Consider the following 71,385-nt stretch of genomic DNA (forward strand, 5'->3'; position numbering starts at 1 on the left):
AAGTGCACGAGGCAAGTAGGTAGAGTGCGCTTTCATCTTACATGGTGATTGGTAATCAAGGGTGTACAGTTTTGAAGGTTTTCTTTCTTGTTTCCTGTGCGGTGTTAATCACCAATTAAGTCCACACGGTGCAGCTGCCACAGGTTACTTTGGGCTCCGCGTTGGGTGCGTGCCCGGTTCAGCACGACTTGTGGGGTAAGCTGACTGGCTTGTCTGGCAGTTTTGCGCATCCTTCAATTTTTCTCAGTGGCAGCCACCGGCAGTGATTAGCCAATTGTCGGCGGACACTGTTATTGTGACTGTTTTTCATTATGTTCTTTCTTGTAATTTAGTTACTTGAGCGGACTATTTCGTTTGTCCATCCATCCATCCATTTTCCTCCGCTTATTCGGGATCGGGTCGCGGGGGCAGCAGCCTGAGCAGAGAAGCCCAGACTGCTGGCCCAGACCGAGGCGTTCCCAGGGCAGCCGGGAGACATAGTCTTCCCAATGTGTCCTGGGTCTTCCCCGTTGCCTCCTACCGATTGGACATGCCCTAAACACCTCCCTATGGAGGCGTTCGGGTGGCATCCTGACCAGATGACCGAACCACCTCATCTGGTCCCTCTCTACGTGGAGGAGCATGGGGTTTACTTTGAGCTTGTCCCGGATGACAGAGCTTCTCACCCTATCTCTAAGGGAGATCCCCGCCACCCGGCGGAGGAAACTCATTTCAGCCGCTTGTACCCGTGATCTTGTCCTTTCTGTCATAACCCAAAGCTCATGACCATAGGTGAGGATGGGAACGTAGATCGACCGATAAATTGAGAGCCTTGCCTTCCGGCTCAGCTCCTTCTTTGCTACAATGGATTGATACAGCGTCTACATTACCGAAGACGCCACACCGATCCGCCTGTCGATCTCATGATCCCGGGTTGATTTGTGAACAAGACTCTGCTATTTCGTTTAATTGTTCGTCAATTTGGTGTCCTTTGATATTGATCTGATTGATTGTTTCGTTAATATAATCTGTGTGTTTACAGGTGCTGCGGGCCAACATGAGCGGCAGTCCCTCATCCTGGTGGTGGTTTTTTATCACAAGTCATTTGGTTAGATTTACTGGTGATGTTTGGTTCGGTTATTTACTCCTTGGTTGCCCTGCCGCCGTGGTAAGCCCCAGACCTCATTTGCTGCCTCCTTTGCAGTGTGTCCCAGCTACATTTTAGAATTGTTCTGTCTTTTAAAACAATTAAATAAACGTATGTTTTATCTTATTAATCACGTCTCTGCCCTGTGTCAATGAACATGTGTGCCTTAAGTTAATTACCCTGGTTTTCGAGGGCGAGTTTATTCCTGGGAGGGTGAAATTTCCCCTATAGGTGGCGTTATCGAGCTTTGTTTCCTATTATCTAATTGCCACTTCGCCACATGAATATTAAATACATGCGATCATAAGTTTGCTTACAATGGAATGGAGCATATAAATCCCTTAAAAAACATCCAAACACCTCCATTGAGGTTTTATATACATGATGTAAATATATAAAATGTAGTAACGGGTACATTTATATTTAATATTTACATGTTGTGATCATTTTAAGCATACGTGGCGCATTAAATTTAATTTACTTCATCATTGATTATTACTCACTGCAGACCATGAGAGCCAACATAATGTCTGCTGTCATTAGGATGCTGACTGCATGGATGTTAATACATTCCCATTTAGGTGAAGAATGACTCAATTCTCACAAAGAAACTGGGTGGGGCGGGGGGACCAAGCGTCTTTTTGTGTCGTTCTCGCCAATTTTCAGTCTTAAATGGCTGTCAGAGTGTCCAAACTTGTCGGAATACCTACTCAGACTTCTTCTGTCCATGCGAGATGCATGATTTATTATCTACAACAAACTTACAGGGAGCAAAGAAGCGAGGAAGCAGCAGTCCACTCGACGTAAACCGGGACACATGGATGTGATCACGGCGCTGCTATAGTTTGAGTTAGCGCTTATAACAATATCACTAATACTTGGTTAATATTCAAATCACAAAATGTAAATGGAGTATTGTTGGCGCTTTTTAAATTAGTTATTGGATTTTATGGGCGAAATAGAGGAGCTCCCATTGGCGCCGCTGTAAGTGGACTCGCATCTACTTTTATTTACAAGAAAAAATCCATTCTTCATCTATCCATCCATCCATTTTCTACCGCTTGTCCCTTTCAGGGATTGTGAACGATAGGCAAAATTCCCCAAAACAATGATAACAAATTCATAAAATCACGATTTAATTAAATGTTATTAAACAAAAAAATTGCAACCTTTGCTGCAAATTTCGGATAATACAAATTCAGGCACTTTCAGTAACAGGTGAGGTCATTTGCAAACATAAGATATGTTTTGCTTAGCTTTACTTTTACTGCAAAGCACTCCTGTGCAACGGCTCATTTAATTGAAAATGTTCGGCTTGATATACTCAGTCAATCAATTAATGTTTATTTATATAGCCCTAAATCACGAGTGTCTCAAATGGCTGCACAAGCCACAACGACATCCTGAGGTGGGCGGGGCGGGGTTAAGGGGGGAGGAGTATATTTATAGCTAGAATTCACTGAAATTTAAGTATTTCTTATATATATATATATATATATATATATATATAAATTAAATACTTTCAATGAATTCTAGCTATATATATATATATATATATATATATATATATATATATATATATATATATATATATATATATATATATATATATATATGTATTTTATTATATCTATATTTTTATACATATAAATAAAAGAAATACTTGAATTTCAGTGTTCATTTATTTACACATATACTCACATAACCATCCTCTCTACTCATTGTTGTATTTGAAAGTGCAATGCTTTGCAGCCAGTAGCACAACCTTTGAAGGAGCATAGGTATGGGCAGTGTAATATTCTGGGTTGGAGTCAATAACCAGGCGAGGTGACAAAGTTACGTCTCTTTACTTCATACTTCAGAACCGACTCCCACACTTGCATTAAAGATGTAATATTTGGATTTACACTGTATGAAAAAAAAATTGAAAAGAAATTGGAGGGGGGGTTTAGGATTGGTTGGTATCAACACTTCAGTCATCAACAATTGCACCATCAGAGAAATGGACATTGGAACAGTGTAGTACTGACTTGGTAGGATATGTACAGCAAGTAGTGGACACAGAGAGAGAGAGATCAGAAAGTATAAGAAAAAGTGTCTACATTTGATTATTTACAATCCGAAGAGGTAGGATGTGGAAGGGAGGGTATTAGTTTAGGGTTGTAGTTGCCTGGAGGTGTTCTTTTAGTGCGGTTTTGAAGGAAAATAGAGATGCCCTTTCTTTTACACCTGTTGGGAGTGCATTCCACATGGATGTGGCATAGAAAGAGAATGAGTTAAGACCTTTGTTAGATCGGAATCTAGGTTAAACGTGGTTAGTGGAGCTCCCTCTGGTGTTATGGTTATGGCGGTCATTTACGTTAAGGAAGTAGTTTGACATGTACTTCGGTATCAGGGAGGTGTAGCGGATTTTATAGACTAGGCCAGGGGTGTCCAAAGTGCGGCCCGGGGGCCATTTGCGGCCCGCAGCTAATTGTTTACCGGCCCGCCACACATTCTGGAAATGCTATTGCAAAAATAAAAAATAAACGTTACAAAAAGTGGAATGAGGTGAAATCTAACTAGAAAAATTTGCAATGTTGACACAAAGCTGCCATGCAGGCTGCTTTTTTTCTTTTATCTATCTTTATTTTTCTTTTTTTGCCATTGCTTAAAAAAAAAAATCAAGGTTATAATGAATTATTGACCTATTCAAGGCTCCAATTATTTAAAATATTTCACTTTAAAATGTTTTATGTGGAAAATATTGCATATATTGTGTGGTTGCCATACAAAAACATCAACGTTTTCTTTGACAAAAGAGCATAAAACAAACAAAATAATAGTTCAAACGTAAAATTGACAGACAAATCTGAAGTTGATCTCGTAATTTAAATGATAAATAAATAAAAAACCTTATACAAATGTATCAATTTGAGTGGGGCACCTTTTGTATCCTAAATATATTCAATGGGATTTTATTTATCTTTTCACTGTGATTACTCAAAAATAACAATGAATTAATATCAATGGTGTCTTGCATTATTGATGTTTTTAAGGCTCTAATTACTTCACATCAAACATTGCTTTCTGAATGTTTTGGGCAGTGGGGGAAATACTGCATATTTCAGTTTTATTATAAAAAAACTAAGTTGTCTTGACAGAAAAAGCATAAAACCTTTTTGGTTTTTTAAATTTTATATCAACCTGAAGTTGATATACTGTAGAGATTTACTGTAAACGTTAAATTAACAAAATTAAAAAATAATTTGACTTTTTTTTAACATTTTAATGACTTAGACACTTTATGGTCCCCGGGACTAAAGGTAAAAAAAAAAATCCATATATTTTGTTATGATTTGAAAATGAAAACTATCAAAATGGCCCCCGCAGGTTTTAAGTTTTCCGTATGCGGCCCTCAGTAGAAAAAGTTTGGACACCCCTGGACTAGGCTCAGTGCAAGTTGTTTTACTCTGTCCTCCTCCCTGAGCCAGCCCACTTTGGAGGAGTGGGTTGGGGTGAGGTGTGATCTGGGGTGGAGGTCTAAAAGTAACCTGACTAGCTTGTTCTGGGATGTTTGGAGTCTAGATTTGAGGGTTTTGGAGCACTTTTGGCACTGGGAGCAGGTGGGTAAAGTGTCTCGGCAGCGATTAGGATGGCGGAAGCGGGGATCGAACCTGGAATCCTCGCTCTACCAACCGAGCCACGACGCCCAAGTCAATGCAATAGTGACCAATTGTTTTCCACAGTCGGTAGAATGCAGCGAATGAGGTGTTTTCCGCCCTCTGCTGGCCAACATGTGTAACCGCACGGTCCAGTTCCTGGTTCACGCTTTCAGCGACTGGCGGACCGCGCAGCATCAACTTTTTAACAATGCAAGTAGTCGGGTCTTAGCTTCTCAAAAATACTTGAGGCGAGCATTGCGTTCGTACACACTGTTGGCGGCACACGCCGTCGCCAGGGCATGATTCTGTAGACTTGTGCAGGTTTCGCTCAGCGGACTCCCGAGCTAAGCTAGCTAACTTGCTAGCTTAGCTTAGCTACATTGCTATCCAACATGACTGACTGCTGCGCCGCAGCCAACTGTGGTTACCAGCAAGAAGGGCCCGACAACAACACTCCACTTTTCAGCTTCCCCGCCGACCCAGAGCGGTAAGAGCGCCCCCCATTGTGCCGCTAAACGTGCATATGCCGGCGAGCTTTGCCATTGGAACGTGTTAGCATCCTTACGTTAGCATTGCTAGCTCAGCATCAGTCACACAAGTCGGTTGAAAATGGCGCAGACTCGCCACACTCCCGAAACACGCCCGTCCTGCCTGCCAGGCTAATATTAACTCGGTTTAGTTGTAATATCAGAATAATGCATTGCCTGCCGTTGTGGCAAAATATAATGGAGAGCGTATTTCTAAACTTTTGGGAGTGTAAATTACAAATATATTAACGACACCTAGCGTCCCTGCGTGGTAACTTAGCTTAGCATAGCAATCATCTTGCGGGACAACTTTTAAGCATAGTTAATGTCAGAATTTAATTGTGCCGGCCTTATTTAAAAATGTGCTATTTCGGTAGATTACTGCGGTTTTTTGCAGTGCAAGTATGAAAGTCGAATATATCGGCCTGAAATGTAATATAAAGTGTGTGTGTCCAAAGTCCGGCTTGGGGGCCATTTTAGGCGCGCAGCGCCGTTTTTTTATTGTCCCCCGGTGTGCAGCAAAAATAGTGTATTTATAATCAATTACCTGTATTACTAGATATAATACCAATAGACCACAGACGCCTAGGGATGATGTTTGATAAGAAATTATCGAGTTCGAGCCTATTATCGAATCCTCTTATCGATGCCTTATTGATTCTCTTATCGAGTCCAGATAGGTTGTTGTAAATGGAAAAAACACACAATATTTGGTTTAGCTAAAGCTCACTTTTATTATATAAGAAAAAAATAAAATCTAATAAAACTTTTTTTTATTAAGGATGTCCGATAATGGCTTTTTGCAGATATCCGATATTCCGATCTTTTCAGACTCTTTAATTACCGATCCTGATGTCAACCGATATCTATATATACAGTCGTGGAATTAACACATTATTATGCCTAATTTGGACAACCAGGTATGGTGAAGATAAAGTCCTTTTTTTAAAAAAATTAATAAAATAAGATAAATAAATTAAAAACAATTTCTTGAAAAAAAAAAAAGTAAAACATTATAAAAACAGTTACATAGAAACTAGTAATTAATGAAAATGAGTAAAATTAACTGTTAAAGGTTAGTACTATTAGTGGACCAGCAGCACGCACAATCATGTGTGCTTACGGACTGTATCCCTTGCAGACTGTATTGATATATGTTGATATATAATGTAGGAACCAGAATACTAATAACAGAAAGAAACAACCCTTTTGTGTGAACGAGTGTAAATGGGGGAGGGAGGTTTTTTGGGTTGGTGCACTAATTGTAAGTGTAAGTTGATTTAATTAAATAAAAATAAATAAAAAACTTGATACTGATAATAAAAAAACCGATACCGATAATTTCCGATATTAAATTTTAAAGCATTTATCGGCCGATAATATCGGCAGGCCGATATTACCGGACATCTCTAATAAATATTGACTGTTACCCCCTAAAAAAATAAAAATAAATATTGACTGTTGTTACCCAAAGTATGTTAAGTGGTATTTTTCAGAAAAACAAATATATACCGTAACACAAAAACAACCTGTCTCTGTGATCACTATAGGTGTATAAATAATAATATAGTGTTAAATAAAATCAGTCCTTTGGGCACAAAACTGAAAATAATACAGCTCTCCAAAAAGTGCACTTCTGCTGCTATTTGACATAACTGTTTGTTATGATGCTTTGACATTTTTGCACTTTATTTCTTTATTGAAAGAAAATTCTATGAAGAGAAAAGTTGTTTGCAAATGTGGTTACAATGCTAAAAAATGAAAAGTTAAAGCTAAAAAAGAAATACACTTTATTGAGTTAACATTATTTCTTTATAGGGGGAAAGATGTGATGTTATGAGCTAGGGAATATAACAGCTACACTACCCAGCATGCAACGGGAGTGACGAGCACACACGGTAGAGTCAGAGGACTCGGTTCTTATCTTATCGAACATCCGGGAAAATCGGTTTCGAGTATCATCCCTACAGACCCCGTTGTTTTGTTTAGATCGCTTAGTAAATATCGACCTTAATTTGAATTGTGTTATACTAAGGCCCTGTTTACACTAAGGTTATCCAGGGTAAATCCAACCTTACCTTATCCTTGTCCACACACAAACATTGGTCATTTAAGACCCCCTCAACCCTCCGTCCGCCGGCGCAACGTGACCTAGTACGCATGCACGGAAAATGCGCACGTCATAGTCACCTCCAGTGTTGCTTTGTGTGCAAGTTCTTAAATTTAACTTATCTGAACAATATCCAGTGTTGTGGTATTTCAATTAACTGGAATCCAGTGTGCTGTGGGGCCCTATTGTAGTGAATCACACCTAAGCCATCATAAATTCATCAAATCTTTAATAAACACATGAAAGTACACAATGTGACAAAGAACATTTTGCAACAATCATTCTGGGGATCTAGATATCTGTTCAGGACACTCCTCACCCTTTTGCCTTCACCTTCATTGTCCATTCGTTTTTGGTGACTTTATATACTCTGGACCTAGACGTTGAGTCCGCGACATACATGGCAGACAATAACTGATACAGTCTGCTTTGCCAGTCCAAAAGCATTCGCCGTTTTACGTAGTCTTCTCTCGACGGCCAGGTAATACAAAGCACACGCTGCCTTTTTTATCTCATCCACGGGAGCCCGCATTCTCGTTGTCTCCCCTTCGACAAATGGACAAAGTTTTTCCCTAAGTAGAATCACAGCTGACCTGGACATTCGAAAGTTCTCTTGTTGCCAGAGAAGTGTTGTATCCCAAATAGCTGCAATCGCTTTCTCTCAAGGTATTCATGTGTGATTTCCACAAGCGTCTGCACATGTAGAAGAAGGAGAAACACGGGCATGTCTGGATGACTCGCCTCCATCTTTCCAGTGGTTAGCTCCGGGTTACGAAACCGCTTTATTGTGAAGCTGGCTGTGGCGCGTTCTTTCTGACGTCACTTCCTGTGTGGGCATTGTTTTTCTGGCGTCACTTCCTCTCCGAACTCAGTTTGTAAACGATCAATGAGTCCATACAAAGCTAAGAGCCGGAGATTCAAGAAATACATGGCGCACTTACCCGTGTAAAAAATTATCCAAGGAGGGGACCTTAAACGCCAGTTAAGTGTGGCTGAAACGGGGCTTAGGCTAAATAATTATTCGTTTAAGGCAGGGGTCGGCAACCCAAAATGTTGAAAGAGCCATATTGGACCAAAAATACAAAAACAAATCTGTCTGGAGCCGCAACAAATTAGAAGCCATATTACATACAGATAGTGTGTCATGAGATATACATTGAATTGAGATGACTTAAAGGAAACTAAATGAGCTCAAATATAGCTACAAATGAGGCATAATGATGCAATGGGTGAGGGCGGACCTACGTCACTTCCGCCTACCAATCCCCTAGCAACCGGGAATTCGTTGAAAACAAACCAGCTCACAGCGAACACAGCATTGACAGAAAAAGCATTTAACGAGCGTTGTGGCTTGGAAGTCGGCGTTAAATCCTTCATTTACGCATTTTTACTTATTCGCATATCGTGTGAAAAAACGAAAATGTATTATTTGCGTCAGACTCGTCTCAGTGAACTTTAAAGCTTCTCAGGCTTAGCTTAGCTTTCTAGTTAGCTTAGCCTGCGCGCTACTAAGAAAGAGACGCAGAAGTTATCAACAACAAGATCAAGTGTTAGTGTATAAAATATTGAGAGATTTGAGGGCTACATGTATTGTTTAAGTACAACTGTTCTTCGCCAGGTGTTCTTTGGCCGCCCTGGCTTACGTTTTCCCGGTGGTGTCCATCTAAACGCTGCCTTTGGTATCCTCTCGTTGTCCGGTTTTCGAAAATAGTCTAAAGCCTAGAAAGGGGGCGGGCCGGGTTTCGGCCCGCCCCCTTGCTAGGCTTTAGACTATATAGTATATACCGCATGTTATTTTTGTACAACAACAACTTCAGCTGTCGAACGTTGTAAGGTACAAATTCAACAAGTACAACATTACCACGGACGGTATAGCCAAGTTGTGGTTAAGAAGGTGGATTTTTGTTTCTTATATTTACCAGAAATGAAGTGATCCGAACACACGACCCGGGACTTTGGGGGACTCCAGTGAGAACCGTCCTCGTTTTCCCGGTGTAAAGCTGCGAGCCATTTGTCTCGTCTCTGTGGGCTTTTATCACGCTTTGGCAGAACAAAATACAACCTCTGTTTTCCCTGTTTCCGGTTGTGGTTAGCACAACCAAAAACAACACAGTTTTTCGGCATTTTGGAGGCAGAATGACGGGTTTAACAGGCGTAGGTCGACAGGTTAAAGAGTAATGGCAACGGTTTGTTTTCAACGCCAGTCTGGTTGCTATGGCTCGAAGAACCCGTACGTAGCTCAGTTGCCTGGATGTCGGCCCTCACCCATATGTACATATAGCTAGCCTAAATAGCATGTTAGCATCGATTACCTTGCAGTCATGCAGTGACCAAATATGTTTGATTAGCACTCCACACAAGTCAATAACATCAACAAAACTCACCTTTGTGTATTCACGCACAACGTTAAAAGTTTGGTGGACAAAATGAGACAGAAAAGAAGTGGCATAAAACACGTCCTAGGAAGTCGGAGAAAGTTATAAATGTAAACGAACTACGGTGAGTTCAAGGACCGCCAAAATTAGTAGGACAAAACGGCGCTCGCCAAATACTCGAATCAGTGAAGCATGTTTAATACAAACAGTGTGATTTATTACAATTAGGGAGGTTTGTGTCATGTTTGTCCTCCTACAGAAACCACATTAAAACAAAAAAAACATTTTTTTTCCCCTCATCTTTTTCCATTTTTCATACATTTTTGAAAAAGCTTCAGAGAGCCACTAGGGCGGCGCTAAAGAGCCGCATGCGGCTCTAGAGCCGCGGGTTGCCGACCCCTGGTTTAAGGGGTTATCCGGCTTAGTGTAGACATAGCCTAAAGCAGTGGTTTAGGGTATGTCTTTTTTTCCACCAACACTTGGCTGTCCAAGTACCACCATAATGACCAACACTAAAATACAGTAGCATAGTAGGCCTAATTAGTAATTACAAATAGAGCAGATGTTTTATTTAAAGGTGCTCTTTGCAACTTCTTCACAGTACAATTTTTCAAAGCAAAATATACCACAGACTAGCTTATGTTACCATTACTGGTGTAACAGAACACATTAGTTGGACAATTGTCAATATGTTTCACAATTACAAAGTTTATGTAATAAACATTTTACCGGCCCGAATAAAATGATTAGTGTTTACACCAGTTACTCACCCTGTCTCGTCAACATGCACATGCAGAGAGCGTGTGCACACATACAAAAGTAGTCCAAGAGAAGCAACCAACAATTTGAAGTCGTGTTGTTGTTATGATAGAATATACATTCTATGACAGGTAACTAGGGATGATACTCGAAACCGGTTTTCCCGGTTGTTCGATAAGAAAAGAACCGAGTCCTCGGATTCTAATCCTTTTTTTAGAACCGGTACCCGTTATCGAGACCACTATAGTAAAGAAAAAGAGTTGGTTCTTTATTCGAATCCCTCGGAACAAATCCCGTCCCGACCAGAAATGCTCTGTGGGACATCACAAGAAATTACATCACATAGCTCTGATTAGGAGCAGATAGGGAAAGCAGGAAAAAAATGGACCGGAAAAAGCGCTCCAAGGTGTAATAAAGTTCAAAACAAAAGGTATAATCCAATGAATAACTTTACTGAGAGATTTGAGCAGGGTACAAACACATGACAAACACTTTTACGACCAACCGGAAACATAGCAACCAGGCTAGCAACGCACCTCCTTTACAGCAGCTGTCGCAACGTTCTTAAAGCAACCACAGCACATACATATATATGACATCTCCCTTTTTTACCTTTTGTTTTTCTTTCCTTGTAAACAAAACAAAATCACACCGTATATGTGTTGTCTGTCTAATTATAAATAATGCAGACGAGGCGTGTTGGCTGAGTTCTTGACGTTTACTTTCACAGCGTGCTCATAACGTCATTCTTAGCTGCCGGCGTCACAACATGCAACAACACTTTTCGGGGCTACCGCGCATGCTGGGTAGTGTAGTTGTTATTTTCCCTAGCCTAGCTCATAACATCACATCTTTCCCCCTATAAAGAAATAATGTTAACTCAATAAAGTGTATTTCTTTTTTTAGCTTTAACTTTTCATTTTTTAGCATTGTAACCACATTTGCAAACAACTTTTCTCTTCATCGAATTTTCTTTCAATAAAGAAATAAAGTGCAAAAATGTCAAAGCATCATAACAAACAGTTATGTCAAATAGCAGCAGAAGTGCACTTTTTGGAGAGCTGTATTATTTTCAGTTTTGTGCCCAAGGGACTGATTTTATTTAACACTATTATTATTTATACACCTATAGTGATCACAGAGACAGGTTGTTTTTGTGTTACTGTATATATTTGTTTTTCTGAAAAATACCACTTAATATACTTTGGGTAACAACAGTCAATATTCATTTATTTTATTTTTTAGGGGGGGTAACAGTGAATATTTATTTATTTATTAGATTTTATTTTTTTCTTATATAATAAAAGTGAGCTTTTGTTAAACCAAATATTGTTTTTTTCCATATACAACAACCTATCTGGACTCGATTAGAGAATCAATAAGGAATCGGTTCGATAAGAGGATTCGATAATAGGCTCGAACTCGATAATTTCTTATCAAACATCATCCCTACAGGTAACGCTAGCTATCAAAATTGCTATTATTAGCTAACAATACCTAAAGCTAATGTGCTTGCATGTGTTACGTGCGTATGTAATTAAGTCATTATGTACAAGAAGCCGTGAGAGGGTGGGATATACCGTGTAAAATACATTAGAAAGTTGGCATCCCCCTAGGAATCTGTGTAAATGGGCCATTTTCCACCAAAAGTTCAGGAACATTTGGTTCCAAGCGGTATAAAATGGATGGATGGATGGATAGTTACAGCTCAGCTCAGTTACAGCTCTTTTTATTACCAAATATGTGTTTTATGTTGCACGATTGCACCAAGAAAAATTCCTAGTTTGTGAACCCGTTCTCAAACAATGGCAATAAAACTATTCTGATTCTGACTCTGATTCTGATAGATGGAGCCCGCGTACCACTAGTGGCAGAGCTGTGTATAGAGAGAATGGACAACTAAACCCCAGGACATGTCCGGCCGGAAGCATGCAATTGCAGTCTTAAACGTTTTTTTCTAACAAAATCCAAAATAATAAGTCTAAATATAGTTGTAAACATACTCTAGCTCATAAACTTACAATAAAACATGTTTTTTTGTCAAAGATTACTTAGGATACATTTTGGGGCCGTATTTGATGCCCTCCGCTGTATACATTTATGCAGTGTTTAGTAATTAGCAGGCTAACACGCTCTCCACGGTGCAATAAACAAAACAAAAAATGCACAAAACGACCAAAAACAATGTATTGCCCTCATTTGCTACGGACCAACAATTACTGAGAAATTATGACTTTTGTGTGAAGTAAGTTAATTGTGGTGGCTGCCTCCAATGAATTGTTTGTAATCACTCTGCTATATATATCTGTGCTTTTACTTTAGTTTTTTTTTAACTCTTTTTTTTTTTTTTTTTTTTTTTGCTGTAGCAAGTCGGCATGGCTTCCTGATATTATTATCACCATACTGAACTAATGCTGATTTTTACTGCAATATTTATTAGTATGTATTATTTATGACAAATGCAGGTAAAGTGCAGTTTTGAAGTAAAGTTTTGTCAGGCAAATTGTATTAATTCACTGTTACTGAGAGATATATACTTAGTTTCCCATGTGTACAGTGTGTTTGCTTACCCGCACAAGATACTGTTGTCAGTCTTTGGCACTTTAGCCTTCCCGTCTAACCTTTATTTTCCATAATTGTCCTCGATGCAATGCATTTTTGGCGAGTGGAGCGTCCCGATACTGCACAACAGGGCATGTTTACATGGCAAAAAACTTGTCAAATAAAAGAGATGTCCGATAAGGAAGTGCGGTGTCGCTTAGCAGCAGCTTAAAACTGCTGTTCAACATGGCTCCCTGAAGTCACGTGAGGGGCTTTTGACCAATAATTAAGAAGATTGTCTGAAACTGAGTTGTACATACTCTTGTCTATAAACTGCTCTGACTAGTTGTACTTGATAGTGATGTGCGATATCACTGACCTTCTTTCCTATCCGATACGAGTAAAATTCAGACTGGTATCGACGATACTGAGCAAAGCACAGAGTGCCGCTGCGCTTGCACATTACGTACTTACCTAGGCAGAAGAAGAAAATAATTCCCACCAATCGTGTTTCATTTAGACAAGATCTCAATGATTGAATTAGTTACCACTTTGTTCTTGTTAATGATATACATTATCTCAAATAACTCAAGTATCAATATTTTGATTTGAGAATTTATATTTGGGCATAAAGATCTGGTATCGGCGATATCAATATTTCAGTATTGATCTGCACATCAATAGTACACGTACCACAGTTTGAGAATCGCTGTCCTAAAGCACAAAATGTATCAAAATGTCCTCTGCATGTTTACTTTTTTGGTGTGCATTTTTTAGACACATTTGTGCTAAACATTGAGAAGTCAGTGTAGAATTCTTTCACACTGCTAAACTCCCTAAAATAACAATTACATTTGACATTCTACAAAATATATATTGTGTTTTTTTAATTCCTGTCTCATAACTGTTTTATGTATTTCAGCTGCAAACAATGGTTGGATAACTGTTGTCGTCAGGATCTGGCATCCCAAGCTCCGGAGGAACTGCATAAACTTTACAAACTTTGTGCAAAACACTTTGAGCTCTCTATGATCTCTCAAGAGGTAAAAGGCTTGTACAAATTGTGTTTTTCTGTTAGTTCTGGACTGTTCTGTGGGAAGATAAAGCTACTAAACCTGTGTTGTTCAGTTGGGTTCACCATGATGGCATTTAAATCTATTTTGTATATATGTAAATGCTGTCAAATGCTAAATAAAAATTAATCCGATTACCGTATTTTTTGGTCTATAAGGCATGCTTAAAACCCTTTCATTTTCTCAAAAAAGACAGTGCACCTTTTGAATATATTGATTCTGGTCGTGCTTACTGACGTTAAATACATTTTAACATGGTACATTGTGTAATAAGTGTGACCAGTACACGGCAGTCCAAGGTTTCCCCAAGATTGCCAAGATACCTGTGGCGATGGGGTCGTGGTTAGGGGCGTGATCGCCATGACGTCATCACTCAATTCATCACATATTTGCAATTGTTGCTGCTTATTGTAGCATTAACTTTGTTGAGAATTTTTCAAGTGTCTAGAGACTTTTAGTTACTTTTTTATTAAAAACGACTAGCAACAAATCCATCATATTTTTGTAGTCTTATTATAGAATGTACGGTACTCGTGTTTAGAGAGTCTACTTCTGTCCCTCACTGTCCCCGGCAAAAAGCGAGCTTCAGCGAGCATGATGTCACACTTGCTTTGTCCTGCTGCTCAAGTTGGACTTTCTCTCCTTAAAAACCGCCACTGTCCTCTTAATATTTGCACATTTTATAGATTGCCGTCCACCGATATATTTGGGATATATTAAAGTTACATTCACATCGCAGACATGCTGACAACGTTCCAGACAATGGCATGCGTCTTGTTTATGTCCAGTTTCGGCAGCGCTGTTTTCGGTGATCAGTTTTTTTTTGATGGCTGAGTTTTCGGTCCATCACTGGACAATAGTGCACACGTAATAGGTTATATACTGTATTAGAGGTGGAGGAAATAATCGATTTTTAGATGCATCGCAATTCGGACATGGACTGTTATAAAATCGATTAGTATACATCAATAATCGATTTATTTATTGTAAATAAAGTAATGCAGACAGTTCTAAAATTTGGCTGACAGCAGTGAGTCACCTCACTAAGATATCCGACCAGCTTCTTTATTATAGGCCTCTTATGTCCCAGTTTTGCACACGTTTTTATTAATTTGATAAATGTGGGAATTAACTTAACTGTTATTTATTACAAATGCACTGTTTTTTAGAGTTGCAAGTGATATAATATATGTAAATTAAAGATGCATCAATAATTGATTTTTAATGGGATCGTAGCTCCTGAATCATAATCGTAATTGGATTGTGAGGTGCCCAAAGATTCCCACCTTTACTTTATATCCATTCATAATGTAACGATCTGCTGGTGGTAATGTTTTATGTTCGTGTGGTTTTCATTTGGTGTTAATGTTCCCATGATCTTAAACACACCGTCCGTGCCTGAAGAAGCTGCGGATAGGCGAAGAATGAGCAAGTGGTGTGTGGGGGAAGCACGGAAAAGAAAGTGTTTGCACGGGAGGTAAAACCTGTTGGAATTGTGCCGTTTGTTAGCATAAGATTGTCAATAAAAGTTGAAAATAGCGTCTGACTGTATGTGACTTCTTCTGGAAGCTACAATATAGTACTTTAATTTGTTTTCATGTAAAAAAACTTATTTTCAAGGTGTGGTTGCCATGATCTTGTTGTAGTGGTATGCCACATTCAGTTACATTAAGGGGAAACCCTGCAGTCATTCATAAAAGATAGGTGTGGACCGCAGGTTGACGTCTGTTCAACAAATTAAGCTAGCAAGAACCGGTAAGCAAGCAAGACCAAAACTTTGATGTTTAATTGATAGATGATCAATGTTCATTGATTTATAAAACATTACACACAGCGCTCAAAGATCTGTCCAAATGTTTAAGTACAACTTTAGTAAGCTATGAAGCCGCACCGCTTGATGACTTACATTACGGCTATCGTAGTCAGACATACTGTGCTTCAACAGTCTGGTATTTTTATGGTGTGTGTAAGGACCCCAAAATGGCATCTATTAGGGGACATCTGTCGTTTTGTTTCGCGATATTATGCAAAACCAACTTTTCTTACGAATTGGTACCCGCTGTTCTGTATTTGGTATCTGCAGAAGTCTTGAAAATGTGCGCTTGTACCAATGTACCATTGTAGTCCATGCCAATGTCATAGTCAATAAGCTCCTTCTTTGTCTGTATCATTTTGTTGTGGGGCATTCATCTTCCATTGTTGCCATTTCTGAAGAAAGTATTGCACAGTTCTAACTTAATCTGTCAGCTAACTCACTATGGAAGCGCTAACAAGTAAAACAAAGATGACGGGAGAAGACACTAGAAGTTGAGGCACGTAAATAACACCGCCTACCAAACGACGCATTCCAAAGAGACGGTCAGAAAGCGGCTTGAAGATAGTCTGTAAAACATAATCTTTGCAACATTTTGACGAAAGAACCACCATTGCATATAATGTAGACCACAAGGAAATGTTTGAAATGTCGAAAGAAATTATAATATCACCTTGTGCCTTATGGTCTGAAAAATACAGTAAGCACAGGATTGCTGTTAATTACTTTATTTTGTCAAGGCAGCCGTTAAGAACACCTTTGTTTTTTTTCTGTGTGGGGAAAAAATGGCTATCTGTAATAGTTTTGATTATTTCCGCCAAAAAACACAATTTAGTTTTTTTTATATTTCCAAAGTGTGATGTTGTGTATTGTATATTTCCAGGTTTTCAGTGCATGCGTCTTAAGAGAAGATGCTGTTCCAACAATATTTGATTCTGCTACATCTAAAAATAATGAATCAACATGCAGCAGGAAACGTACTGGAGGCCCTGTAAGTGTGACAGCCATTATGGCATTTACTATCATATATTTGAGTAATCAGTAACCTTTTATAATTGACCATTGTTAACCCATCTAGGCTGAGGAGGAACCCACTGTGAAAAAGTGTACAAGAGGTAAGGTTCAAAGCATGCTTGAACGTGTACAAGGATGTTAAGTATTACTCAGCCCCTACAGGACTTTTTAGGCTTTTTCGTGATGGCTGAATTTGCAATAGCTTTTTCTGAAAGTTGCGGCAAAAGTTACAGTACAATGTTTTGAGGCTTTTTTTTAATAACATTGAATCAACTTGTGATTTTATCATCAATGCTTTAAGTGTTCCTTGTAACCTTAACTACAAAAACCACACTATTTTAACAAAAAATGTATTGATTGTATTGTTTTACTCGTTTTCAACCACACAGACTTAGAAGTAGACACTAAATGGCAGTAAAAGTACATACTCAGAGCTCATTGTTAGACTGTACGGTTTTACAAAATTCTAACTAAAAATAGTCATAAGTTATTATTTACAGTAAGAAACCCAACCAATGGCTTCGTTATTTGCTGTCTGCTCTGTCATGCACAAGTTGCAAAAATTCTTTGTATTTATTTCACTATGAGCAGGCGAGGCCGCTAGCTTACACACACAAAAAAACACAGAGAATACACGGACATCGCCTCCCGAGTCGCGACTCGCGAGTGAGAAGTAATTGTAATAACTATTGAAATAACTGCACTTCTAGATGTTCAATATTTATTGAAGTGCAATTTTTGCTAACAGAGATTGAGTCCATTTTATTTCTATATTTACCTAATTAATTCGACTTATACTCAGGAGTGACTTATGTGTGAAATTATTAACACATTACCGTAAAATATCAAGTAATATTATTTAGCTCATTCACGTAAGAGACTAGACGTATAAGATTTCATCAGATTTAGCAATTAGGAGTGACAGATTGTTTGGTAAACGTAAAGCATGTTCTATATGTTATAGTTATTTGAATGACTCTTACCATAATATGTTACGTTAACATACTAGGCACGTTCTCAGTTGGTTATTTTTGCGTCATATAACGTACACTTATTCAGCCTGTAGTTCACTATTCTTAATTTATTTTAAATTGCTTTTCAAATGTCAATTCTTGGTGTTGGGTTTTATCAAATAAATTTCCCCCAAAAATGCGACTTATACTCCAGTGCGATTTATATATGTTTTTTTCCTTTTTATTTTGCATTTTCGGCCGGTGCGAATTATACTCCGAAAAATACGGTACATTGGTGCTTAATTTGGCCACAGTTAATGTAAACATTTCAACTACTCAAAATTAATATTGTCACGTGCTTAAAATGACTTTTCCATCCATCCATTTAAATTCATTCAAAGACAAATTTGATTTGGCGAAATGACGCTGATTGTTGCGTGTATTGGACAAAGGTGCAAGGTGATGCATAAATCGCGGGAATTGGTTGAATGAAATTGGCACAATAGCGTTGTTTTCGAACCCTGAACTACTTTTTTCAACCAGTATTATGTGTAAAGCCTGCATACAATCATTTAAGACATATTTCCAAGAGCTCCCCAATCTTTTAAAGTGGAACATCCCATAAAAAAAATCAGTGACTACGTTTTCATGCATTAAAATAGGCGATTTTCCAAAAAGCAACTTTCAATCTAAGTACCGTAATTTCCGGACTATAAGCCGCACCTGACTATAAGCCGCACCAGCTAAATTTAAGGGAAAATACAGATTGCGCCATATATAAGCCGCACCCGACTATAAGCCGCTGGGTTTTGATGTGTAATTACCGTAGTATATAGGGGTTCCTGCTACCACGGAGGGGATTGTCGGGACAGAGATGACTGTTTGGGAACGCAAAGCGTCCCATTTATTAACTATAAATCTTTCAATCATTCAATCAAACTTTCACATCTTTGACATGGCGAACAGCATTCGTGCAGAGTACAAATAATACAACGGTGCAAAGTAATACAAAGTGCTCGCATGTACGTTATCAAAATAAGCAGCCTACCGGTATATGAAAAGTCAGTCTTTAATCATTGTGTCATCGTCTTCCTCCTGCGTACTAAAACCACCAAAATCCTCTTCGTCGGTGTCGGAGAAGAACAGGCCGTATATAAGCCGCACCGTTGTATAAGCCGCAGGGACCAGAACGAGGAGGAAAAGTAGCGGCTTATAGTCCGGAAATTACGGTATTTTCTTTAAAATGCGTGTGAATGTAGTGAGTTATAATTGAAGAAGACTACAAAAAAGTTTATCACTTATGTGCTTTTTCCTGTCAGAGCAAACCGCAACACCAATACTGATTGAGACGATAGAAGAAATTTCTGGCCATGACAATGTTACACCTGAAGAAAAGAAAGAAAAGCAAGCAGAAGAGCACATCGGCAGTTCCAAAGCTAAAGACACTCTGAAAGCTTATTTCAAGGAAATTCTGGCACTGACTGGATTCAGCATCAATGGTGCCAATATCAACACGGATGAGCCGACTGGTGAATTAAGTCAGCATTCTGTAAAGAAAATATGTGCCGAGAAAATTGACAAACAGGAAATTCTTCAGTTCAGTGAGAAGCTAATGAGAGAAGAGATCCAGAACAGCCTGAGACATGCTCGATTCTTCTCAATTATGCTCGAAGATATTACAAGTATCGATGGAAAAGAGCAAATCCCAATTTTCATTCGATCTGTCACTGAGGCAGGTTTACCACAAAAACACCTAATTGGATTCTTGCCCTGCGACTTGAATGCAGAAAGTCTGTATAACGTTCTTCTGTCAGAGTTAAGAAATAAGTGGGGGTTGCGGATGGAGCACTGCAGGGGTCTTTCCTATCTGGTGACAGGACGCATGTGTCAAACCTTGCGAGACCTCACTTGCAAGATTTTGCTGGAGTTTCCACAAGTGGTTCTATCACCCAGTGGCCCATATGCATTCAACATATGGATTATTCGCTGCATGCCTGTGCCCACAATTCAAAATATCATGGACACTGTAGAAGAGGTGGCCTCCTTACTCAGGGAGAAACCAGAGCTGTACAAAAGATTGGAAGAAAAGATCCACATGGCATATTGGCATATAAAAGGAGAAGTGGACAGAATCAAGGCAATTCTCAGGGGGACCTGGGAGTATGGCACTGACGCCTTCCAAACCATGTTAGATATTCTGGAGCCTTTTCTTAACTGCATCAGTGAGATGATTTCAAAGGTGGATGAAGATACTGCTGAACAGATGGCCAAACTCAAGCCTGTTTTGAAGAATTTCCATTTCATTATGTCGTTAGTCGTGCTAAAAAACACCCTCTGCTGTGTGTGCATACTCAACTCCAGTCTCAGGGGAATCATTAGCATGAGTAGTACCCTGCAGTACACTATTTCAAATGCCTTGAAACTTGTAAGCAAGTACCAACAGGATATTGCTGTGCTCAACAAAAAATGGTTTTCAGATGCAGTCGGTCGAGCCAAAAAGCTTGGTGTTGAAGTGATAAAACCCGAGATGGACCAAGAAGATGCAAACGACACCCCGCTTGAGGACTTTTACAGAGAAACCTTGGGACGGCCTATCCTGCAGTATCTTGTTGCAGAGGTCAATCGAGTGTTTAGTATAGAGATGGTGAGGATTTTAAGATGGCTCTCTTTGGTGCCATCCTACATGGCTGACCACAGTTTCAGCATTCGCCGGGATAAAGTGGCAGACGCCAATTTGAACAATCTTTCGAGACCTGACACATTCTACGAAGAGCTCGGTTGCTGGGAAGTGAAGTGGAGGCACGCAAGCAAACGTAGAATATTGCCAACCACAGTATTTGCAACACTGAAAATCCCAGACATTGGTTTTTACCCAAATGTACAGAGCTTGTTGAGGGTGTTGGGCACCGTTCCATGTATAAACGCAGAGGCCGATGTTTACGGACAGTACAATATGGTACTGGAGCGATGCCATGCCTATCTGAAAGCTACACCAGAGGACCAAAGACTATGCAGCTCGGCATATATCTACGTCAACCAAGATGTGCATTTTAGTGTTGAACAAATGGTGGAGTCATATGTCCAGAAGCATCCAGAAATCCTGCAGATCTTACAGATTGTGAGTAGATTGTGATGGCCAATGATTGAACATGTTAACCCATGGTAATATTATATTATGTACTACAGAATGAAGAAACCCAGAATAAGACTTCAGAAGGTAAGACGACTTTAAGAATATTTTATGCATGTTGCTGCTTGGTCATTGTATGCCGCTTTTGTGTATTTCAATCTTTCATCTATGTTTTTTGTTGTACATGTATTCTCTGTGGAGTTAATGGGGACAATAACCAGTGTTTATTTTAAACATTATAACCTCTTGAAAACTAGCAATTTTCGGTACTTTTGGGTGTGTGATAAATATTGTTTTTGATAATAGAGTCAAATATTTTAATGCAACATTAAAAAAATAGCGGATTATGATAATTGCTGTCCAATGGTTGTATTTTGTTTTATTGTGATATTTCTGAGTCTCAATTAAAGTGCAAGTCCAAAACGTTACATCTCAATAGCTTATAGTTTATGGTGTCTTGGCTCGTCAATTCAGTCTTTGCTGTCTAGTCTTTTTTCTTGTGTTAAAAAAAGTGTTAATACTGTAAGTATTATACTTATTACGCACCAGCTGTTTGATAGTAATGTGCACATTAGTTGTAGTTTTCATTACCAAATAAATGGCCATGTAAAATTGCTAATCAATAGCATGTAATAGCAAAGCCAATGTATATTAGCAATCAGCCTTTTTTTTTTGGAAAAGTGGAGCCTTACTTTACATATATTTTTTTGAGTCAATTTCTTTTTTGACATTGAAAATTACAACATTACCTAGAGTAGGGCTCAAGATTATGGCCAAAATAATATTCACAATTATTTTCTCCTATATTAAAATCTCGATTATTTACGGGTAATTAATGCATATATTATTGTACTTTCTATTTTAAACAAAAGAATGAATGTGAACTTGGCTTTCATTTAAAAATATAACTATATAAATAATTCATTAATAATAAAATTAAATGTACAACAGATAAAGAGCTAACCAAAATAAATATGCCATTGCAGAGTGTGATCATACAGTGCAAGCAAGTGAAAAAAAACAGGTTATCCACGAAAGGCACTTACAAAGGAACACATTCATTGTACTGTTCACAGTATATATAAGACATGTCTTTGGCCAAATAAAACGTTATGACGGCCGTTATTTTGGCGTGTCTTTGAGAGATAGATTGATATGGGGTCCCTCAGTGCACAGTTGATGTTACGGTCGTCTATATTTTAGGCACTCCAGCCTTTGTAGCTGTTTGTCGGGGCTTTGCGCCGGTAACGGGTGACCCGCTCTTTTAACAACCAGCTTTACTGCGCGGGAAAACGATGGCGGTTGAGAAAAGAAGGAAAGTGTTGTTAATGCTTAACGTGTCTCCGCATCTCGATCATTTGTGTGGACGTGCACACCAACACCGCTTTGCCATGCATCTCATTGTGGTTGTTTGTTGTTGTTACACAATCGGTTCACGCGTGCGCGAAGACTACATCACTTCAATTAACTTGTTTTATGGCAGTTATTTTCGTGCATGCCGTCACTGTTACCATGGTTTTCTTTTTTGTCATCTTTATTTGAGTACCAATGTCATATAAAATATTACGTACAAAACAAACGTTGCTTCAGAATACAGTTTTTATTTTGAAACCGTACAGAAACCTGAACGATGAGCTCAGCAGCCTTAAATGGGAAATAATTTTTTTTTACTACTTTATTTACATCACATACATCAATTCACAATACTGATAATTTAAAAGTCTACTTTTTGTCAGGCCGCAGATTTATATTTAAATTACCAGTAACTGCCTTGTTTAAAAAAAAATAAAAAAATCAACATTTAAAAAATTAAATTCAAAGTATATCAAACAAACCTTTATCGATGGGAGTCAGTGTTGCCCTCTTGCGTCATTATTTGCAATGACAGAAGAGTGAAAGTTGCTGAAAATGTGGCAATAATATTCAGTTTTTAAAAGAAATATACTCCTTGTTCATGTTTATATTCTTGTTCCCTTTTACTCCGAAGTAAGCTATTCTTAGTACAAAATATTCATTAACTTTCAAATATCACAGAACATGACGTCGTGAGGCTCCGTTGTAAAAAATGCAAGTCCATGAAGTGGCGTGGTCTTTGCGCATGCGTGGACCGTCCTGTCTTCTGGTACCGATCAAGTACTGACAGTGCCTAGAAAAATGCATCTGTGCCTGTTTTTTTTAATGCTAATATTGCCGACAATTACCCTCATTTAATCGCAGCTGCCAAAATCATGATCACGATTAAAATTTGAATAATTGCGCAGACCCAACCTAGAAATAGTTTGGCTAAGTCCGCTCTTAGTGCTGCTTGGAGTGATCGCCAACTGTTGAAGTGCCAAAGTCGGCCATCATCACGTGATGTCATGTGCAACCCAGATAATAAAATATGGCACCGTTGGCTTTTACAAGAATGGGTGTCCAGACAAAAAAAAAATGTAGATATTTTTGCAAATGATTAAAAAAAAACACCTCAAAAATCACATGTAGATAAGTATTCAGACCCTTTGCTCAATACTTTGTTTATGCACCTTTGGCAGCAATTACAGCCTCAAGTCTTTTTGAATACGATGCCACAAGCTTGGCACACTTATCTTTGGACAGTTTCGCCCATTCCTCTTTGCCCATTCCTCTTTGCAGCACCTCTCAAGCTCTATCAGATTGGATGGGAAGCATTAGTTTTCATCCAGAAGGTCTCTGTAAATTGCTGCATTTATGTTAGGCTGCTAGTCAGGTAGGTGACCAAGAACCCGATGGTCACTCTGTCAGAGCTACAGCATTCCTCTGTGGAGAGAGGAGAATCTTCCAGAAGGACAACCATCTCTGCAGCAATCCATCAAACAGGCCTGTATGGTAGAGTGGCCAGACGGAAACCCTTTCTTAGTAAATAGTTTGCCAAAATGCACCTGAACGACTCTCAGACCATGAGAAACAATTATCTGGTCTGATGAGACAAAGCTTGAACTCTTTGGAGTGAATGCTAGGCATCATGTTTAGAGGAAACCAGGCACTGCTCAGCACCAGGCCAATACCATTCTTACAGTGAAGCATGGTGGTGGCAGCATCTTGCTGTGGGGATGGTTTTCGGCGGCAGGAACTGGGAGACTAGTCATGATAGAGGGAAAGATGAATGCCATAATATACAGAGACATCTTGGGTTGCCGACCAGTGCTTGACATCCAATCTGATAGAGCTCGAGAGGTGCTGCAAAGAGAAATGGGCGAAACTGCCCAAAGATGGGTGTGCCAAGCTTGTGGTATTGTATTCAAAAATACTTGAGGCTGTAATTGCTGCCAAAGGTGCATCAACAAAGTATTGAGCAAGGGTCTGAAGACAAATTACATGTGATTTTTGAGTTGAGTTTTTTATTTTTAATACATTTGCAAAAAAATCTACATGTCTGTTTTTTCTGTCAGGATGGGGGCGCTAAATGTAGTAGATTAATGAGAAATAAAATTAACTTTTTTTGATTTTAGCAAATGGCTGCAATGAAACAAAGAGTGAAAATTTAAAGGGGTTTGATACTTTCCGTAGCTACTGTATGTATAAAACCCAAAACCAGTGAAGTTGGCATGTTGTGTAAATTTTAAATAAAAACAGAATACATTCATCCTCCATCAATTTTCTACCACGTGTTCCTTTTGGGGTCGCGGGGGGTGCTGGAGCCTCTATCCGCAATGATTTGCAAATCCGTTTCAACTTATATTCAATTGAATACACTGCAAAGACAAGATATTTAATGTTCGAACTGAGAAACTTCTTTTTTTTTTGTGCAAATAATCATTAACTTAGAATTTAATATCAGCAACACATTGCAAAAAAGTTGGCACAGGGGCATTTTTACCACCGTGTTACATGGCCTTTCCTTTTAACAACATTTGGGAACTGAGGAGACCAATTTTTGAAGCTTTTCAGGTGGATCTTGCTTGAAGTACAGCTTAAGTTGTTCCACAGTCCGGGTCTCCGTTGTCGTATTTTACGCTTCATAATGCGCCACACATTTTCAATGGGAGACAGGTCTGGACTACAGGCAGGCCAGTCTAGTACCCGCACTCTTTTACTACGAGGCCACGCTGTTGTAACACGTGCAGAATGTGGCTTGGCATTGTCTTGCTGAAATAAGCAGGGGCGTCCATGAAAAAGACGGCAACATATGTTGCTCCAAAACCTGTATGTACTTTTCAGCATTATTGGTGCCTTCACAGATGTGTAAGTTACCCATGTCTTGGGCACTAATACACCCCCATACCATCACAGATGCTGGCTTTCGAACTTTGCGCCTATAATAGTCCGAATGGTTCTTTTCCCCTTTGGTCCTGCGGACACGACGTCCACAGTTTCCAAAAACAATTTGAAATGTGGACTCCTCAGACCACAGAACACTTTTCCACTTTGCATCAGTCCATCTTAGCTGAGCTTGGCCCCAGCAAAGCCGTTGGAGTTTCTGAGTGATGTTGATAAATGGCTTTGGCTTTGCATAGTAGAGTTTTAACTTGCACTTACAGATGTGGCGACAAACTGTAGTTACTGACAATGGTTTTCTGAAGTGTTCCTGAGCCCATGTGGTGATATCCTTTACACACTGATGTCGGTTTTTGATGCAGTATAGCCTGAGGGATCAATGTTCACAGACATTCAATGTTGGTTTTCGGCTTTGCCGCTTACGTGCAGTGATTTCTCCAGATTCTCTGAACCTTATGATGATGTTACGGACCGTAGATAGTGAAATCCCTAAATTCCTTGCAATACCTCGTTGAGAAATGTTGTTCTTAAACTGTCCGACAATTTGCTCACGCATTTGTTCACTAAGTGGTGACTCTCTCCCCGTCCTTGTTTGTGAATGACTGAGCATTTCATGGAAGCTGCTTTTATACCCAATAATGGCACCCACCGGTTCCCAATGAGCCTGTTCACCTGTAGGTTGTTCCAAATAAGTGTTTGATGAGCATTCCTCAACTTTCTCAGTCTTTATTGCCACTTGTGCCAGCTTTTTTGAAACATGTTGCCGGCATCAAATTCCAAATGAGCTAATATTTGCAAAAAATAACAAAGTTTACCAGTTCCAACGTTAAGTATCTTGTCTTTGCAGTGTATTCAATTGAATATAGGTTTAAAAGGATTTGCAAATAATTGTATTCTGTTTTTATTTACGATTTACACAACATGCTAATTTCTCTGGTTTTGTACATGGGTTATTCTCTTAATTTGGCTAACGTAGCTGGGACGAGTCACTGACCAAGTTAATGGTGACGACAACCCGTGAGTGCTGATTTATTAAAACATTTGCTGGTTTCAAACGATTAGTTTGACTTGCACATCAGAAATGCAGACACGCTTGCAGTGCATGTGTACCTCAAATGTAACTGTAGAGGAGCAATCACATTACAGTCGGCTACGCATGCGTGTTTCTGTCAACCTTCCCAAAAGCGTAAAGTGTTGATAAATCTTTTTTGATTATTATTTAAAACTATGTATTTAATTGTGTTGCAGTGACAAGACAAGGAAACCATGCTGAAAAAGATGGTGAAGATGAATTAAGATTTCAACTGATCAACATGGAGATGGACTCTGAGAGCCTTGTAGAGATGAAGTGTGCTGAGACGGACAGAGATTCATTGAAGTCCGCCCTGCAGGCAGCAGTGACAACTGCATACAATAGCCAAAGCTGGCAACAAAGTGAGATTTCTCCTGCTCAAGATGAAGAAGTCGAGTATGTCACCAAGTCTGAAATGAAAGAAGTTCTCACCGTGTGTGAAAATGCTGTCAAAGAGGGAATTCTCATGGAAGTAGGGAATTCTTTTTTTTCCATGTTTATTGACCGCGTTGTAAAGATTGGGGAGAAGGACTATCTTCCACTTTTTCTTCGGTTTGTTGACAGCTTCGATGTCATGCGACTGGAGTTGTTGGGATTCTTGGAGGCAGCTCTCGATTGTGATGTGATGGTGCAGCGTCTTTTGGAAATAGTAACAGAAGAGTGGCGTCTGGATTTGAATAACTGTAGAGGTCAGGCATACCTTGGATCCGGTAACGTTTCTTATAAACTTAAAGCTTTCGCTTGCAAAGTACAGGAAAAGTACCCCCTTGCTATTAGCACACACTGCTCTTGCTACTCGTTCAACACATGGTGGTCAAAAGCTACCCCAGTGCCCAATATTAAAAGAGCTCTTGATACATTCGAAGAGGTGATGATGTTTTTTGGAAGCAGGAGTGCTCTAGAAAAACAGCTAGACCATGTAATTGCTTATGGTCTTCGAGAGAGCTATGAAAAAGTCCAAGAATTGCAAGGGACATTTTGCTCTCAGTGGCATGAAAAGCATGACTCGTATGAGGTGTTTGTGCAGATGCTGGAGCCACTTGTTGAGTGTCTTGAGAAAGTAAAAAATAGCCCCCAGAGGTGGAAAACTGCTGTCTCGGAACAAGCTGAAGCACTCTTGAACAAAGTGATGACATTTGACTTCATCATTGCAATGGTTGTCCTAAAGAACACCTCGTCTTTTACCAGAGAGTTGAGCGCGGGTCTTCAGAAAGACCATTTCAGTGCTGCATTCCAGCTATGTCAAATCACTGGTATTGTTGCTACTTTGAACAGAATAAAAACCAGTTTGAAGGTGTTTCACCAGAACTGGTTTGATGAGGCCTCTGCAATTGCACAAAGTCTAAGTGTGCAGATCGAAGTGCCTGAGAAGTATCTGCCAAGGGACAGCATGATAAAGCCACTAGGTTTTTACAGAGATGGCTTAAGCGTGCCCCTCGTAGATAACCTCATCAATGCCGTGAAGGATCATTTTTCAGATGATCACAAAGAAGCTCTCAATTTCCTCTCACTGGTTCCTTGTTTGGTCACAGTGAGTTACATGTTTGAGAGCTTAAAATCAAAGCCACCTCTCTACAGCAGTGATCTTCCTGATGCTGACAACTTCTTCACTGAGCTCTGCTGTTGGAGAGTAACATGGAAGACTAAAGTTGCCTCTGTGACCATCCCAAACTCAATATTTCACACATTGCGTCTGCCACTCATGCAGTACTTCGGCAACATCAACGTACTCCTGAGGATTATGTCAGTGTTACCCAGCACGGCCCTTGAGGACTGCGGAGTTTTAATGCGCCACAAGAAATTCCAGGAATACCTAAGAAATACTAATCCAAAAGACCGCTCGCCATGCTTGGCTGTGCTACAGGTGGGCACAGATTTCAGCAGAGATCTTGACCGCATGGTGAGCCAGTGTTTGAAGGTTACCCCACAAGCCCTGGAGGGTATCTGTTTGGTGAGTACTTACATTGACAAGACTTAACTGTAGTTATTATGGTGTTGTAAATGTTTGCATCCGCGTCTTACCCGATCAATTATACAAAAACATCTTCTTGAAGATTTTTCGAAATATTGTTATAGAAATATTAATCCCGAGGGATGCACCTCATAATACGTCTTTAAAGATATTTGTGGTTAAAATGTACTTCAACCTTAGCCCATGAAAGTATCCTTAAATCCCGCAATCCTGTTGGTACCTGCTGTTGTGTATTTGAGATCTGCATAAGTCCCGAACATTTTAAATCACACCGTGGAGGCATTGCGGAGATATTTGTAGAATAATCTTGCCTTGCTTTCTACATGCGCCAAAATAGCTGTTTGGAATGTGCACAATGGGTGACGTCACAAATGGGGAAAACCGTCAGTGGATTATCCAAATATGGTACAAATGTACCCAGAGTGCCTTGCGCGCGTCCGCCATTGTAGTCTGCGTTGTAGTTAATAAGCTCCTTCTTTTTCGCTATCCTCTTGTTCATGCAACGGTTCACAGGGCTGTACTGTGTGATCATTTCAGTCGCATGTGCAACTAAAAATAGGTTGTGCGTGTGTTGAAAAAAAAAAGGGCACACGTGCAAATACAGATTTAAACCCTTTAATTAGCCTTTTGCTCCCAAAATAAATCCATACAAATATGATCTAACTGAATTAAAATTTTCGCCAATCTGTACAGCATGTTTGAAATAAACTTATACCATAACCAAATAGATAAGTGATTGGTGCAAAAGTGACACTGATCACTCTGTGTGCCCTGAAAGTTGTGTGTGTTCCCTCCCTACCCGCCCCGCTTTACTTAGCTTAATCACTCAGTCTTCCAACAAGATCTCAGTTAGAGGAACTGGTCAGCAAAAGACGTTTTTTTTCAGCACCTTAAAACTTAACACAAACTTAATTGCGCGCTAGTAAGTCTGAGGGTCGGAGGGAATAAAGCAATGATTGAAGTGACAAACTTGCCATCCAAATATATCCTGTTTGTTGATGAGAACATACAGCCATGGAAGCATATTCAATCTATTTATTAAGCAGCGGTAACACAAATCAGTAAAAGATTCAAAAGAGCTGCCGTCAGAGCCGACAAACTGCCGCTGCTAACCTGCAAAGCTAATCAAAACAGCTCAAACTAAAATGCCTTTGAGACTCAGACTGAGCGTGGACTCGTTGATGTCACACGTCGCTAGGCAATAGGCTCCGCCTTTTAAAGGCACACACACAGACACACACCCTGCTCTCATATGAAACTTAATCTTAACTGCATTATGCGGGATATTTAACTTTTTTTTTAAAGTAACGCATTAATCACATTTATTAAAGAGTTATTCCGTTAGTAATGCAATTACTTTTTTGGTAAAGTAACAGGTAACTATAATTAATTACTTTTTTAAAGTAATTTTCAGAACATAGCCTGTCACACAGGCTATGAATGAAGCAGTTGGCAAGTTGGTGTTCCTGACTAAAATCTTTGTTTGTGTTCTATAATGATGTTAACCTATAAAAATACATTTGTTAAAGGTAAATTATTTTTATGTTACTGCTGATGTTTAAACATATTCATTTTATTTCACATTTTGTTCTTTTGTGATTTTGTTAGTTGAAGAATTGAGCACAGCTAAAAATGTTTTAAAGAAGATTGGAGATGATATTTGACTTTTTACTTATGTTATTTTCGAGGCTTTTTCTTATCTCAAAACCCCTCTTAAGTTGGGATACTATTATGCAAAGTCTATTTTTCTTACTTGTTGGTACCTGTTTTTGTGTAATTAGGATCCGCATCAATCCCGAAAATTTAAAATCAAGGCATGGAGATACTAAGTTACGTTAACGGAGATTTCCATTTATGGGTTAGGTTATGGGCCAAACTATATCAGGATATGAGTTTTGGTCCATATCGCCCAGCCCTATATTTGTGTTACTGACAGTGCTAGTATAGTTTGGGGATGTTCTCCGTGTTTAATTGTGTGTTACAGTAGGCCTTATGATGGCATTGTGTTTATATGTATGATTGGACATGTGTACCTTGTTTGAGTGTTATTAATGAAATTGTGATATTTAAGACATTTCATATTGCTCTTAATTCTTTTTTGTGCTACCAAAAAATTCTGTGCAACTAATTATTTTCATTTAGTAGCACCGGTGGTGAAAAAGCTAAGCGTACTGCCCTGAATCAACCACAAGACAAGATGCCGCAACCAAACTTTATACTGTTATATGATTGGCTGTTCGTGTGCCACTCCCACTGATCAATGATCACTTCCTGCATTGCAGACCGAGTGCCTTTGTACACGCAACAAGCCTTTCTTCGCAACTTCCGGTTTCTTCCAACAAAGAAAAAATTACCAAACGTTTTATAAAACTATTTTGATATCAATTTATCACTCAGCCCTACTACAAATGTTTACTGTACTTAGTTTTTCAACTTAATTTTTTAAAATGTGGTTATGACCGTTTACATTGGCACCAGTATAATTTAGGTACCAAGTTTCGGTAATGTAAATTCTATAATAAATCGTAATTGTTTAATATATGTGAGGTCATATGTATAAACATTTACTGTCAATTATATATCGTCCTGAGAACTAGTGCCCTCTGCAGTACACATTTGTTTTTGGTGTTTTTTGGGTCAAAACTAAAAAAATCTGGGGAAAAATTGCTGTTAAGCAAAACACAAAAGACGCTAGCTCTTATGAAGTGAACGATGACTTTGTCAAGTACCGTACTTAATACATGTTTTACACAATTTTGTCTGTGTGCTCTCACAGGATAAAGAATCCAAAACTTTCATCAAAACCTCTGACAATAACATGGAAGGTATGGTCTTTCTAAGAATTAACTAGACATAATAATTTGCTGCTTTCTGACAGCCTTAACATCTGAATTGTTTCCTTTTTACTTTGCCATGCAGTTGATGTGTCTATCAAGGAGGAAAACGACAACGCAGAAGTTCAGCAATGTCCTGAGGACCAACATATAAAGCCAACAGATTGTCATGTTGGAGATAACAGTCAAAGTCTGGTCACTGTATTCAGATTGGCTGCACTTCTTGGAAAAAAGAATACCAGCATAGCATGTCTTTCTGAAGAGGAGAAGGAGTATTTCACTCAGGAGCTCAACATGTGCCACTGGTACAGGAAGGAGAACAAAAGAGCATCATCCATAAGTGAAGCTGAAATGTTGGAGTTCCTAATTGAGGGAATCAGAGATGTCATACTGAAGGAGATAGGGGACTCACCATTCTTCTCACTTATCACGGATAAACCTGTAAAAATTGCTGACAAGACTCACCTACCTGTCTTTGTCAGGTATGTTCGAGAATCTGCTCCAAAAGTAGAGCTGATGGGTTACTTGCAATATGAAAAAGACTGTGATGTTGATACTCAAGCAAATAAGCTTGCGAAAGTGATGACTGAGGACTGGGGCTTACCGATGGCTCACTGTCGAGGACAAGCATTCATGCAATTAGGCTCAGGTTACGAAAGCTTAAAGAAAATGACTTTGGATTTCCTCAAAAGTTACCCGCTTTGTGTTGTTACACCTAGCGAGTCCTGTGGGCTGGCCAGTTGGCTGGTAGGAAGTGTGCCTTGCCCTTCTGTCGCAAAAATGCTGGATGTCACAGAAGACCTGCTACTGTTCTTCGATGAATCTCCTTCTCTTGAAAGAACGTTGGCACAGGCACAGGATGGGCTTCTAAATATGCCAAGGGAGGCCTTGGAAGGAATTCCAGAGACATGTTGTTCAAGATGGAAGAGGAGAGAGGACTTCTTTGACATTCTTGCTGACACATTGGAGGGTATCCTCAGTTGCTTAGATGCTGTGAGTTCTGAGGCCAGAGGTGCAATGTCAGTGCATTCGCAAGTTCTCTCAGTTGCTCTGAGAACCATGGATTTCATTGTCACACTTGTGATCCTGAGGAACGTCTGTGCTCCTCTTAGTAACTGTAGCACAGTATTCCGCTGTGGAAACCCTGCTGATATTCTTTGTGAAGTGGAAAAGATTCCAACAATCATAGAGACCCTTGACAAAATGTTGGAAAATGTCAGCACAGTACATGCCTCTTGGTTTGAACAGGCGTTCCAGTTGGCTAACAAAGTAGCCCCTGAGCAAGTGTGTTTTCCTCAGGAGGCCAGCTACTATGATTCTCCAGAGATATACTACAGAGAAAATCTAAGCATTCCCCTCCTCAGAAATCTCATTGATGAAATGAAGTACAACTTCTCAGAAAGTCACTTGAAGGGGCTGTCGATCCTGTCCTTACTGCCGTCCTGCAATCCACAGCCCATTTTCCCAGAGTGCCCAGACAAGCCTTTCAGCTGCTACCTAACAGATCTTCCGGAACCAGACACACTAGAGCAGGAAATCAATGCATGGGCTGCCATATGGCGAGACAAAGACCAGGATGTCGCTCCTCCAACATCCATTGCAGAAACATTAGTTCATTCTGAGTCAAAGAACCACCCAACAGTTACCTTACTGCTTCGGCTTGTAGCAGTGCTGCCTAGTGTTGGCATTGAGTGTGATCTGATGAAGACCACATTGAATTCCATGAGAAATCTTTTAAGGAAAACTGCTTGCAAAGGTAACAGGACAGTTCGTGTGATGCTCCTTTCTCACAACACAACATTGCAGAAATTGCCCGAAGTAATTGCCAAGTGTATTGAGGTGGATCCAGAGAGCAGCCATTGTCTTTCTCAGGTAATTTAGTTTTTTTTTAGTTGCTCTTTGTCTCTTGAGTCACCGACCACTTTTAGCAGTGCTTAACCAATATTGTTTTTCCAGGTCATGGAAACTTTACAAGGACTACATTTGGACATAGGTAAGTCTGAAAATATTAAATCACCCTTTGAAAATGCACGAATGATAAGAATTGGCCTGGCTGCCTTACTTCCTCCCCTGAGTTTAAAATTTGCATTTTTCTGCTTATAATATTTTGTGCTTTATGCCCCAATGTAAAACAGTACGCACATAAAAGGATGGTTGAATTTGTTCTGTATAGAATAACTTGCCACATTAAGGATGAACTGAAACATATTTTAAGACAGCTCATTATGCCTCCCATCAGTTTCTGACCTATCAAATACTATTTGGGATAAACAAAATATTGCAAACTTGCCAAAATATAGAAAGTCTTTCCCATAAAGTAGAAACGCAATTTTATTTAACTGTGCAAATGACAACTGAAATGATTTAATCTACACTATTTGATTGTAATTGAATTAATTCATGATTTTATAATGAAGATTTTGTTCATGATTTTATCATAATTATTTTTATGATTACTTTATTGTTATTCAAAATTTGATCCGCCTTTTTGTACAGTTTATGCATCTGTGAAGCACTTTCAATTGCCTTGCTTGGAAAGTGTGCTTTGTAAATAAATTTGCCTTGCCAAGATGTAGGCACGTTTCTCATTAGTGTTCGGAAAAAATGGCGGTGGGAGCATGGTCAATATGTTGTATATGTGCATAATCTGCGATGATGCACAGGTTTTCTTTAGAAGGACTTAAAAAATGATATTCTTACATTTTCAAACAAATCTGTGTTATTGATAATATGTATTAACATGTAGTTTTTCCCCATACATCGTTTTGCAAAATGTTTCTATTGTTGCTGCTTATTGTACAATATTTGTACACAATTTTTTAAGTTTCTTTAACTTAAATCCTTTTAGTAACTTTTTCTCTAATAAAAAGGACTAGCAACAAATCGAGCATCTTTTTCTGGTGTTATTGAAGACTGTACTCGTGTTTAGAGACTCTTTATTTCTGTTGCTGAATGTCCGCGACGAACAGAGAGAGCTCCAGCAAGCCTGATGTCACACTTGCTTCGGGCTGCTGCTACAGCTGCATTTTGTATCCTTAAAGGCCTACTGAAATGAATTGTTTTTATTTAAACGGGGATAGCAGATCTATTCTATGTGTCATACTTGATCATTTCGCGATATTGCCATATTTTTGCTGAAAGGATTTAGTATAGAACAACGACGATAAAGATTGCAACTTTTGGTATCTGATAAAAAAAAGGCTTGCACCTACCGGAAGTAGCGTGACGTAGTCAGTTGAACATATACGCAAAGTTCCCTATTGTTTACAATGATGGCCGCATGAAGTGAGAGAGATTCGGACCGAGAAAGCGACAATTTCCCCATTAATTTGAGCGAGGATGAAAGATTTGTGGATGAGTAAAGTGCAAGTGAAGGACTAGTGGGGAGTTGAAGCTATTCAGATAGGGAAGAGGCTGTGAGAGCCGGGGGTGACCTGATATTCAGCTGGGAATGACTACAACAGTAAATAAACACAAGACATATATATACTCTATTAGCCACAACACAACCAGGCTTATATTTAATATGCCACAAATTAATCCTGCATAAAAACACCTGCGTGTTTGTTATGCTAGCTCCTAGCTCCTCTGCTAGCTCCTAGCTCCATAGAACACGCCAATACAATTCAAACACCTGATCAACACACACAATCACTCAGCCCAAAAGACCGTTTACCTAACCCAAGGTTCATAAAGCTTATATCTTTTTAAAAAGTTACGTACGTGACGCGCACATACGGTCAAGTTATCGAATGTTTAGCAGCCAAGGCTGCATACTCACGGTACCTGATATTCAGCTGGGAATGACTACAACAGTAAATAAACACAAGACATATATATACTCTATTAGCCACAACACAACCAGGCTTATATTTAATATGCCACAAATTAATCCTGCATAATAACACCTGCGTGTTTGTTATGCTAGCTCCTAGCTCCTCTGCTAGCTCCTAGCTCCATAGAACACGCCAATACAATTCAAACACATGATCAACACACACAATCACTCAGCCCAAAAGACCGTTCACCTAACCCAAGGTTCATAAAGCTTATATATTTTAAAAAAGTTACGTACATACGCAAAAAAAAGCCAAAGCTGCATACTCACAGTAGCACGTCTGCGTCTTTGTCATCCAAATCAAAGTAATCCTGGTAAGAGTCTGTGTTGTCCCAGTTCTCTACAGGCGTCTGTGTATCCAAGTCAAATGTCCTCCTGGTTAGAGTCTCTGTTATCCGAGTTCTTCCATCTTGACTGCATCTTTCGGGAATGTAAACAAAGAAGCGGCGGCTGTGTACTGTTGTGGCTGACTACGTTCGAAAAATACGTCCATTTCGCACCGACAACTTTCTTCTTTGCTTGCTCAGCTTCCTTCTTCATAATGCAATGAACATGATTGAAACAGATTCACGAACACAGATGTCCAGAATACTGTGGAATTATGAAATGAAAACAGAGCTTTTTCGTATTTGCTTCAATGTGGAAGGCATACCCGTGTTCGCCGGGCCACGTCACGCGCATACGTCATCCTCAGAGGCGTTTCGAACCGGAAGTTTAGCGGCAAATTTAAAATGTCACTTTATAAGTTAACCCGGCCGTATTGGCATGTGTTATAATGTTAAGATTTCATCATTGATATATAAACTATCAGACTGCGTGGTCGGTAGTAGTGGGTTTCAGTAGGCCTTTAAAAGGCCCCCGTTGTCTATAGACCTGGGATGATAATCAAACGATTGATGAAAATGATCTGGATAATTTTGCAGACCTAGATAAGGTGTGTGTGTTTTTTTTGTCCCCTTTGTCTTGCCTTTAAACAAGAAAGATAGTTTGGGTTTAGCACCTGGCTGCGTTTGCTCCACAGCGGGAATAAAATGAATGGAGTGAACCCTCTTTTCATGTACTATCTTAGTCTGTTTGGTGGAAGCAGGGCCTCAATCATACTAAATGAGATGATTAACGGTGATGTTAGGATCTTGGATTCCACAATCATCAGGGATATTAACATTGAAAAAATTTGGTTCCCTTGCATATCAAATCAAGCACTTCCACATCTGCGGTGAGGGGAGCAACAGCAGCTAGTATTGAAGCCCTCTGAAGCAGCTGCCATACACACCAGAGGTCGGCATTAACAAACTTTTACGGGGATGCTGACGCCGGTCACTTTGTTTTATTTCCGTGGAGTCCTGGACGTGCGTTAAAGACCACACTTCTGTTATTAAACAGCACACGTTGGATGCTGTTCTGCTTGTCTCCCTAGAGTTCCACTAGCAGGAGTAATATTAACCATCGTGCTAAAGAAAGTCTGAAGACACTTTTTTGTTGTGTGCTAACATCAGCATGGTGTCCACCTCCTAAACCTGCGCATGAATCCAGGGAATGCGGAAATGCATTTGCGCATTGAAGGACTTTCACGTGAACCATGACACTAAATAACACATATTTTAGTATTTCGGCATTTAATATAAGTATTTCACACTACCAACTATCAAATATATAATATATATATATGATAAGGTCAAGCAGGGGTGTCCAATTGGTGTATGGGCTGCCAGCAGAACATGGCTGTTTTTTTCAGGGATCCCAGTCGTCCTCTTTTTGGCGGAATGCGGCTATTCTTTTAGCCTAGTGATTCTCAAACTAGTGGTACGTGGGGTCCATCTCGTGGTACGCCAAAGAATCACTAAAATATAGGGATGTTCCGATGCCAATACAACACTTTTTGGAGGTGTTGGTATCGGTGAGTACTTGTAACTAAATCTCCGATACCACACTAATATGTATTTTATAAGGAACCTCGGGTCTACGACCTAAATAGCGCGCACACAAACCAATAAGTCCACTAGCAACTAGCACGCTAATGTTGCTACACGGAAATGACTTCTTCTTTGCCTCATTTTCACCGGAAATGGAAGACCAATTCACCAATGGAAGACTGTGCTACCAATACAAACCCTAATGAATGCGGTGTGACTATATTACAAACTCAGGCAGCCAACAATCGAACGGCAACATGCACATTTTGCAGTATCTCTGTTTGGAGGGGTGGGACACATGTAGGGCGTTTTAATACAAGCAACTTAATAAAGCACCAGAAAGCCTGCCATGCACAGAAATTCCAGCTGAAAGTGCTTGTGCAGCCCTTTGAGACACTTGTGATTTAGGGCTATATAAATAAACATTGATTGATTAATTGATTGAAAGAGGCCACATTAGCCTGGGTAGCAACCCAAATTGGAGACACCACAGCTTCAACCGGCCAGCGAGCATGGTCTTATCGATGTATTCTCGGTTCTGGGCTGTGACAGGTTGGGCTCCGTTATGCTTGGTTACTCATCCCCAGCCTGAGCAAGGAGATGGATGTCCTGCAGACTTTGGTTTTGGTCCTGCTGCTGGACTTCATTCGTCTTACTGGACTTGTTTCGTAAGAAGTAGTGGTCAATGCGAAGTTCCTGTTGCTCTGACATCAAGCACTTTTTCAAGCCCTGGTGTCTTCTTTGACCTGCATAGGATGTTACCTTGGTCCAGCCCCACCTGCAATTCCGGAACTCAAATCCTGGAGTAGGTCTTATAGGCTCAGGTATCTTGTTCTCGATCTCGTTGTCTGTGTCGTTCCGGGGTCAGTTGCCGTGTAGTCTGTCGGCGAGTTATCATTTTAGCTAGTATTTATTTGAACACTGATACAGTTTGCAGTTGAATGAATGATAAGTGAGCTTGCCTGTAAACAAACTAAAAACAAGTTGTGACAACGTTCCCGACACATCGCCTGCTGCATGTTTGCTCACGTCATTAACTCTCAGTCACAGCTGATGGACGCTGTGTTGAGAAAATAAAAGCAACGTCAAATTCTCCTTTGCTGTATAATTTTAGTGTGGGACAGATGAGTCTGCCTCCAATATTGTCCACACCTGTCGCCATCTAAACACAGTAGTGCGCTCTTATACGCACGCAGGAAAGCGAGGGAAAATGACAATAAACCAAGCGCTTGGCTCAGTTTACTTCGAGGGAAAATCTCCGGAGCAAAGTCTGTGTAGTTTGTCCGCCATGATCATCAAGCAAAATTAAGCTAGTGCGCATGCGCCTGACTTCATGTTGTCTAAAATGCATTAATAAATTACGTTTTTTTGGTAATTAGAAAATTAGACGGTATTACTAACCGTCGGGAATTTTATCGCAAATTATCATTATATCATTTATCGTTACATTCCTAGTCCATTAACATGTAAAAAGTCAAGGGCGGTCACGGCATGTTTTTGTCGTAGATGCTGGTCAATTTTTTAGGGCATTGAAGCAAGGGACAAGGCGGTCGCGGCACTTGCTGCCGTTGCCGTGGTTAAATTCAAGCCCTGAACTTGTACTTGATCTAGTACTGCATTGCCAAAGTTGCCTAAAAAGCACTAAAAAGTATACTCATGAATTTATTAAGATGTAATGAAAAGCTTAATGTTATAATTGAACAAACTTGTAGCAGATACCATGAATGCAATCTTACATCCATGACTTTACTAAGTGACTCACTAATTCAACAAAATATGCCCGTTTTTATAATTACAGTATTTTTTCTCAAATATAGCCATCATATCAGTAATCATGACATGCCGAGTGATGGAGTGAAAAGATTTTCTCAAACCAAATAAAACATTAAACTAATGAAATAAATTAATATACATTTTGGAATGGCTAATATTTATATGGTGAATATATTTTCTCAACCAAAACGATTAACTATTGATGCTGTGGTACAGTCATGAAAAAAAAGGTGTGGCCGTTTATAACATCTACTAGATAGAAACTATTGGTAGGTTTTCTTGCATTTTAACATAATTTCTATGTAGGAAATGGCTTCAAAAGTATCTTAAAAATGGTAACATCTTATCAACTGCATGGAGATACCCTTTGAACCCCCTAAAGGTCCCTTGACCCAGAGCTAATATTTTTCAATTCCTCTATTTGTTTGTACCTCACTGGGATCCCTGTTTTTTTATTGCCCTAAAACCCATCAAAAATGTGTAAATAGAGCTAAAGGCATCATGTACTGAGAAAAAGATTAAATGTTCATACTAATAATGAACAAAAACACTAGGTTGCCTTTTAAATACTGTATGTGGATAATGTTTATTTAACCTTTTTTTGGGCTAACCACTATGTCATTACATATTAGCAGTGTTCAGAAAATTACATCTAAACATTAATTAATTATAGTTTCTCATTACATTGCCAAAAAGTAATTGAAATAATAACAATTAATTCATTAATTTCTAGGGAGAAAAAAAAATCTGGCATATAGTGCATCCGGAAAGTATTCACTGCGCTTCATTCTTTTCACATTTTGTTATGTTCCAGCCTTATTCCAAAATGGAATAAATACATTGTTGACACTCCAGGTGGGCTGCCATGTGCTTTTTACTAAGGAATGGCTTCCGTCTAGCCATTTTACCATACATGCCTGATTGGTGGATAGCTGCAGAGATGGTTGTCCTTCTGGAAGCGTATTTTCTCTACACAGAGAAATGCTGTAGCTCTGTCAGAGTGACCATCAGGTTCTTGGTCACCTCCCTGTCTAGGGCCCTTCTCCCCTTATCGCTCAGTTTAGACGGCCAGGGAGTTTTGGTGGTTTGAAACTTCTTCCATATTTGGATGATGGGGGCCACTGTGCTCAAGGTAGCAGATATTTTTCTGTACTGTTCTCCAGATTTGTGCCTCAAGACAGTCCTGTCTCGGAGGTATACAGACAATACCTTCGACTTCATACTGTGTTTGTGCTCTGCCATGCATTGTCCAGTGTGGTACCTTATATACAAACACGTGTTTGTCTTTCCAAATCATGTCCAATCATGAATTTGCCACAGGTGGACTCCTATTAAGATGTAGGAACATCTCAAGGATGGATGATCAGTAGAAACGGGATGCACCCGACCTCACTTTTTTTTAGCTTCATGGCAAAGGCTGTGAATATTTATGTACATGTAATTTTCTAGTTTTTAAAATGTTTAATACATTTGCTAAAATCTCTAAAAAACAGAACAAAGAAAACATTTTCACTGTGGGGTCCTGTGTGTAAAATTTTGAGGACAAAAATGAAATTGTTCTAATTTGGAATAAGGCTGTACCATAACAAAATGTGGAAAAAGTAAAGCGCTGTGACAATCCCCTATGATTAAAGTGAACAAACCAAATGTCTCATTTGCGACTTTTTTTCACCTCAATAAAAGGCCAAACCACAGGTAGTGAGGTCCTCGGCTCTGGTGCAGCAACAAAAGGACATCAAACTTGACTAAACAGAGGAAGTAAAAGTAATAGGACAAATACCTTTTTCAAGATGAGTTACACCTCCGTGTTGAGCTGCTGTGTCCAATTTCTGGCGATCAACCACACCGGGATCAATGGTGGATTTGGCTTGCAAGAGGCGCACAATGGCATGGCAAGCTCAGTATCTGACATTGGCGTGTCCTGACGAGCCTCAATCACATCCCCTATGTTGAAACATCCTCCCAACACTACTAGTAAGATATCCTTGTGTGCCGACAAATAGATTTTATATACCGTATTTTTCGGACTATAAGGCGCACTTAAAATCCTTTCATTTTTTCAAAACTCGACAGTGCGCCTTATAACCCGGTGAGCCTAATGTACAGAATAATTTTGGTTGTGCTTACCGACCTCAAAGCTATTTTATTTGGTACATGGTGAAATGATAAGTGTGATCGGTAGATGGCAGTCACACATAAGAGATATGTGTAGACTGCAATATGACTCAAGTAAACAACACCAACATGTAATATGTTCCATTGAAAATATAGAACATTACACACGGCGCTCAAAGATCTATCAAAAGTTTTTAGTACAGCTTTGGTAAGCTATGAAGCCACACCGCTTGATGGATTGTACTGTGCTTCAACATACGAGTATTATTATGGTGTGTGTATAAGGTAATACATATTATCTGGTGTTTTGTTTCGCAATATTATGGAAAATAAACTTTTCTTACCTTCTGGTACCTGCTGATCTCTATTTGGGATCGGCATAAGTCCTGAAAATTTGCACGCCTCGCCTTTGTAGTCCGTGCCGACACCGTAGTTGATAAGCTTCTTCTTTTCCTCTATCTTCTTGTTATGTGACATTCATCCTCTGCTGTTGCCATTTCTAATATAAAGTAGTGTAAAGTTCTTACTTACTGTATATCTGTCAGTAAACTTGCCATGAAAGCGCTAAAACATACCGGTTTAGTGGGTTTACATTATTCACCCAAGGACCTTTAGTTATTAGAAAGTTCCGGTCGGTCGGTTTTTCACGGTACACATTTCTGGCGTTGTTGTTGCACTAGTAAGCCACGGATGAGGAGATGCTGCTCCGTTATTGATTTATGTAAAGTCTGAATGTCATTAAAACAGTTAGCTCCATCTTTTGACACTTCTTCCACTCCCGTCATTGCACGCTACAACAAAGATGACGGAGAAAAGACGCTGCTGAATGTGAGCCACGTAATAAGACCGCCCACAAAACGGTGCATACTGAAGCGACTGTCAGAAAGCGGATTGAAGATGATCCGTAAAACATAATCTATTCAACATTTTGACCAAAGAACCAACATTACATGTTATGTAGAACACAAGGAAGTGTTTTCAATTTAGAAAAAAAAAAGACTCCTTTAATGCGCCCTATAATCCGGTGCGACTTTTGTAGGAAAATAGACCTGACTAGACCCGCTCATCGGCAGTGCGCCTTATAATCTGGTGCACCCTATGGTCCGGAAAATACGGTAATAAGAAATGTGGGAAGTCAAAACACGGCAACTGATTTCAAAGACGTCACTATTGGCCTGCACTCTGCACTAGAGGTCGGAATCTTTGGCCACCTCACGATTCGATTATGATCACAATTCAGGAGCTATGATTCGATTAAAAATTGATTATTGATGAATCTTTAATTTATGTATATTGATGCAGTTTTACATTTCTTTTTGTTTCACTAAATAAGCGTTTATTATTTGCAACTTTTAAAAACAGTGCATTTGTAATAAGAAATTCCCATCACATTTATTAAAAACATTGAAAATGTGTGCAAAACTGGAACATAAGTGCCTTTTAATAAAGGAGCTGGTCCAATTTCTCGGTGAGGTAGCTCACTGCAGTCAGCCAAATTATCAAAACTGTCTACATTACTTTATTTACAATGAATAAATTGATTATTGGTTATTGACGTTTACTAATTGATTTTATAATTGTCCATGTCCAAATTGCGATGCATCTAAAAATCGATTATTTCCCCCGCCTCTGCGCTGCACCCAAAAATCTTTTTCTAACATTTAAAGAAGACATGAGGAACCTAATCGTCTCTGCGCACATAGAGATGTTGTTCCCGCCTGCAGGATTTGTTAAGGGAATTGTTACGAAAATTGGCAAACGATTTCAAGAAATTGATAAACTTGGAGAACCAGTTTTCGATTCGTACACTTAAGGTTGACTAATTAGTTCTTCTCCATGTGGAAACATAAACTAGCTGGCTACAGTAACTTTAGTAGGATGCCGAACCCTTTGGAACAAAGCACTTAGTGAAAAGTAAAAATAGTCACATTTCATACATGAATAGTATAATGGTAATAAAGTAAATAAATAATCAAGTTTGAAGATAATGTAAAATTGTATTTTCCATAGGCTGACTATTTGTGCATTTGTTTTGAATGTAACCGGTCATTACAGAAACAAAACAACTACAAATGTGCGGCTTTTCCTTAACGTGCAGTATTTAGGTCATTCAAACCAATCGATTGCAAGAAAGTTTAAACATATCATCTGCGCTAAACCGTTGGGAGAGATTTCTCTTGCTGTTTTGAATTCAAAGTTCTTACGGCGGAAGACTTTTGTGTGACGCAGCTTTTGTAAATTGTTTTGTGTTATTTGTTTTAAGTGCTGGAACAATTTGTCATATTACACCCTGATTAGGCAACGTTAACATATATACCTGCACAAAACCTGACTCACCCAACAGAAGTCATAGTGACACATGTCAGACTCAGAAACATAGTAAATGTGTTCAAATGTGTCCTATATATCTCAGTGCTTGAATTGAGCTTATCATTAAAGCTTGTCATGGTTTTTTTTAAGATTGCTAAACTGGAGCGTACCAGGAAACCTCAAGTTTCTGGTTGACCATGCTACCATCTGAGCCATGTGGCCCAAATGTGGCTGTCCCAAGACATTTTAAAGCCGTTCAAAATTTCTAATAAGGTATCAACATATTACATAGTTCAACTGTTTTTATTAAGTTGCTTAAATGAATTCATATAAAACAAGCTAGGTAAATAGTTTTGTCAGGATTTTAGCCTTAAAGACAAAGATTTATAAAAATTAATAAATCAACAACGTGAGAGAGATGGATGGACATAAAGACGACAGAAAAGACATCTCTGCCAAAATTGTATGATACAGTGGCCATGAGTTCACGTCCCATCTGGGGCATGTATTATTTAACCCTTGTGTAAGCTTAAGATTGACTTTACACACTAAACTCTTAGGACCCAAAAGGGACCTGCTCATAAGTCAGCAATACTTTTATTTTGTTTTTGAACTTGAATTTTTTAACAATGATATTTATTGCTATAAAGTTTTTATTATGTATTTTAATGTTTTATGGCCTTTTTGTCAAAACCTTTTTTATTATGGGAACATTTTTAAAAAGTGCAATATTTCTAAAAAATATTTTGCAAAGTTGACTATTTAAGTTTGAGCAATTACATCTATGAATAGGTCAATAATTACTTACATTGATTTTGATACAGTAGACATAAAATATAATTGTATTACTTTTTATGTGCCTACTCTCATTGGTTACGTGAGAATTGCATACATTACAAATAGGTAATTATGTTTTATCATGTTGTGATACTATCACATGTGCAATTATAATAGTCGTTCATCTCTGCTTTAATGTAATATTTATTTTCCAAATTCTCACCAGGGAGTGTCAATGAAGAAGTGTCAAACCAGGAGACACCCCCAGAACTCAGCGCCATTGGGGGTTCTGCGAGTAGAGAGGAGAACTCTACTGATACTCAAGTGGTCCTGGAGGTTGTTCAAGGGCCCAGACAGCCAGTGTCCTTCTATGAGCCGCAGCTGCGTGAAGAAATTATCAAGGAACTCTGGGACTCTCAGTTCTTCACAATCATCACTGAACAGACTGTTGTTATAAGCGGTGAAGTTTATGTCCCACTGTGCATTAGGTACCTAAACAAAGAGGACATCCAATGTGAAGAAACATTGGCTTTTGTTCCTCTTGTTGGAGACTGCGCGGTCCTCTCTGAGTCTATTGAGATGGCACTCTCTGAAAAATGGGGTCTTAACATGGCGTACTGTAGAGGACAGGCCTTGATGAGTGTTGGCGAGGTCGGCGCTCAAATGAGAGCTGTGAGCTTAGCGCTAGCTGAGAAATACCCTCAGGCAGTGAGAACAGTCAACTCTAGTTTGTCACTCAATGCGTGGCTGGCAAAGTCCTCTTCAATAGAAGCAGCGACTGAGGGAACGGTCCTGGCAGGTCAAATATTACGTTGGCTAACAGAGGATGCAGAGCGGCAAAATAAACTGGAAGAAATGATCCTCCACGTGTTCCAGCACAATGAGGCAAAGGGGAACGAGCTGAGGGACAAGCTGATGAAGAACTGGGATAAGAGTCACAACATGCATGAGGTGATGGTGGAGATTATCGAAGCTGTCTTGCTTTGTTTAAGTGAGCTCAAACATCAGGGAGACATTTCGGACCGGCAGCAAGCGTCGCAGTTCTTTGATTCCATCACAAACTTTGAGTTCATCCTCTCATTGGTGGTGCAGAGACACGTCTTGAGTGCCACCAAGAAGCTGAGTCAGTCTCTCCAGGGCAAGCCCTTGGACATGTTGCTTGCTGTCAACAGTTTACCAGATCTCAGCGCGTCTCTCAGGAATTTGGTGAGCGACATCAACGCACATCACAAGGCGTGGTTCGAGGAAGCCGTGGTGCTCGCTTCTAAGCTGCACATCCAAATACTGCATTCGGTTCTGTTGGAACCTTTGAGTGAGTTTTACAAACTTGCGCTCAGCGTGAAATTGGTTGAACACTCCTTGTTAGAAGTCGACGAGCTCTTCACCGAGAAGGTCATGGATACCTTGAGGTGTCTGGAGATTGTGCCTTACGCAATGTCCAAAGTACAAAGCAGCACTCTCAGTGGTCTCATGCTGCGCCTGTACAAGGAAGACCTGCGAGACGAAGCTTCCCTTGATGACGAGATCAAATTGTGGAAGGAGAAGTGGTTGGACCCCCTGGCGGGCTATCTTCCGACCACCGTGCTCGACACCCTCAAAACGTCCCAAATAAGAAGCTACAGTAATATCGAGACTCTCCTCCGACTCCAGGTCATTTTGCCCTTTTCAAGAAAAGAGAGCAACTTCAAGCAAGGAAAGAGAAGCTTACAGGAATTCATTCAGCAGGAAAAAAGATCCCTCGCCGAACTCCATCCTCTGTAAAAGCTGCAAGGTCTTCCATCATGGAGAGGTTGGCGCCATCACCGCCGTACTCGAGAGCCTGGAGGTCTGTAATCAACATTTCTGTGTGTGCATCCATCCATTTTCTACCGCTTGTCCCTCTCGGGGCGCGGGGGTGGCTGGAGCCTACCTATCTCAGCTGCATTCGGGCGGAAGGCGGGATACATCCTGGACAAGTCGCCATCTCATCGCAGGGGCCGTTTTTGTATATATTATTCAAATTCTTTGTGTTCTCCATTTGTTGATAGTCTCTAAACCACGTTTTTGATATATTTTCCCCTCTTTTCTAGTTTGTACAATAATACTGCTCAATGGGACCAAAATGGCATAACAATAGTCAGGTGAAATAAAGCAATGTTCCATTGATGGTTATCAATGCTAGTGTGCCTTGATACAAACATTTTATTCAAGATGTCCCATTGGTGTGACCAGGCTGGCATCAGTATCCCTTTTAATGAGTTATTTTACTTCCAACTGTCACTCTTGCTTCATGTTCTGATGCTTTGCTATGTTTCCTGTCACATTTGCTGTAAACCTAGCTATTAAAGAATGTCTCCTTGATATGGAAAATCTTCTATATATTTGTCAAAAAAAGTAATAAAAGTGTCCAAAAAGATAAACAGTGGTGTTCATAAGTTTTTCTGATTGTAGCAGTAACTGTAACAAGACACAAGGTGGCTCTGTGGGACTGCATTACCTAAGCCTGGATGCAAACTTCTCTTGCGACCAAGCCAGCCAACAGAAACAAAACAGAGCTTTATAAACTTCAACAAATACCAAATACATATTTTCCAACTGCATTAAAACGATAAAACTTCCAAGATGGCGGCGCTTCATGGCGGCAGCTTCTTGCGAGCGCTCCTGGAAGTGTAGACCGATTTGGCAAAAATACGCCTCAATTCAGTCAATTTCATGGCTGGCTCACAGCGTGTTCACTCCGTGATCACTTACGACCGACTTACGATTCTGGATGTGGAGAGATCGGGCCATTTGGGGCTGAAAGATGCGTGTACGGTGGACCTACTCGCTAGCTTGGGAATTCTTCGCGAGCAGTGGCCTTTGAAGCAGCGGCGTCCACTACCAGCGGAGACCGTCAACGAAAGAGACGTAAGCGGTGCGCTCGGAAGCAGAAGCGGGGGTGTCGGGCGGGGCTAACAACAAAGCTAAAGGCGTTGTTGTTAGCGGGGCTAACGAAAAAGCTAAATGCTAATCCACAAAGAAGCGCTAATAAGGAGTCTGTTAAGCTAGAACTAGCCAGCGCCAGGCTGGATAATCCCTGCACACATAGCAATTCTCTTAGAATAATATACAACTCACATAATGTTTTTTCTGTGTCAGAGGTGGACATGCATTTTACTGAGGTGGCAAACAATCTAAAAATTCCTGTCATATCAATTCCTAGATATGGTCGAAATTATTTAAAGTGCACTACGCATAATAAACGTAACATTATTAATATTGCTACTACGGATACTTTCAACAAAAACTCCTCAAAACAGCCCACCACCTATAATATGGGCTTTTTAAACATAAGGTCATTGTCTTCCAAAACGTTATTAGTTAATGAAGTCATTAGAGACAACAATCTTGATGTCGTTGGTCTAGCCGAGACCTGGCTCAAACCAGACGAATTTTTTGCGCTGGGTGAGGCGTCTCCTCCTGGCTATACGGGAACGCATATTGCCCGTCCCATTAAAAGGGGTGGGGTGTTGCACTAATATACAACAAAAACTTTAGCCTTACCTCGGACCTAAATAATAAATATAACTCGTTTGAGGTGCTTACTGTGAGGTTTGTCACACCGCTGCCTCTGCACCTGGCTGTCATCTACCGCCCCCCAGGGCCCTATTCGGACTTTATCAATGAATTTTCAGAGTTCGTTGCTGATCTAGTGACGCACGCCGACAATATAATCATAACGGGAGACTTTAACATCCATATGAATACCCCATCGGACCCTCCATGCGTGGCGCTCCAGACTATAATTGATAGCTGTGGTCTTACACAAATAATAAATGAACCCACGCATTGCAACGGTAATATGATAGATCTAGTGCTCGTCAGGGGTGTCACCACCTCCAAAGTTACGATACTCCCGTACACTAAAGTAATGTCCGATCATTACCTTAAAAAATTCGAAGTTCTGACTCATTGTCAACAAACTAATAATAATAATAATAACTACTATAGCAGCCGCAACATTAATGCTGCCACAACGACGACTCTTACTGACCTACTGCCTTCGGTAATGGCACCATTCCCAAATTATGTGGGCTCTATTGATAACCTCACTAACAACTTTAACGACGCCCTGCACGACACCATTGATAGTGTAGCACCGCTAAAGCTAAAAAGGACCCCTAAAAGGCGTACCCCATGGTTTACAGAAGAAACTAAAGCCCAGAAATTATCATGTAGAAAGCTGGAACGCAAATGGCGTGCGACTAAACTTGAGGTTTTCCATGAAGCATGGAGTGATAGTTTAATAACTTATAAACGCATGCTTACCTCAGCTAAAGCTAAATATTACTCAAATCTCATCCACCTCAACAAAAATGATCCTAAATTTGTGTTTAGTACAGTAGCATCGCTAACCCAACAAGGGACTTCTCCCAGTAGCTCCACCCACTCAGCAGATGACTTTATGAATTTCTTTAATAAGAAAATTGAAGTCATTAGAAAAGAGATTAAAGACAATGCATCTCAGCTACAACTGGGTTCTATTAACACAGATACGACTGTATATACGACGGACACTGCCCTCCAAAATAGTTTCTCCCTCTTTGATGAAATAACATTAGAGGAATTGTTAAAATGTGTAAATGGGACAAAACAAACAACATGTTTACTTGACCCAATTCCTGGGAAACTTATCAAGGAGTTTTTTGTTTTATTAGGTCCATCAGTGTTAAATATTATAAACTTATCACTTTCCTCTGGTACTGTTCCCCTAACATTCAAAAAAGCGGTTATTCATCCTCTACTCAAAAGACCTAACCTCGATCCTGACCTCATGGTAAACTACCGGCCGGTGTCCCACCTTCCGTTTATCTCGAAAATCCTCGAAAAAATTGTCGCACAGCAGCTAAATGAACACTTAGCGTCTAACAATCTCTGTGAACCTTTTCAATCCGGTTTCAGGGCAAATCACTCTACGGAGACAGCCCTCGCAAAAATGACTAATGATCTATTGCTAACGATGGATTCTGATGCGTCATCTATGTTGCTGCTTCTTGATCTTAGCGCCGCTTTCGATACTGTTGGTCATAATATTTTATTAGAGCGTATCAAAACACGTATTGGTATGTCAGACTTAGCCTTGTCTTGGTTTAACTCTTATCTTACTGACAGGATGCAGTGTGTCTCCCATAACAATGTGACCTCGGACTATGTCAAGGTAACGTGCGGAGTTCCCCAGGGTTCGGTTCTTGGCCCTGCACTCTTTAGTATTTACATGCTGCCGCTAGGTGACATCATACGCAAATACGGTGTTAGCTTTCACTGTTATGCGGATGACACCCAACTCTACATGCCCCTAAAGCTGACCAACACGCCGGATTGTAGTCAGCTGGAGGCGTGTCTTAATGAAATTAAACAATAAATGTCCGCTAACTTTTTGCAACTCAACGCTAAGAAAACGGAAATGCTGATTATCGGTCCTGGTCAACACCGACATCTATTTAATAATACCACCTTAACATTTGACAACCAAACAATTAAACAAGGCGACTTGGTAAAGAATCTGGGTATTATCTTCGACCCAACTCTCTCGTTTGAGTCACACATTAAGAGTGTTACTAAAACGGCCTTCTTTCATCTCCGTAATATCGCTAAAATGCGTTCCATTTTGTCCACAAACGATGCTGAGATCATTATTCATGCGTTCGTTACATCTCGTCTCGATTACTGTAACGTTTTATTTTCGGGCCTCCCTATGTCTAGCATTAAAAGATTACAGATTGTACAAAATGCGGCTGCTAGACTTTTGACAAAAACAAGAAAGTTTGATCATATTACGCCTATACTGGCTCACCTGCACTGGCTTCCTGTGCACCTAAGATGCGACTTTAAGGTTTTACTACTTACGTATAAAATACTACACGGTCAAGCTCCTGCCTATCTTGCCGATTGTATTGTACCATATGTCCCGACAAGAAATCTGCGTTCAAAGAACTCCGGCTTATTAGTGATTCCCAGAGCCCAAAAAAAGTCTGCGGGCTATAGAGCGTTTTCTATTCGGGCTCCAATACTATGGGATGCCCTCCCGGTAAAAGTTAGAGATGCTACCTCAGTAGAAGCATTTAAGTCTCATCTTAAAACTCATTTGTATACTCTAGCCTTTAAATAGACTCCCTTTTTAGACCAGTTGATCTGCCGTTTCTTTTCTTTTCTTTCTACTCTGCTCCGGGGTGGACCGCTAGCCTGTTCATCGGATGGGGACATCTCTACGCTGCTGACCCGTCTCCGCTCGGGATGGTTGCTGCTGGCCCCACCATGGACTGGACTTTCGCTGATGTGTTGGACTTTCACAATATTATGTCAGACCCACTCGACATCCATTGCTTTCGGTCTCCCCTAGAGGGGGGGGGGGGGGGGGGGGTTTACCCACATATGCGGTCCTCTCCAAGGTTTCTCATAGTCATTCACATTGACGTCCCACTGGGGTGAGTTTTCCTTGCCCGTATGTGGGCTCTGTACCGAGGATGTCGTTGTGGCTTGTACAGCCCTTTGAGACACTTGTGATTTAGGGCTATATAAATAAACATTGATTGATTGATTGATTGATAAAAATTTCTGATGGAATCTTAATAATCAATTAAAAAAAATATGTGGTCGTTAACGCACCCTTGATTTGGTTGTGATCTGTGTATGGGAGTTTTATGATACATTTATACATCCATCCATTTTCTACCGCTTGTCCCTTTTTTGGGGTCGCGGGGGGGTGCTGGAGCCAATCTCAGCTGCACATGGGCGGAAGGCGGGGTACACCCTGGACAAGTCGCCAACACTGATAGAGATTGATTGATTGATTGAAACTTTTATTAGTAGATAGCACAGTTCGGTACATATTCCATACAATTGACCACTAAATGGTAACACCCGAATACGTTTTTCAACTTGTTTAAGTCGGGGTCCACGTAAATTAATTCATGGTAACGCTTTGTGTATTTAAAAATCTATTGTAATATAACAAAAGACTAGCCAATTTTGTTTACATTGTTAGAATTATAAAATACTACAATAACATCATATTTAACTAGATTTCAGGACTTAACTGTTCATTTAAACTAATTTGATTACAAGTAATGGAGGAATGTAATGTTATCTCTTATGCTAGTCAAAGATCCTTTATTTGAGAGAAGCGCTGTGCTGTTTTTAAGAACCGGCTAAATAAAAATAGTCCGAGATCCTCTCTATACTTGGCCAATAAAGTTGATTCTGATGACAGGTGTGCTCTGTTTTAAGGAATTAATGCAAGAAAATATTACAAAGATGCTCCATATTGTGCTGCTTTTTAAAATATGCTGCAAAAACATTAGCAAAAAAATCCTGCATGATGTGCCTTAAGAACAAAAAATGTAGATAATAAATCAAGATGTTCAAATATAAATACAGAAAACATGTGCGATGTACAACAATATGTGATGCATTAAATTGTATGCATGTTCCAAAAAATTGAACTGAACTGAACAATTGGAGAGCAATAAACACAAGAAAACCGGTACATTTCTTTTTACATTTGTCTTCATATGAAATTGTTTCTTTTTTTTTAATTTAGAATTTGGGAGGTTTTCATGTTTGACACAAAATGTAACTAAAATGTTAGCATGTGGCAGATTAAAAAGCAGTTATGTGAGTTGTTGCTCTGTGGCTTTGTTGCTGTGTTTGTGTTTGAGGTAAGAGTTTTGGAGAAACTTTGTGTTAACACAATCAATTATTTGCTAAACATTCAATCTAGTCTGAACTATGAGCACCATTTGAACTTTGTCAACTTGATGACTTTCCCTTTCTGAACATTTAAAGGTGCTGTTTGCTACTTCCTCAGGCTCACAGTAACATTTTTCAAAGCAAAAAAAATAACAAGCTTATGTTACCATTAGTGGTTCAACACAACACATTTTTCACAATTACAAAGTTTATGTACAAACCCCGTTTCCATATGAGTTGGGAAATTGTGTTAGATGTAAATATAAACGGAATACAATGATTTGCAAATCATTTTCATCCCATATTCAGTTGAATATGCTACAAAGACAACATATTTGATGTTCAAACTGATAAACATTTCTTTTTTTGCAAATAATCATTAACTTTAGAATTTGATGCCAGCAACACGTGACAAAGAAGTTGGGAAAGGTGGTAATAAATACTGATAAAGTTGAGGAATGCTCATCAAACACTTATTTGGAACATCCCACAGGTGAACAGGCAAATTGGGAACAGGTGGGTGCCATGATTGGGTATAAAAGTAGATTCCATGAAATGCTCAGTCATTCACAAACAAGGATGGGGCGAGGGTCACCACTTTGTCAACAAATGCGTGAGCAAATTGTTGAACCGTTTAAGAAAAACCTTTCGCAACCAGCTATTGCAAGGAATCTAGGGATTTCACCATTTACGGTCCGTAATATCATCAAAGGGTTCAGAGAATCTGGAGAAATCACTGCACGTAACAGCTAAGTCCGTGACCTTCGATCCCTCAGGCTGTACTGCATCAACAAGCGACAAGTGTGTAAAGGATATCACCACATGGGCTCAGGAACACTTCAGAAACCCACTGTCAGCAACTACAGTTGGTCGCTACATCTGTAAGTGCAAGTTAAAACTCTCCTATGCAAGGCAAAAACCGTTTATCAACAACACCCAGAAACGCCGTCGACTTCGCTGGGCCTGAGCTCATCTAAGATGGACTGATACAAAGTGGAAAAGTGTTCTGTGGTCTGACGAGTCCACATTTCAAATTGTTTTTGGAAACTGTGGACGTCGTGTCCTCCGGACCAAAGAGGAAAAGAACCATCCGGATTGTTATCGACGCAAAGTTGAAAAGCCAGCATCTGTGATGGTATGGGGGTGTATTAGTGCCCAAGACATGGGTAACTTACACATCTCTGAAGGCGCCGTTAATGCTGAAAGGTACATACAGGTTTTGGAGCAACATATGTTGCCATCCAAGCAATGTTACCATGGACGCCCCTGCTTATTTCAGCAAGACAATGCCAAGCCACGTGTTACATCAACGTGGCTTCATAGTAAAAGAGTGCAGGTACTAGACTGGCCTGCCTGTAGTCCAGACCTGTCTCCCATTGAAAATGTGTGGCGCATTATGAAGCCTAAAATACCACAACGGAGACCCCCGGACTGTTGAACAACTTAAGATGTACATCAAGCAAGAATGGGAAAGAATTCCACCTGAGAAGCTTAAAAAATGTGTCTCTTCAGTTCCCAAACGTTTACTGAGTGTTGTTAAAAGGAAAGGCCATGTAACACAGTGGTGAACATGCCCTTTCCCAACTACTTTGGCACGTGTTGCAGCCATGAAATTCTAAGTTAATTATTATTTGCAAAAAAAAAATAAAGTTTATGAGTTTGAACATCAAATATCTTGTCTTTGTAGTGCATTCAATTGAATATGGGTTGAAAAGGATTTGCAAATCATTGTATTCCGTTTATATTTACATCTAACCCCATTTCCCAACTCATATGGAAACGGGGTTTGTAATACAAATCATGTCAAATCATGTTGTTGTGAAAGAATCTACATTCAATGACCGCTAACGCTAGCTATCCAATTTGCTATCATTAGCTAACAACACCCAAAGCTAATGCGCCTGCATGTGTTACGTACGTACCTGATTACGTCATTACGTACGAGAAGCCGTAAGAGGGCGGGATATATGTGTAAAATACATTGGAAATTTGGCGTCCGTGTAAATGTTGCAAACAGCCCCTTTAAGTTAATATCTGCACTAATCCAATACATGATTTATTGAGCAATGTTGTGTGTAGATATCTCATATATATGAGATATCTAAAATGATTAAACCATTGTAATGTATACATAATTTTGTGACTGCTAAATCGATGTTTACTATAAACATGTTATCAATGTAAAATTTAAAAAAAAATTGATAGCAAGAATAAATAATCAATTAAATAACTGTCTATATTAAAATAAATAACGTTACTAATAAAAATATTAGATGCAATTATTATAATTATTGAATAAGAATATATTGTATTACCTATTTATAACATATAAAATAAATAAAGATTCAAAGGAAGCTGCTTAGTTACCATCGTAGAATTGGAAAACCTTCTCATTGCTATGCTTAAGGACAGTAGTTTATTTACCAGCTAATATTCAGTCCCTCCAGAAATTCAAGATTGTGCTAATTCATGTAAATTTGACCAATCCCTGTGATTTAGATTCAGATTCTGAAGTACTTTATTAATCCCAGAGGGGAAATTAATTTGCGGCCTCGCAACTTTTTCCAAAATCCGAAAATTTGCCGTCCGTTTTGGCCAATCAGCCTTTTTTTTTTGGCAATCAAATTTGTCTTTGAGCAGCTTTCAAACACGCACGTCAATTGTCTAATCAAAACGTACGTATGTTTCTTGTGTAGACGAAGCAGAAACAACATGTAACAATATATGAACTCTTTATTGATCAAATGGCACAATTGTCCTCCTGCACAATAAGACCTACTTCCTGTTCCTGTCTACAATGCCAAGACTTCTGCGTAATGTAGTATATAAACATTTACTTCCTAGATTACATGTATTTATATAGTTATGTAACTTGTATTTATCCAGGGTAAGCCAATTAAGAAAATATTTTCATTTGCAATGCTGACCAGGCAAAGTGGCAACATCTACATGTTAAAGATGTTGAAGTGTGATGACAATCTCATCGTATCTCATTTACCAACAAACATTAGCGGTATAAATGGCTCTCAGCAGTTCACAAATGCTCTTAACGTGCAGTGGTAAATGTGTTTGTACATAAATAGTGGTTTAAGAAGGACAAATACTTTTCAAGTGTTAAACATACACAGAGAATGTCTGCAATTTGTGGATGACAGAGCAGACAGCGGACAATAAGGAAGCCTTTGCTGGTATTTATTTCTGTGATTATAATTATTACTATTACTAGTTATAATTAAATAAGACAGTAGAGTCATTTGACAATGAGCTCTGAGAACTTGCTCTAGTGTGTACTTTAAGTCTGTGTGGTATAAAATTAGTAAAACATCAATACAGTATTTGTGCATTTTTAGCAATTGCATCGTGCTGAAATGTGCTTTGTATTGACGATGACTCAGCATATACTTATCTTCCATAACCCACTGAGTGCACGTATTCTTACTGTCAGCTGTAACAGCAGATACAACCAAACAAAGCCCTGATTATCGCTGCTCAGCAGTGTGAAAGAAGCACCTCTTGTCTCCGGTGTGGCTCGCCTACAACGCTGTTCACAGGCCTCACCGAAAATGTAGAGAACACAACCTGTGAGTATGAAATATGAACATGATTGACGTATAAAATCACATACATGCACAAAATGTACACATTTGCCAATAGATTGATCATAAATTCCACTAAAGTAAAACTTTTGTAGGGTACGTGTCATTGTTTCTGGTGGGACACATTTCAGTGTAACACCAAACAATGGACTAACTTAAAAAGCGGTATTTCCTTCATATGAAAAGTAAGCAACAAAGATTAGACAAGTGTCGTAATCATAAACGTTCATTTGAGCATTGTTTTGTTTCGCGGCAGAGGAATAATAGGCCACTGTGGTTAGAGTGTCCACCATGAGATCGGTAGGTTGTGAGTTCAAAACCCGGCTGAGTCATACCAAAGACTATAAAAATGGGACCCATTACCTCCCTGCTTGGCACTCAGCATCAAGGGTTGGAATTGGGGGTTAAATCAGCAAAAATGATTCCCGGGTGCGGCCACCGCTGCTGCTCACTGCTCCCCTCACCTCCCAGGGGGTGATCAAGGGTGATGGGTCAAATGCAGGGAATAATTTTGCCACACCTAGTGTGTGCGTGACAATCATTCGTATTTTAACTTCAACTTTTAATATACTTTCTTTTTAAGTAGGTTAATGTTAGCGACTAATCTTAATGGTGCTTGTTGCATCAATCTTATGATTTCATGGACTTTTTAATGACATATGCTGGTGGCCGGTGGTGACATTTAAGTGGTTAGATTTTTTATAAAATTGGCTTTGTTCAGATTTAAGCTGTGTTGATATATAGCGATCATGGCTATTATTAATAGAACAATTTAAAAGTCCAATCTAAATGTCCTCCAACAATGGTTGGTCTCTTGTATATTAATTAGCCAAGTCATTTACAAGAGAAAAACATGGAAGGATAAAGGCTACTAGGAGCTAGCAGCTACGAAAGAGATAAGCACACAATAGTACACAAGCTAGACACACGTAATGAGTGTCCTTATTTGAACTACCGTATGTTTGGGACTATAAGGGGCACTTCAAATCCTTTCATTTTCTCAAAACTCGACAATGCGGCTAATGTACGGAATAATTTTGGTTGTGCTTACCGACCTCGAAGCTATTTTATTTGGTACATGGTGAAATGATCAGTGTGACCACTAGATGGCAGTCACACATAAGAGATACGTGTAGTCTGCAATATGACGCCAGTAAACAACACCAACATTTTATATGTTCCGTTGAAAATATAGAACATTACACACGGCGCTCAAACATCTATCGAAAGGTTTTAGTACGACTTTGAAGATGCATCGGATTGTACTGTGCTTCAACATGCGATTATTATGGTGTGTGTATAAGGTAAGACATATTATCTGGTGTTTTGTTTCGCAATATTATGCAAAAGCAACTTTTCTTACCTTCTGGTACCTGCTGATCTGTATTTGGGATCTGCATAAGTCCTGAAAATTTGCGCGCGTCCGCCTTTGTAGTTCGTGGGGACACCGTAGTTGATAAGCTTCTTCTTTTCCTCTATCTTCTTGTTGTGGGACATTCACCCTCCGTTGTTGCCATTTCTAACATAAAGTAGTGTAAAGTTCTTACTTATATCTGTCAGTAAACTCACCATGAAAGAGCTAAAACATACCGGTCTAGTGAGTTTACATTATTCACCCAAGGAACTTTAGCTATTAGAGAGTTCCAGTCGGACGGTTTTTCACCGGACACATTTCCGGCATTGTTGTTGTTTCCAGATGAGAAGATGCTGCTCCGTTATTGATTTAAGTAAAGACTGAATGTCATTAAAACAGTTAGCTCCATCTTTTGACACTTCTTCCACGCCCGTCCTTGCACGCTACACCGCTACAACAAAGATGACGGAGAAAAGACGCTGCCAAATGTGAGCCACGTAAATAAGACCGCCCACAAAACGACGCATCCTGAAGCGACTGTCAGAAAGCAACTTGAAAATGATCTGTAAAACATCATCTATGCAACATTTTGACCAAAGAATCACCATTACATGTTATGTAGACCACAAGGAAGTGTTTTACATTCAGAAAAAAATTATAATAATATGACTCCTTTAATGCGCCCTGTAATCCGGTGCGACTTTTGTATGAAAATAGACCTGACTAGACCCGCTCATCGGCAGTGCGCTTCATAATCCGGTGCGTCCTATTCTCCGGAAAATACGGTATGTTGCAGTCTAAAAGATCACATTTGTCATTATAAACAAGTACAAAATTATTCTAGTTGCATATTACTTAGAGTATTAGAAAGTATCAAGTAACAAACATGTGCACATCTTTCAACTTATGTCGTTAACTTCTTGAATTATTGTGACCACCCCACTTCACTATAAAGACAGCCTAAATCCATTCCAGACGGTTATTATAAAGAGGTTAGTGTTAATCATACCTACCATGTTTGACTGATCTCATTTGATCAAACCTTTTCTAACATAAAATCAATGACTAAAAAGGATGGTTTGTGATGATATCAGATCGTAATTGGTGTCGGCCAATAGTCAAGGCTCCAATATCGGTATGGTATCGAAAGAGAGTCCCGTAGTTTTGAGTGTTATCTGGAGGAATATCCAATAGACACCCTTTAGTTGGCATATTTATTGTGTAATATGAATAACAATTCTCTGCAAACTTTATGGGCAAAGTATCTTAATAAACAAATATTTGGGACTGCAGCTGCCATTTTTCTATTACTACTAGGGGTGTAACGGTACGTGTATTTGTATTGAAACGTTTCGGTACGGGGGTTTCGGTTCGGTTCGGAGGTGTACCGAACGAGTACACATGCTAGCAGCGACCGGGCTAGGACAACATGTAAAATCCAGAGCTGGAAGACCCTTCTGCCTCGTTAAGATCTCCCTGTTGGGAACACTTTGGCTGTGCGATACAACAATGGAGGACGGAGGTTTGCCGACATTGTTCAGCAGCTGCTTCTGACAACATGTCAAACATGTGTTGCACCTTTCCTGCTTCCGGCTCCCAGACCGATGTATTCTCGGGGGCAACACCCTTCACTCTACCCGGCAGTGGGTCTCCACAGCTCCGGACTCCAGGGTAAATGACGAGTCCGGCGATCAGTTGCAAATCGTGGCTTTATTGAGGTCTTGCACACAGCCAATCCAACAAAACACTAGCCACTCCCTGCACTTACGCTACCGCTCCCTCACCTCGCTCGCCCACACACTCACCTCACATGCTGTCACATATTAAAGGGCCACACACACACATACGCTACTCTCATAACACATGCTAACCCATTTGGAGTGTCACCACCGCATTCAAGCAGCCTCTCCTCGGTGAGTCAGGCAGGGCTAAAGCAATAACAAATGTTTTTATAGCAGCAGATATAAGTCCATATTGCATTCAAAAATAGATTTTGACCCACTTCTATGGTTGAAGAACAATGAGCTCATATATCCGCTTACTGCCAAGTTAGCCAGGCTGGGGGTGGGGGGGAAGAAAAGTTAATCTGAGGCTGAGTTGACTTGAAACTGTTTAATGTTGCTCTTTTTATATGTAGAAGAAAAGTTTTGTCATTTTATTTAATCTGAGCAACAGCTTGAGGCAGTTTAATGTTGATTAACGTGGACCCCAACTTAAACAAGTTGAAAAACTTATTGGGGTGTTACCATTTAGTGGTCAATTGTACGGAATATGTACTGTGCAATCTACTAATACAAGTCTCAATCAATCAAAAAAAGCACTTTATATGTAGAAAGGTTTTGTTAAGAAACCATTCTGAGCCTTATCTTATTTAGTTTATTTTATATATGTTGACCGCATTAACCCTGGCAATGGACCCTGTGTGTATATGTATGTTATGCCATTGTTTACAAATTTGGTAAATAAATAACCAAAACATTTATATTTTCTTGTTTTCTTACTGTACCGAAAATGAACCGAACCGTGACCTCTAACCTGAGGTAAGTACCAAACCAAAATTTGTGTGTACCGTTCCACCCCTAATTACTACTAATCTATTTAACAAGAAATATACTAGCATAGTTACAAAATTCCTTGAAGGCAACACATTAGGTGCGTAAATCTCTTTGACATCACGTCTATGCCATAGCTGGGACATGACAGCCATGAACTGTGCTGGTTGACTTTTGCTGCTATGACTCCTTGAAGCGGTCGTCCCTGTTATGTTCCTCACAAGGTGAGATGTGGGAAAATCAAAGGCTTGTGTGTTGACCTCAGTTCAGGAATGAAGAGGCCGAGTGTAAAAAGTCTCTGAACGCGAGCCCGGTCTTGCAGCAAGCGCCACGACGCCCACACAGGTAACGATCTGGGTCTATTCACAGTTGACTGTCACCTCAAACACTGCTGCCGAAACCGCCACCTCGAACACACACTCACTGGACACAACATTAGGCACACCAAGGGCTCTGTAAAAATAATGCTCAGTCGTGATTGGACGGCGTGGTTATATTTGTGTTGCTGCCAGCTTACAGCCTTGAAACGGAAGAACGTCAATCAAACTAATTTTAGAAAGAAACAGACGATTATTGAAACCATCAGTAATTAAACTAGCAAAAAAAGAAACAAGCAAGCAATCTAATGAAAATCATATGTCATAAATACAGTGGAGCGAGATGTATGACTTTATTTGGTTCTGTGACAAAGCTCGTGCATCAAAAAACTGAAACAGCGTAGCCCATTGAAATGAATTAAAAACATTACAATTTTAACATGTTGCATGCCCTATAAAAAGGAAAACTCACTTTTAGATAAGAAATATTGTATAAAAACAAGAATAGGGGTGGGCAAACTTTTTAGCTTTTGAAATTTGACAGACGGGCCGGGCGAGGACATGATGCATTTCAAAGCATATCCCATCTGTTGGAACTAAGAGTAGGCTTCTCAAACATGGGCTATTTTAATCATAATACATCTATTTTCAACAATATCACATCAGAACATCAAAGAAACATAAACATGGTATTAAAGGGTTAACACTTACATTCTCTTTTTGGGTCAGCAGTTTGCCAGTGCGTCGAAGTCTAGTATCAGTTTTGTTTCGGCAAGTCTCAAAACAGATCTTTGCTCAATTCTGTTTTAATATTTCGCGGGCTAGATTCAAGGGACCAACGGGCCGGATGTGGCCCATGGGCCGTAGTTTGCCCACCCCTGCACTAGAACGTAGTACAAACAAGTACAGTCGTTTTATGAGGTATTCATTATGTACAGCATTTACCTCGGAAAGTGGACTTCTATGTAATCTCCTTCCAGTTGCTTCACCATTAAACACACCATCAGCAGCTTCCCCATATTTTCATAGATAAATGTCTGCCGTTTATAAATTATTTTCAACGTCCTTGGCTGACGTTATCGGCTAATTCTGCTTCAGTATGGTGCAGACTAGCCGTGATATACGCGCCAACTGCCTCACTAAGGTAATCATTAATAAGTGTATCATAGAGAGATTATTTTTAATTTTTAAATATTATATTATTTTTAAAACAGTTTAAAACAAAATATACATAAAGATGCTTCTAATTACAATAAAAAATGACCTGCACTGCGTTGATGTATCCCCGACAAAATTTCAATTCCTGCTGTAGGAACACTTGCATTCAGAAGAGGAGAGCTACACTTCCATGTTTACATACAAGGTTCAAACATTAATAACGCAAAATGTGGATCCTTACGATCATGATTTGAGTGTCAAAGATGGTTGGTAATTTAATCTGTTAGATTTCTAACTGAATAATTGCTTCTGATATTGTGTACATGACATGTTGTACAAGTTAATGTTATTCATATCTCTGCAGGATAAGCGTGATACAAATATACTCCGTTCATCATTTAACCCTCTTTATTTGTCTATAACGTCTAATATTCAGACTGCTAAACATTATGTTATTGAGGACAATCAACCATCCATCCATCCATCCATCCATCCATCCATCCATCCATCCATCCATCCATCCATTTTCTACCGCTTGTCCCTTTCGGGGTCACGGGGTGGGGGGTGCTGGAGCCTATATACGTGTTATAAAAGTACACAATATTTCAACCTGCCACAAAAATCCCCCCATCTATTCCTCAATTGATATACTGGCATCTATTTAGGTGGAAATATCACAGATTACATTACAAAACATATTTGGGGCGGTATGGCATAGTGGGTAGAGCGGCCGTGCCAGAAACCTGAGGGTTGCAGGTTCGCTCCCCGCCTCTTGACATCCAAATCGCTGCCGTTGTGTCCTTGGGCAGAACACTTCACCCTTGCCTCCGGTGCCGCTCACACTGGTGAATGAATGATGAATGAATGATAGGTGGTGGTCGGAGGGGCCGTAGGCGCAAACTGGCAGCCTCGCTTCCGTCAGTCTACCCCAGGGCAGCTGTGGCTACAAATGTAGCTTACCACCACCAGGTGTGAATGAATGAGGGGTTCCCACTTCTCTGTGAACGCTTTGAGTATCTAATAATAGAAAAGCGCGATATAAAATCGAATCCATTATTATTATTATTATTATTATTTGACAAAGCATGATGGTAATGTAAGACATTTATATTTTGTTTGTGTAGTTAAACCGGATGTGACAGGTAGCGCTTTTACTTTGAAGTCGGAAGTGTGCGATTGGTTTGAGAAGAGGTGTCGTGACATTTCTTTGACCTCAGACAGATACAAAAGTGCCTCTCCACTTCCTGTCTACCGTCTTTCAGTTTTCCTGAGCTTGAATCCCATCTTACTGAAGCAGTTACAGTAACAACCTACATGTTATGTCATCAATGCACTAAACTGTAACCTAAACATGGAAGTGAAGTGTCACTTCTCTAAATGCGACTGTCGATTTGACAGTAAAAACTTTACATTTACAACATGCTACTGTAAAATATACCATTGTTTTTTTTTTGCCAACATTTTACGGTGAATGGAAAAACAGTACCACTGTTTTTATTTGGGGGGGGGGGGTTGTTCACGGTAAAAGCTGGCAGCTTAGTTGCCAGAATATTTGTGTTAAATTTACATTGGTTTTTATAACATTATATTGTTAATGGAAAAAACAGTACAAGTTCTATTTTTATTCTGGCAACTTAGCTGCCAGTTTTTCTACCATAAAAACAAATGTACCGTCTTTCCATTTACAGTAAAACACAGTCAAAAACAACAACTGTAGATTTTACAGTAAAAAACTGGCAGCTCAGTCAACAGAATTTTAACGCAAAAAACAGTAGTAGTTTTTTTCAATTTACAGTAATATGCTGAAAAGAACAATTATTAATTTGATAGGTAGTTTGTTTTAAAGGCCTACTGAAACCCACTACTACCGACCACACGCAGTCTGATAGTTTGTTTATATATCAATGATGAAATCTTAACATTGCAACACATGCCAATACGGCCGGGTTAGCTTACTAAAGTGCAATTTTAAATTTTGCGCCAAAATATCCTGCTGAAAACGTTTCGGTATGATGACGCCTGCACGTGACGTCACGGATTGTAGAGGACATTTTGGGACAGCATGGTGGCCAGCTATTAAGTCGTCTGTTTTCATCGCAAAATTCCACAGTATTCTGGACATCTGTGTTGGTGAATCTTTTGCAATTTGTTCAATGAACAATGGAGACAGCAAAGAAGAAAGCTGTAGGTGGGAAGCGGTGTATTGCGACCGGCTGCAGCAACACAAACACAGCCGATGTTTCATTGTTTACATTCCCGAAAGATGACAGTCAAGCTTTACCATTGGCCTGTGGAGAACTGGGACAACAGAGACTCTTACCAGGAGGACTTTGAGTTGGATACGCAGACACGGTACCGTGAGTACGTACGCAGCTGCGGCTTCCAAACATTTGATCGCTTGCCCGTACGTGCGTGCCGCTATGTGCATGTCACGTACGTAACTTTGGGGACTTTGGGGAAATATATGTGCTGTATGAACTTTGGGGAGGTGAACGGTACTTTGGGCTGTGGGATTGAGTGTGTTGTGCGGGTGTTTGAGTTGTATTGGCGGGTTATATGGACGGGAGGGGGGAGGTGTTTGTTATGCGGGATTAATTTGTGGCATGCCCTCTAGTCCTTCACTCTCCTCATCCACAAATCTTTCATCCTTGCTAAAATTAATGGGGAAATCGTCGCTTTCTTGGTCCGAATCGCTCTCGCTGCTGGTGGCCATGGTTGTAAACAATGTGCAGATGTGAGGAGCTCCACAACCGGTGACATCACGCGCATATCGTCTGCTACTTTCGGTACAGGCAAGACTTTTTTATCAGCGACCAAAAGTTGCAAACTTTATCGTCGATGTTCTCTACTAAATCCTTTCAGCAAAAATATGGCAATATCGCGAAATGATCAAGTATGACACATAGAAGGGACCTGCTATCCCCATTTAAATAAGAAAATCGCATTTCAGTAGGCCTTTAAAGTTAAGTATTTTTATTTAGACAAAAACATGTTTGGAGAGTATGATAAAATACTGTAATATTTGTTGCAATATTGGATACTATTAATGTTTAAGAGGTATGCAATTTCAAGCAGTACATATATTCTTTCTGTCAAAAAGGAAACAACCAATTACATTTAGTGAGAAAATATTAAGTACTTTATTGACAGATATCATTTCCAGGTGTTTGCGGGCCAGATAAAATAATGTTGCGGGCCAGATCTGGCCCCCGGGCCTTTAGTTTGACACATGTGATCTACTCTAACCAAGTAACAAATAAACATACATTATATATATATTGAATGATGGCATGATTAGGACATAAAAAGGAAATAAAAGCACGATGAACATGCACACAAATCATATGAAAAATGTCCAGAGTTTAAAACAGTGGTTCTCATACTTTTTTCACCAAGTACCACCTCAGAAAAAAAACTTGGCGCTCCAAGTACCACCATAATGACCAACATTAAAATACAGTAGTGTAGTAGGCCCAAGTATTCATTAAAACAAGGCAGATATTTTATTTAACAAGTATAGTACATACTTGAGCAGTTACACTATGTTTGAATATAGGAAAATAAACGCTGTACTACTAGATGGAGCCTAGTGGTCAACGTACCACAATTTGAGAATCACTGGTTTAAAAGGTTCAATACACAATGTTAATTTTTGTTGTTCTGCACGGCATCCTAGGACTAATATTTAGCAACACGTGAGGGGCCACATGGTAGAAAAGGAAAGTAGATTAGCGGCAGGTGAGTAGATGACACAACTGAGAGTTTGTCTGATCACCTGTCGCTCTGTTAAAGGCAGCAGTCAGGAAGGAGAGAGGGGTTGATGGTGGAACACGAGTCGAAGCAGAGAGAGAGAGACCATTGATATGCTCAATCGAGGCAAAAGACGATTGCTGAAAAGCACAAAGACTTTTGCACCATCCAGCACAATTATTGTAAAATAAACAATGTTGTAAACTCTGAAAAGGAGTGGTGATGTCGGTGATTGGTGGTCCAACGAACCCGGAGGAGCAAGACCTCCACAGTAACATAATGTAATGCCATGTAGTGAAACATAACGTAATGTAGTGTAATGTAACATAACAGAGTAATATAATTTAGCATGGCGTAACATAATGTTGCCTATTGTAGCGTAATATAATGTAACGTAGCGTAGTCTAACGTAATGTAATGTGGAGTATCATAATGTAACGTCGCGTAATGTGATATCGCGCGGCATAAAGTAGCGGAGTGGATGTAGCGTGTAGGTATTTTCAGAACAAATGGCGGTATACGATACATACCAGTATCCTAAACAAAATGTCCAAACGTGTCTAAGGTTCTAAGTGTTTAATAACTAGATAACCAGTGTTGAGAGTACTCAGATTACTTTTTGTTGTCAATCAATCAATCAATCAATTATATTTTATATAGCGCTTTTCTCTAGTGACTCAAAGCACTTTACATAGTGAAACCCAATATCTAAGTTACATTTAAACCAGTGTGGGTGGCACTGAGAGCAGGTGGGTAAAGTGCCTTGCCCAAGGACACAACGGCAGTGACTAGGATGGCGGAAGCGGGGATCGAACCTGCAACCCTCAAGTTGCTGGCACGGCCGCTCTACCAACCGAGGTATACCGCCCCGTTGTAAGTAGTAACGTGTTGTTTATTCTTATGAATTAGTTAGACGTTAATATGTCACAGCAGTTTTTGTTAATTTTATTAATTAACGTTGTAACAATAGGAGCTACTGTTAAGATATGCGTTCCCTGGGAAGTATTGTTTGTGTTGCAACAGGGACATTATTCAGTGATGCACCGGAAATGGAGTAGCGCTTGTGATGTACTGTTGTGAACGTGTCTGCCAAAGTTCAACAATAAATTACGGCCAGGTTTGGTCTAAATAATAAATTCTGTAGTCCGTGTGTGATAGAGAACAGAATTTAACAAACATTTCAACGTTCCCTCTGAGGTGCACGCCTGTGCAATTGCGCACTGCTCAAGCGTCCTCTGTGCACGGCAAATCTATGCCACGCACAAAATCAAATAAAAAAATAAGCGCCTAACAATTTTCGACACACGGACACGACAGAGAAAACAGTTTTCGTCATTATTGTTCAAATATTGTAACGTCTGTCGAGACGCTTTGAGGACATGAATTCCATACATCACTTTACTGGGCAAAACTCTTTATTGTCGGCCATAAACACATCACCAAAACATTAGTAAAAAAAATAATATCTAGCAAAAGTGGTCATTTTCTGCAGTACAAACCAGACCAAAAGCAACTTTGTTATATCAACAGCAGCCGCTCGCTCTTTCTCACTTGCGCCAACACATGCACATATGGCACTTAGCCAGTGATGCGTTTACAGCCACACAAAAAGTCGGACAACTCCAACACCACACATAAAGTGTCATTCCAGGTCGTTACACTATGACTTACCAATCAAATGTGTGCTTATTCTAGTGTCATTTATTAGGAATCTTAATTTATAAATATTAATCATGAAATGCTGTTAGTATATTAAATAAATACTAATAAAAATATATTTTTTACAAACAGGAAGTTGCAGGAATGTACACATGATCCCCTGCTTACATCTCATTGTGCAACATGTGAACGTTTTAATGGGAACTAAATGCAATGTCTGAAAGGGGTCAATCAATCAATCAATCAATGTTTATTTATATAGCCCTAAATCACAAGTGTCTCAAAGGGCTGTACAAGCCACAACGACATCCTCGGTACAGAGCCCACATACGGGCAAGGAAAAACTCACCCCAGTGGGACGTCGGTGAATGACTATGAGAAACCTTGGAGAGGACCGCATATGTGGGTAACCCCCCCCCTCTAGGGGAGACCGAAAGCAACGGATGTCGAGTGGGTCTGACATAACATTGTGAAAGTCCAGTCCACAGTGGATCCAACACATCAGCGGGAGTCCAGTCCACAGCGGGGCCAACAAGAAACCATCCCGAGCGGAGACGGGTCAGCAGCGCAGAGATGTCCCCAACCGATGCACAGGCTAGTGGTCCACCCGGGGTCCCGGCTCTGGACAGCCAGCACTTCATCCATGGCCACCGGACCTATGCAACTCCCCCTCGCAAGGGACAGGGGAGAAGAGGAGAGAAGAAAAGAAACGGCAGATCAACTGGTCTAAAAAAGGGGGGGTCTATTTAAAGGCTAGATTATACAAATGAGTTTTAAGATGGGACTTAAATGCTTCTACTGAGGTAGCATCTCTAACTGTTACCGGGAGGGCATTCCAGAGTACTGGAGCCCGAATAGAAAACGCTCTATAGCCCGCAGACTTTTTTTTGGCTCTGGGAATCACTAATAAGCCGGAGTTCTTTGAACGCAGATTTCTTGTCGGGACATATGGTACAATACAATCGGCGAGATAGGCTGGAGCTAAACCGTGTAATATTTTATACGTAAGTAGTAAAACCTTAAAGTCGCATCTTAAGTGCACAGGAAGCCAGTGCAAGTGAGCCAGTATAGGCGTAATATGATCAAACTTTCTTGTTTTTGTCAAAAGCCTCGCAGCCGCATTTTGTACCAACTGTAATCTTTTAATGCTAGACATAGGGAGGCCCGAAAATAATACGTTACAGTAATCGAGACGAGACGTAACGAACGCATGAATAATGATCTCAGCGTCGCTAGTGGACAAGATGGAACGAATTTTAGCGATATTACGGAGATGAAAGAAGGCCGTTTTAGTAACACTCTTAATGTGTGACTCAAACGAGAGAGTTGGGTCGAAGATAATACCCAGATTCTTTACCGAGTCTCCTTGTTTAATTGTTTGGTTGTCAAATGTTAAGGTGGTATTATTAAATAGATGTTGGTGTCTAGCAGGACCGATAATCAGCATTTCCGTTTTCTTAGCGTTGAGTTGCAAAAAGTTAGCGGACATCCATTGTTTAATTTCATTAAGACACGCCTCCAGCTGACTACAGTCCGGCGTGTTGGTCAGCTTTAGGGGCATGTAGAGTTGAGTGTCATCAGCATAACAGTGAAAGCTAACACCGTACTTGCGTATGATGTCACCCAGCGGCAGCATGTAAATACTAAAGAGTGCAGGGCCAAGAACCGAACCCTGGGGAACTCCGCACGTTACCTTGACATAGTCCGAGGTCACATTGTTATGGGAGACGCACTGCATCCTGTCAGTAAGATAAGAGTTAAACCAAGACAAGGCTAAGTCTGACATACCAATACGTGTTTTGATACGCTCTAATAAAATATTATGATCGACGGTATCGAAAGCGGCGCTAAGATCAAGAAGCAGCAACATAGATGACGCATCAGAATCCATCGTTAGCAATAGATCATTAGTCATTTTTGCGAGGGCTGTCTCCGTAGAGTGATTTGCCCTGAAACCGGATTGAAAAGGTTCACAGAGATTGTTAGTCACTAAGTGTTCATTTAGCTGCTGTGCAACAGTTTTTTCGAGAATTTTGGAAATAAACGGAAGGTGGGAGACCGGTCGGTAGTTTACCATGAGGTCAGGATCGAGGTTAGGTCTTTTGAGCAGAGGATGAATAACCGCTTTTTTGAATGCTAGGGGAACAGTGCCGGAGGAAAGTGATAAGTTTATAATATTTAACACTGATGGACCTAATAATACAAACAGTTCCTTGATAAGTTTCCCAGGAAGTGGGTCAAGTAAACATGTTGTTTGTTTTATCCCACTTACACGCTGTAATAATTCCTCTAATGTTATTTCATCAAAAATAGAGAGACTATTTTGGAGGGCAGTGTCCGTCGTATATACAGTCGTATTTGTGTTAATAGAGCCCAGTTGTAGCTGGGATGCGTTGTCTTTAATCTCCTTTCTAATGAGTTCAATTTTCTTATTAAAGAAATTCATAAAATCATCTGCCGAGTGGGTGGAGCTACTGGGAGGAGTCCCTTGTTGGGTTAGCGATGCTACTGTACTAAACAGAAATTTAGGATCGTTTTTGTTGAGGCGGATGAGATTTGAGTAGTATTTAGTTTTAGCTAAGGTAAGCATGCGTTTATAAGTTATTAAACTATCACTCCATGCTTGATGGAAAACCTCAAGTTTAGTCGCGCGCCATTTGCGTTCCAGTTTTCTACATGATAATTTCTGAGCTCTAATTTCTTCTGTAAACCATGGGGTGCGCCTTTTAGGGGCCCTTTTTTGCTTTAGCGGTGCTATACTATCAATAATTTCGCGCAAGGCATCGTCAAAGTTGTTAGTGAGTTTATCAATAGAGCCGACATAATTTGGGAATGGTGCTATTACCGAAGGCAGTAGGTCAGCAAGAGTCATCGTTGTGGCAGCATTAATGTTGCGGCCGCTATAGCAGTTATTATTATTATTAGCTTGTTGACAAAGAGTCAAAACTTCAAATTTTATAAGGTAATGATCGGACATTACTTTAGTATATGGAAGTATCATAACTTTGGAGGTGGTGACACCCCTGACAAGCACTAGATCTATTGTATTACCGTTGCGATGCGTGGGTTCATGTATTATTTGTGTAAGACCACAGCTATCAATTATGGTTTGGAGCGCCACGCACTGAGGGTCCGATGGGGTATTCATATGGATATTAAAGTCCCCCATTATGATTATATTGTCGGCGTGCGTCACTAGATCAGCAACGAACTCTGAGAATTCACTGATAAAGTCCGAATAGGGCCCAGGGGGGCGGTAGATAACAGCCAGGTCGAGAGGTAGCGGTGTGACAGACCTCATAGTAAGCACCTCAAACGATTTATATTTATTATTTAGGTTAGGGGTAAGGTTGAAATTTTCATTGTATATTAGTGCGACACCCCCTCCCCTTTTAAGAGGGCGGGCAACATGCGCATTCGTATAGTTAGGAGGAGATGCCTCATTGAGCGCAAAAAATTTGTCCGGTTTGAGCCAGGTTTCGCTAAGACCAATGACGTTAAGATTGTTGTCTCTAATGACCTCATTAACCAATAACGCCTTGGGAGACAATGATCTTATGTTTAAAAAGCCCATATTATAGGTATTGGGCTGTTTTGACGAGTTTTTGTTAAGATTATCCGTAGTGGCAATATTAACAATGTTGCGTTTATTATGCGTAGTGCACTTTAAATAGTTTCGACCATATCTAGGAATTGATATGACGGGAATTTTCCGATTGTTTGCTTGGTGCTGCAATAGACTGGACATATCATAATTTGCCACCTCTGTAGAATGCATGTCCACCCCTGACACAGACACAACAGAAAAAACATTATGTGAATTGTGTATTATTCTAAGAGAATTGCTATGCGTACATGGATTATCCAGCCTGGCGCTGGCTAGTTCTAGCTTAACTGACTCCTCACCCGGACTAACAGACATTGTAATTGCCTGTGACCGGGCTTGCTCTAGTGTAGTCAGTCAGGTGAGACTTAAATAGTAGTCTATGTTTCTAGACAGGATGATGGCGCCTTCCTGGTTAGGGTGAAGGCCGTCTCTCATCAGCAAGCCTGGTTTGCCCCAGAAAGAGGGCCAGTTATCAATAAACGTTAGTTCCTGCTGCCTACAGTAGCTAGCCAACCACTTGTTAAGCGAGACTAATCTGCTATATCTCTCATCATTGCCTCTCGCAGGCAGGGGGCCAGAGACAATTACTCGATGCCTGGACATCTTTCTGGCGAGATCACAAGTCCTGGCTATGTTTCTCTTTGTAATCTCTGACTGTCTCATTCTAGTGTCATTGGAGCCAACGTGTACAACTATATTCGCATAATTAGTGGTGCGATTAGCCTGTCGTACGTGTTTACTAGGCCTGTTGCGAGTTAGCTCCCTAAGATTAGCTTCAATGTCAGGTGCTCTGGCCCCGGGGATACACTTTATTGTGGCTGGTTTGCTAAGCTTTATGTTTCGGGTGATGGAGTCCCCTATAACTAAGGTGTGGTGCCCGGTAGACTGGGGTGTAGGACTAGCTAAAGAGCTAAATCTATTATGCGTCTCAACCGGTACACCGTAGCTTGTAGGCCGCTTAGGACTGCTACAAGCTGGGCTAGTTAGCTCGCTACAGCTAACGCTAGCAGATGTGTCCGCAACATCTAAAGTTACGACATTACTCTGCTCTAACTGGCGGACACGGCCCTCTAGCAGAGCCAACCTCTCCGTGAGTATGGTGCAAGACGCGCAGGAAGCCATTACTCACAGTGTTTTCTGTCACCGAGTGAAGTTCCTGCTGTCCTCAGGGAAGTGGTCGCGGTCTGTAGGAGTAGCTTCTTACTGACCGGCGCTGCCTTTCTCCGCGCTAGTTTAGCAGCTAGCTAGCTGAGGAAAGGGTGGTGGGACAGAGATCGGGTGATTTGCAAGTTAAATAGTACCACTAAAAATGTTTGAGAAGTGATAAAGAAAGCTGTAGAACAATTAAAAGCACACAGATAGAGCGCTACTTAGCTTTTTCGCAACAGCGAACAGACGGCGAGCAGTCACACATTATTTCCAAAGCAGGACCTCCACCCAGACAAACAATACAAGTACACAGTTCATGAAAAACAATATTTTTGTTATTGTCATTGTAAGTGGGCCTAAACACTTATATTAGAAAATAACCTCATGGTAATGACTGCTGTCATTTGATTATAATAATAAGAGAATGTTGTCTGTCTATCTGTGTTGGCTCTGCGATGAGGTGAGGACTTGTCCAGGGTGTACCCCGCCTTCCGCCCGAATGCAGCTGAGATAGGCTCCAGCACCCCCCGCGACCCCAAAAGGGACAAGCGGTAGAAAATGGATGGATGGATGGAGATTGAACTTGTTATTTAGTCAGGTTTGGGACAGGTGTGCTGCTGGTGTAGCCACA

General features: G+C 39.9%; 1 protein-coding gene across 2 annotated transcripts; it reads left to right on the top strand.

Moving 5' to 3' along the window:
* The first annotated feature begins 4,848 nt into the window (after positions 1 to 4,848).
* si:dkey-250d21.1 (uncharacterized) lies at positions 4,849 to 46,290 on the top strand. Of its 2 annotated transcripts, none has more exons than XM_062048384.1 (11): positions 4,849 to 5,257; positions 14,005 to 14,125; positions 16,852 to 16,959; positions 17,047 to 17,083; positions 19,255 to 21,053; positions 21,122 to 21,151; positions 26,546 to 28,324; positions 31,122 to 31,170; positions 31,265 to 33,051; positions 33,136 to 33,172; positions 44,132 to 46,290. In XM_062048384.1, the coding sequence occupies exons 1-11, from the start codon at positions 5,163 to 5,165 to the stop codon at positions 45,664 to 45,666; spliced, it is 7,377 nt and encodes a 2,458-aa protein (XP_061904368.1). In that variant the 5' UTR covers positions 4,849 to 5,162; the 3' UTR covers positions 45,667 to 46,290. The 2 variants fall into 2 exon arrangements, with proteins under 2 accessions (XP_061904368.1, XP_061904369.1); XM_062048385.1 differs by having other exon boundaries at positions 4,850 to 5,257; positions 21,122 to 21,152; positions 26,550 to 28,324.
* Positions 46,291 to 71,385: the final 25,095 nt, after the last annotated feature.

This window comes from Entelurus aequoreus, linkage group LG05 (assembly GCF_033978785.1).
Source record: "Entelurus aequoreus isolate RoL-2023_Sb linkage group LG05, RoL_Eaeq_v1.1, whole genome shotgun sequence".
In the NCBI taxonomy this organism is placed as follows: Eukaryota; Metazoa; Chordata; class Actinopteri; order Syngnathiformes; family Syngnathidae; genus Entelurus; species Entelurus aequoreus.

Coding starts and splice junctions, on each gene's coding strand:
- si:dkey-250d21.1 (XM_062048384.1), top strand. CDS start 5,163: ATGACTGACTGCTGCGCCGCAGCCAACTGTGGTTACCAGCAAGAAGGG. Junction 17,084..19,254: donor TGTGAAAAAGTGTACAAGAG/GTAAGGTTCAAA, acceptor TTTTCCTGTCAG/AGCAAACCGCAACACCAATA. Junction 21,152..26,545: donor CCCAGAATAAGACTTCAGAA/GGTAAGACGACT, acceptor TTTAATTGTGTT/GCAGTGACAAGACAAGGAAA.